General features: G+C 38.4%; 1 protein-coding gene across 1 annotated transcript; it reads left to right on the top strand.

Moving 5' to 3' along the window:
* The first annotated feature begins 18,059 nt into the window (after window positions 1-18,059).
* Window positions 18,060-68,891, top strand: RORB (RAR related orphan receptor B). Its single transcript, XM_009479883.2, is given in 13 exon segments — window positions 18,060-18,134; window positions 22,624-22,749; window positions 27,302-27,443; window positions 30,468-30,866; window positions 47,981-48,102; window positions 49,387-49,519; window positions 51,462-51,569; window positions 52,694-52,804; window positions 58,540-58,652; window positions 59,138-59,197; window positions 68,670-68,746; window positions 68,748-68,857; window positions 68,860-68,891. Coding segments are annotated over 13 exon segments (1,608 nt in total).
* The last annotated feature ends 3,198 nt before the right edge of the window (window positions 68,892-72,089 follow it).

Here is a 72,089-nt window from a genome sequence, read left to right as displayed (position 1 = left end):
AGGTAATTCTTACACCTGGGACAATCTAAGGTAAAAGTTTGCAAATGCAAAATGCTCAAGGTTAAACTAATAGGTAATATTTCCTGGAAACCTTACAGTACCATATGCCCATCTTGCTTAGAAAAATTAGCTGACATCTGTTATTGTGTTCTGGCTTCCTGTCAGTTCTTGCCCCCTTTTCTAGATGCCTTCTCTAATGTTGAGTCTGTTAGGTGCAATCCTGCTGAAGCAATGTATGTGGCATAAGGACAAGTGATGGCACAAACACAGCAGATACAGGAAACTGAGAAGTGCAGAATCAGTGAAGAACTGAGACATGAGCCATCTAAAACTCCCCTTTTTTGTTTGTTTTCAAACTTACATTTCAGCAAATTATTAAATACTATGTCAATAAAAATGTGCAGTTGCATAATATATATTCTTGAGATTGCGGTCAGTCTTTTAACTTTATGTCTACTTTTCGTGGGGGTTTTCCTCTGAGACAATAGAAATTCTTTCTGCAGAGAGGATCATTTTGGAAGTTGCGCAATGAAGACTTGTACTCTTGCAGCTAGTGGCTGACATTTGGATTTGACAAGAGGGAGAGAAAATTCTAAATAGTCACAAGCTAACAGTGTTAGCAGCAGCCACGTTTAAGAAACCCTTAAGCAAAGAGCCTGCTGTTACACGTAATAGCCCTAACTTCTTATTGGGAAAAGAGCACATGAGTCACTTGAAGTAAGGAGATTCATATTTTCTCCCAGACATGTCTTTTCTTTGCATGCTGTTTAAAGACTGAGCTGTATAAAACAGGATTGACATTATGTAATTACTTGCCTCTTACACTGTGCTAACTCAATTTGCTTTTCATTCCCAGGTATTTAAAAGACCATTATTTTCCCATCAGACTTTACTGTCTGCCAATTAAAGCTTTAGATCGATGATGTGGAGAGAGAACTTTGTTATAAAAGGTTTCAGGTAGACATATTGAAAACATCTGCTTTGAATTGCTTTTCTTTACTTTTTTTAATGTCTATGATTTTTACCAGATATAACAATTTTCCTGACATTTTTAATAATGTTTTTCCAGCATTTTTCTGCAAAGCAAAACATTTGTGTCTGTATGCCAGATTTGCTTACCAATAATTGCTAAGAGAGTAAGAGGAAAGGTTCAAAATACTGCAGGATTTTATGTTTCTTTTGCCTTCTTGGTTCTAACAGCTAAAGCTACACTGAATAAGATGTTAATATGAGCTGCAGTTATGGCATATATCCCTGGCATATTATTTTCCTTTTACCTAGGTACGTAATTCTCAGTGGGACCAATATTACAGTTTTGCTCAGATCTCCTGAGTCACATGATCAGAAGTCATTAGTGTCCAAGGGAACATGAGGTAGGGCTGGTTAATAATCGAATGTAGAACCACCTCAATTGAAAATACTAATGCTATCTGTAGTTATTCACTGTCATCTTAAGTAATAAGAGCTATGTTAGTAAGGTCTGTCTCTTGTACAGTAATTTGAATTCGGGTCATTTTCTTTCTCTCTGTGTAGTTATGGGAAATGGCTGCACTTTTGAGGTGCAGAAAATCATAGTAATTGCATTATGCATGAGAACTGTGCAAAGGGGCAGATGATATACACTTTTCCCCCTCAGAAAGAGCATTTGTAGAGAGAAGAAAAATGGATAAAAAGGTCATTATAAGCAGACCTGAGTATACTGTACCATTAAAACATTTTTAATAGCAATGCTATTTTTGACAGCTGTAATATGACTGCAGTTCCATGTTTAAGAATACAACAGACAGTATCTTTGTAGTTAACCTTGATAAATATGGTTGTTCCCTTCATTTAACTTTTTAAAGCAAATTAAGTTCTCAGTCTCAACACCTAGAGTGGGACATTTTTCACTTTCAGTTAGACAAGTAGACATGTCTTGTCTAGATGAGCATCAGAATTAAAAATTCCAAGAAACATATTTTTGATTGTACTTTTCTTACTGGACTCTTAGATTTCATCAGCTATCCTGTCTCATTAGGAGATACCAAATTTGCATCTAATCATTTCAGTGTCTTCATTAAAGGTTATATCTTTTATTATTTTCAAGAACAATCAAAATTTACCAGTGAAGAAGGGTTATATTTCATGGCCTAGAAAAGCAGAATCCCTTTTCCATATGTTTTTATATTTTATGAAGCTGACTAACAACAGATCAGGGGTTTTGTCCCCAGTTTTGTTTATTTTGAGGTTTGTTTTTTTTTTTTTTTTAATCTGAGAGGTAGGTGGTAAAGGTTTATATTTCATTTCTCTAAATTCGTTGGCAGCTTCTGGAAGGGGAAGCCAGAAAAGCATACCCAACCTAATGACAGAGCAGTGTGACAGTGACAAAAAAATTACAGTAACACCACTGTCTTATTGGTGGTCTCTTCTCTCCTTACAGCTTGTTCTCATTTCTTTAAAATGGCTGTATGAAAGGCTTCTGACAAGGATGTATTATTTCACTAGCATGCCAGGAAGCTGCACTTGTGATTCATTTGATATTGCTCTTTTCTTTTATCCTGTAGATGGTGATAGGCTTTATCAGTTGCTGGAAGGGGTGAGGGGCTCTTACTGAGGGCTCTCGCTGCATCTTGTGAAAGTGTTCTGACACATTGTTCCTAGTACACCAGGCACATTTGCCTAATTAGCTAAATGTCCCTGAAGTTCTGTATGGCTAGAACATTTTGCATTTCTTGGTCTGTACTGCTGTTTGAGGGTTACAGGCTATTGCACTTTGTCTCAGATGTGGCCACATCCCAGATACTGTTAGGCATGGACTTATGAACGGGTTCTCCTTTACCCTGTATCTTTAACAAAAAAACCAAACAAAAAAACCACCTATCTGTTTTATACAGCTGACAAAGCTGTATTCTGTTTAGCCTTAATGAAGTTACAGCTATGTTCATTAAAGTTTTGTCAGAAAAAAGTTGGGTACTTCAGACAGAGGGTCAAAAACATCACTCTAAGTTACATTTCATGTATCTAATGATTGTATAAGAATAGCTCATTCACTACTTCCCCTATATTCTGATGCCACTAGTAAAATTTTATTGGTTAGTTGCTGTTGAGAAGTAAATTAGGTAAATTTTCAAAACTAAAACCTCCCTTAATAGATTATCCAAGGCACCTAATATACTTCCTTTCTTCTCCAGCTTTTGCGTGTGACAAGTCCACCAACAGCCAGATCCAATGGCAAATCGCTGGACTGCCTACACCCTGTAGGAGCGTTTGGGCACTTCATACAAGTTTACTAATCCCACTTTGAATCAAACTGCTCTCAAAAGACAGGTGTCTGAGCACCAAAGTCTTAGGAGTCTGTGTTTTTTTGGATCTGGCCCTAACGTATCTCAGCGTGGATTAATACCTTCTTCATGTCACCAGTCAGAATGAAGTTGTCATACTGAGTGCAGTTTCTCTCCAGTCCATTTCATGCCTTCCTGGAGGACTTTCAATGATGGTACCACAAGATTTGTCATATGCTTGGAGATCCTATTGAATGCAATAGCTAAAATAGCAGCACAATACATTGGGTGGTTCACGTTCACCCTCAGTTACACGTCTTCTGTCTCCAACAGACAAGATTTTTAGTTATTAATTATTTTTTTTTCATTATTTTGGAATTTGTTGACCTCTGCATCTATTATTTACATGCTGCACTTGGAAACAGAAGCCTGTGGTAGTGTTTAGAAGAGTGACTTAAAAGCATTCGCTCTTTCTGTCAAAAGCACAATCTGCATCTTCAGGAGTGCAAAGGAGAAGTGCTGACAGAGTATTAAAGCAAAGTTCTGGGCTTGTTGTTTTAGAAAGGTTTGATGTTCTGTTGTGTATTATTAATGAGCACGAGATTCAAGATTAGAAACCCAGCAGTGATGCTTTCTTTGTGGCTGACCTTATAACGTGGCAGGCAGTGTTCTTGTTTGTGAAAGCTTATTTGAGTTTAATGTAAGACACAATATCCCCATTCTCCCCCCAGCTGCATGTAGCACAAATTCATGAGAGGGTCAAGATCCCCACTGAAATAATTCTGCTGTGTTTGTCATTTCACCGCACTGTTTCCAATATTTGGGCTTGGCAGACTGAAGGGACATGATACAAGCACAGTTCAGAAGCAGCATTGCTGCCAATCAAATACCATTTGCTGATATATATAATGCAGAGGTGCCAGAGACATTTTATTGTTTCCTTACATTAGAGTGGAAATATAAAGGTCTCAGACTGAACTATGTATAGTTACACCGGCCTCGCTAACATACTGAAGGTGATTGTGGTCATTGGCAGATAAATTGCCCCATCTTATTAGGTTTCCGACTAGACATTTTAGTTATACAGTGTAATCCAGAGAGTTTAAACTGGATTATACTATAGGAAGCAGAGTGTGGTCACAGTAGTTTATGGGAATAAAACCAAGAGGTTTCAGTTCATACTTTGCTTAAAATATTGAAGACTAAGGCTTGCATTAGATACTAGAAAACTCCTGAAAATATTTCCTTTCAATATGATTTATTTAATTACCAAGCTTGCTTAAATCCTTCTGCTTTGGTTTGTAATTTCAAGATGTATAGGCTACACTTCTTCACAGATGACTTCAGTAATTACAGAAAAAAATATTTGGGTTGCTGGTTCTTCTGGTTTTTAAAGAACTGTAAAAAGCAATTCACTCATTCTTGAAGAAAAAAACACAAAATACCACCTTAGATTTATCTCTGCTTTTCTTGTGAGACATAAGCCTGTGTAAACCACAGCTTTCCTTAACAGGTCAGACCAAGTTCTCAGGAGACAATGGTTCTGCTGGTCCTGAAAGTTGAAATTTATTGTGGAGGCACAAAGACTTAGGCAACAGAATGAGACTTCATAAACTTAGGAGACCCACAAAGAGATAATCTTTGATTCTTGTCAAGTCTGTTGAACCTCAACAGCAAAGCCACAAAATATGGTAAAATCTTATTTTCCCTCTGCCCATGCCATCCCATGTTTGTATAGCAGCTCAACTGACAACTTCCTTGTGAGGCTTTTGTTCATGTATCATCAGTGAGAGTCCAGCAGAGTAAGTTTTTTAGAGTTCAGAAAAGCCTGGACTCTTCCTTTATGATATCCATCAGCCCCAGCATCCTGAGGAAAGTTGAGATCAGTCTGATACATCAGTCTAGAGGAAGAAGAGATATGGACAAACAGCTGACAGGTTTATTAGAGTCACAGTGGATGGCAAAGGAGGGGCAATAACATATATATTTAAATACAGAATTATGCTTTGGTTCATGGGAGGAAGCATGTCAGGCTTTTTATACAGCCATCATAATAAAATCATTTCTGTAAATGGCCAAAATTTGGGGCATGTAACTATTTATCCTATGCAGGCAAATAAATCTGCTTTTAAATAGCCAAATTATGTAATTCATGTTGAGACTATCAAGCAAAAAACAAGTAAGATAGATCAATGGGTTCAACCTGAAAGCAGCCATCAAAGTATCGCTACTTTTCAAAAGATGACTCACAATTAAGAGGACATTTGCTGACTATTTTAATCATAGTAAAAATATCAATACATTGGGCAAACAATGAAGATTGGAGCATAGCATGTTGGCTGAGACTGTCTAGTACTGCAAATCTCTGGAAATGTGTCTGAATGCAGGGTGAGTCAGTTCCTTGTACAGAAGTGCTGCAAATTACTATATATTGGGTGTAGGGTGGAAGAGAGTGCTCTGTTTGTGTCCAACCTAATATGAATTTTGGTGGTAGTTCTGATGATCTCCAGGCATAAAAAAAATATGCCTAATTGCTCTACTGTTATAAGTGGCCACTCTGCTTCCAAAAGAACCTTGTTAGGTACACCTTCATGATACTGATAGTTGCAGTCATACTAGAAAAAGTATATAGACCTATGGAAATAATCAGTAGTTCCACAGGCAATAGCCAATGACAAACGCCTTACTCCAATGCTAAAATCCAATAGCAAGAGATTTACATGAGACATGTGACACATGAGATATGTGACACATGAGGTTTGAAATGATGAAAACAGTGATAATTGTTCTGGAAAATCAGTGGTTTCCTACAGCAAAAGTTTGGTCATCTGACCAAGTGGTGTGTGAAAATCTGGACTGCAAAAGTCTAAAATACCTGACTCGCTTCTTAATAGATTTAGCCATAAATTTCTGTTTACATGTGCCAAGGGGATGCAGCATCCATTTTAGGGAAGAGGCTTTTTTATCAAGAGGCATTTATCACTCCTTGGAAGAAGAAACAAGAAGTGGTGAGACAAAAAAGTCACTCAGGACAAGTCACCTGGATGCTGCAAGTTTCCACAGGGAAGTATAATAATAGACCAGCTAAAAATCTGAGGTCAGCACTTTCAGTTTGGTTCAAAGATGCTATTTCCTACATGTCCATGATTTTTTTCAAATTTTTGATGGACAACCATCTAGCCCTTGGTTCTTAAAACTCATTCAGTGTTTTTCAAAGACATTAGAGTTCATACCAACAGAGGAAGTCTGTCACCTTAATGTTACAAGGTTCAACCAAAGATCCTTCTTTTCTGCACAGAAAGGTATAGCTTCTCTTATCATTTCTGAAGTCTTTGAACTTAAAATGCACTGCACAGTGGACTAATAGACCTTCAGAGCATGCTCTCTCTCATTTACTACTCCCCTTCACCCAGTCTGGTGGGGTTACTTTTCACCAGAAAACAAAATAGAACAAAAAAAGAATGGACGGAAAACCCTGCTACCAATTTCTTGTGCTAATAGTTTTGCTATGATACCCCCATATATAGCAGCCCTGATTAAAGCACCTGGATTCTCGATACATTTGTATTGATTTTTCTTTAAACCAGGAGGTAGCACCACCATTTTTGTATCTTTAGCTCGCAAGCGGAATAGAACTTGGTTCACATTGTTGAAATGTCCCCAGGGCTGCAGAGACTTAGATTTACAGATCACAGGATTTCAGGATGCAGCAAGACTTGCCTTTCTGTTCTGTATCCACAAGGGAGGAAGGCCAACATCCGAAAGGACATTTGCAAGGTGGATCAGAGCTTGCATGGCTGAAGAATATACAAAGCAAAAGAGATCAAGGTTCATCTCATCACATTCCCCAAGGACAATACCTACTTCCTAAAATGAAAGAACAAAAGAACCTTCTTTGAAATTGTGCAGGGCCACAACCTAGAAGCTGCTGCTCAATTTCCTATAGCTCTGGCAGTTAAGAGCAGGGGGATGTATCATATGCAGCCTTCAGGAGGGGAGTGATACAGTTACCTATAACCTCTTTAATAACACTTTTCCTTTATTTTTCAACTGTTGTGTAATGTAGGAATAAATGAGAAGAGGACCTGACCTGCAGTTAATATAATTTGGCACAGCTTCACTGACTTCAGCAGCCCTGCACCAGTTGATGCCAAATGAGGTTCTGAACCAGTACGGTCTTGCACACGCATGCACGCACGCACACACACACATTTTTTTCATTCTCCTTACTCCCCAGACAACTGGATGCTTTTTGATAAGAACAGCAAGAACAAAAAAGTTCCTGTCTGTGGACATGTCTGGTGGCTGCTCTTAACAAGAGCAATGTGGCTGGGCAGAAGAGAATCCCATTCTGCTTCCCTCATAATCTCCACATTTGTTAGTCTCTAAAGCAATGGCCAGATTGTCCTTGGTTTAACCAAATCATTTTTACCAGAGCTGTCACCTAGAACACTTTTTACCTACAACAGCTGAAGAATGCCCTGAGCTATCAAAGTGTACTGGGTGACTCCAGCAGACCATGTCCTCAAGTATTTGTAGTTTCTATAAAAGACTGTAATATCCAATCTGTTACCTTTTTGAATTTGAATACCTTTGTCTTTCAGGAGGGTGGTTTTGGTTTGGTTTGGTTTTTTTGGTTTGGTTTTTTTTTTGGGGGGGGGTGTTTTAACTGTAGTGCAATAGTCAGTTTCTGTGCAACAACTTTTATAGTTTATTTTCTTTCTAAATTACTAGGATAAATTGTTTACATTCCTCTTTTCCTCCTTTCCATAGTTAATCCTGTGACTGTGTGTGTTATAAGATGCTATGAACTGCTAAGCAAATTAGACTGATGAGAGAATTAACTGTCAGGACATTAAGGAATAAGGCTATATTCCATAGCATTCATTGGTGTCAAATCCGTCCCTTTCTAGATCTTAAAATATTTATCATATTAAAAAAATCACTTTTCTGTTGAACATCTTCAGGCAGAACCAAACACAGGCAACATTTTTTCATGAATGTGCAAATAGGACCTTTTCATGATCCCTTTGTGTTGAAACAGTTAAAAAGAAAGCTAGGTGCATGATGGCCCCTTTTAGTCAGATTGTCTATTGGGCTATTAAAATAGCTCATAAGACAGCTTCCTGGTCAAAAGGCAGCTAGCAATCCATGGGTGTCAGAGCTTGCTTTACTCTATGCTATAGATGAGCGGAATTTTCATATTGTATTTGTTCAACTCTTGTAATAGTTCCTCAATATAATTTTTTTCAGCTGAGAGTCAGTGGGATACATTTCTAGAAATACAAACTTCAAATTGAAACTATGTCATGTCATTATATATTTATAAGAGTTTAAATATCAACATTTTCTTCTGGAACTGAGTTCTCATTACAAAACAGAATTGCCTGAGAGTTCTGCATCCAACTTCTTCCTGCCCTGATGCCTGTGGAGGCAGAACATGCCCGACAGGACATACAGGGTGATTTATTAGGCTGCTAGTCAAGTGATAATTCTCGATTTGAAAGCCAGTGCATCTGGAATCATTGCTCAGCACCAATTTGATACTAATTCCTACATCAGAAGGGTCTGTAATATTTGGCAACAATCTATTGATTTCTTTCTGACTCATGCAGAACTAATTTTCAGTTACACAAATTAGAGAGGGAGAAAAGGGAAAAAGAACCCTTAAATGTTGTTCATTTCTTTTGGCCATTTCTTTGATCCATGTTTTTTATCTGAGAGGAAAGTGGTGTGTCTAATAGGGAACGGTAATATATTATGAAACAGTGAGACTTAAAAATCTTGTTAGGCAATCACTACTTCAGCAGAATGAAAAGCTGTTGCAACAGGAGGAAAATTATACACCAATTATTTATCCAGTCAAGAAGAATTATGCCCCATAACATCAAAGGCTTCCATTTATGAAATAATAGAGAGAGGGTGATTCTTATTCTTTTACCAAGCCAGGGAATTTTTATTCATCTGCAATGGAGCAGGCCAAGAGTTTGGGACCTTATTTAAGATTACAGTCCCACAGCATCACATGTAGCCTACGTGGCTGGTTCTAGGAACAGTCATGAAAAAAATAGCTGTGTAATGTTTATGCAGATTTAAATGAGTTATTATAAGTAATTAACTCATCCTGTTTCTTATTATCCTTTAAATAACGTTTTCCTCATTATTGGAAAAATATTTTTTCAGGCTGCCTATTCCCAGCTCATGTATTTGTTTGTTTTCTGTACTTTTCCTAATCTTCAATAATTCTCCTTATTTTGATAAACTTCGGAACTCTCCCCTAATATTTCCCCTTGCATTGGTTTCTTTTTTTGAAAATTCCTCAACAGTTGTATCTAACCAGAACAAACATTCAAAGCAAAATAGCTGAGTTGGTGGCAATTTTGAATATCTTTTTTTTTAATAGTAGGTAGGATTACCAGCCTTCTGTACATATCAGGCTTATTAAATCTTGAAAATTAAGTCCTCTCTGTTTTATCTTTGGCAAAAATTCCAAGGGAATTAATATGTAGAGCTAGCAGGACAGAACTGTTAAAATCTGAATCACCTCTTACTCCAACAAGTACTTTATGCAAAAGGTTAGGACATGAGAAAATGGTTTAACAGAGAAAGGTTACCTGGAAATGAAGTAACCTTGCAGAGCTCTTCCAGCAAAAAAGCCTGGGAATGTGTAACGGGGAGGAGAGGGGAATTCTTTCCAAGCACAGAAAACCCACAAAGACTCCCAAGGGAAAAGTGAATTAGTGAGAGGTACTGTATTTAATGTATTAGCTGTCTTGTAAAAATGCTCTCTTCTTATGTCTTGTTTTGCTTTTGACAGAAAGCCTGTGTAAAGCCTGCAGTGCTTTGCATTTGTCTACACCTTTTCGTGCGTGACAGCCACTGCATGCCCTTGCAAGTATAACCTGTGAACCAGGATGCAACCCTAGTCAATGTGGGAGCCTAGAAAAAAATAGTACTTCCAGGCTCTGAGAAATTCTGTTAGAGATTCATACTGAGAGCTTACCCCTAAATTCCCTAAATCCACCCTGGCCGTACAAACTAAAGGCAACAGGCATTCAGTTGATATTCTTTTAATGTGATGGGTGTCCAACAGGGGCAGTTCAGTCAGGTCTGTCACATGGAGTCTAAAAACACTGGAAGCAAATTAACTTTTTAGTTCTAGATGCAGGTAGGTAGGGTATAGGTGTTATTTCACAAGATGGGGTTTTTATCTGTAATAACTTGACATCTTAATCTGCCATTCTAATCCTCCATTTCTTATATATATCTGAAAGAAAACCAAATGATGGTAAAGAAAAACTGAGATTTATTTTCAGAACTTCCAGAAAAGAAGTATTATTTTTAAATGATTGGGCTGGAATAAGAAATGCATTCTACATGAATATAGTGTCAAAAGAAAATGTTGTTTCATTACTTAGTTTCTCCAGCAGTCTTCCTCCCTTCCTTAATGAAATGGAACAGTCTATGCCTTTATCACTTCTTCCATTTAATCTTGTTAATACAGTCTGTTAAGACTCCACTTTTGCAACAGCATAGGTGTAACTGTGAATAAGTAGGGCAGTAGGAAGTATACTGTTCTACTCCTAGGAATCTTATTTATTTACGACAAAATGTGTGATATTCAACCCAGAATAAAAACTGATGCAACTGGTGAGTTGAAACATTTTTCTTCTTCACTTCCTTAACCGTATGAGGTATTCTAATGAAGAATAAATAGGGAAATATTAATCATGCTGTACCATATCTATCCTTGAGACTACTGCACTTTGAGTTTTACTAAAGATTAATTCTTCCTACTGTGTTAAAAGATGGCAGATTAAATGGGTAAGTAGACAGTTGGGAAGTATAACATTTTTCAGACAGCAACAGATGCAAATCCAAGAATATCCCCAGCTGATTTGATTGCTTTTCAAAAGACGGGGCAAAAATTTTAAATAAAAATGTGCAAAAGTGAAAATCGATAGTGATGATCAAAAATATGACCAAATTAAAAAAGCTCTAGGAAGGGAACATCAGAAGGATTTCAGAGTCATTTCAGACTAAAATCACTTTTATTATTTGTTGTTGCCTATGTCTCTTGCCATTTTGCTTTGTAGGAGTTATATTGTGCCTAATGTGTGGGGGAAGGTATTGTACGGAAAGTGATCCAGCAAAGTGGATGGGAAATTATTCCTTTGACTGGTATGGCAGTTACATAAAATCCCAAACAATGCAAGTTAGATCCTCTTTTTTGCTGCACCACTATAATTCCACTTGAGTGTGTTGAATTACTCCAAATGTACTTGGTGCAACTCAGGACCAAAGTCTGTACCAGCAGAAACACATTTCCCCATCCTTTCTTTGCCTTGGGCAGCCAGCTTGATGATTTTCTGCCTTAAAAGGAAAAAGGAAAAAAAAAGCAACTCCCATTTTTAAGAAGGCTTTTGGTACTGAATCATGCTCATTAACAAAGATAAAGACATAAACTATGCTTAAGTATTCTTCCCTCTCAACTTTTCCTTGAGCATTAGAGTTAGCTATTTTGGCAAGAAGCTTTAAGCTGTTAAACATTTAACATTAAAAGCTGCATTAATTAGTGGTTTATCAGCACTGAAAATATACAATATATTTAGCTTACTAAAATGCTTTGGGTTTTTAAGCTGCATCATGCCCTGTGGTTCACCAAAGTATTGTTAATCAAAGTATATGATTATGATAGTCAAATCAGCTAAAATTTTCCTGATGATATCTTGCACAAGGCAGTCAGAAAGGAGTATAATTAAGCATTTTTAACTGTAATCGAAAAATAGACTTACAGAGATTCCAGGAATGAGAAATATTCCATGAAAGAGGAGTGTTGAGGGTTGGGGCTGGGGGAAACAGGGATGTTGACAAGAATTTTACTTATCAATGTGCAAACTAAACCTTTGTACTCCCCTGGTATGCCATTCCCACGCCTCCATTCATGGTCCACACTCTGTTGTGCTTGATATTCTTTGTGCAGGACTTCCTGAAAGTCCTTTGGCTTTTCTGTAATTAAATGTACATGTTCAGATGACTTAGTGTAAATACTTCTTCACTGGTTAGTGCTGTGCTACCTTTTGTGCTTAATTTTCAGTATTAGATAAAAGAAGACTCCCAGAACTAAATTTTCAGAAATGTAACTATTGTGACTTGCTTGCTACAATAGGTGATACAACTTAAAAATTCATACTGGGGTTGTAATATTTGGGGGAAATTGAGGATATGATCAATTAATGTAATTAAATGTTTAAACAATCTTGCCGGCATGCATATTCAAATAAATATAAAGAGGGGTGTTTTGCTGGTAACAATGATGTGGTATAGTCAATTAGTTATATTAGTCTGACAAATAAGGTTTTGGGCTAATTGATAAAGCAAAAGAAATGTTATTTTATCTTGTGTGTGATTTCCACATCACAATATTTACCATATGAAACATATCCTTGTTACACATCATTGTTAGATGTTAAAGTTTTTTCTGTATCTTCTCTGTAAGATAATAGTGTAGAAGAGAGAGAAAAGTTGGAAAATAATGTTTTTCAAAGTTTGCAAAAGCCATTAGTAACGACCAAGTATGCTTTAACATTGTCTTTAAGTCATGTTAAGTCACATTTTCATAACTTGTAAAGTAAAATGCCATCTTTGGATACAGTATCCTGAGAGGTAATGTTTAAGGTAGCTGTAACAATGGTTACAAAAGGAAAACAACTTTGTTTTTTAAAGGTGTACACAGGATACAAAATTATTAGACTTTTTCTATATGCTAGCATATGTAGTGATTTCTGGACTTTGAAATGCTTTTGTGTTACTACTAAGGCTGACATTTTAGACATGGTTTTTTCCTATGAAATTTTAAAAATTACACTAGTTATTACTGTTGGGTGTGTATTAGGTTTGGACTTTTTCAAATCTCAACCTCCCTTCTTTCCTTTTCCAATATTTTGTTTATAAAAAGTAGAATATACTGAGACCTCAATAAAAATCAGTATGGATTTCCACAGAAATGGAAGAATAGAAAACATAAATATCCAGTTACTAGAATGGTGAGCTCACTTACTTATATGAAGGTAAAGTACTTTTTCATTCTAAGTATCACTTAGTGATTTTTCTATCATATTTTTAGTTTTATTTATTTCTAGCAGTGTATAACTTATGAATTTTCAGAAGTAAAGATGTAGATGGTTTGATGTTCTCTGTTATCTTACATGTTTCCAAAAGAAGAAAGCATTTGAAACTCTCTGAGTATTTCAGACATTATTTGCAGACAACTTTTGCATGAAGTATAAATACTAAAAAAATAAATATTTGACAGGTGAGACAATAGAAGAAGGTTCTGACCCAGTTGTTACTTTCTCTGAAGCTGCATTCTTTGTAGGTCCAGCAACTCTATTTTGTGTATATCCACAGATTGAACAAACCTCCTAAATCCTTAATCATTCCAGTGCACTGTAATATTGCACTACTAACAACCATCCCACATAATGCTGCTGTTTCTTGTAGCTGTCCATCCCAGATTTTGGTGCAGCCTTTCTTCACTTTATCAGAGCAAGTGCTTGAGAAGCAGTTCGGAAAATAAACAGTTGTAGGAGAGGAGTTAAACAGAAGAGGAGGCTTGAAGTTAAAATACTTCAAGCCTCCAGTTATACAGAGGCTGGCTTTAGGCTCCGTTTAGTGGCAGCTGAGTCATGAATACCCAAACTGCTGAGTGTCAGCTTGTTCTGTGTGGAGACCTGAACTGTGCAACGGTCCTCATTTCCCTTGATGATTTTGCATGTCATCAAATTCTGGGTTTGGGTGTTCCTGGAAGCATTGGAAACTGGGGATGTTCAAACAAAACAATACATGGTGGGGGGTGGGGGGAAGGGGAGAATGTGAGGATTGGGACTGTGCTGCAGCTGCAGTCCAGTAGCAAAGAGCTGGAGAAGAGGGTGCTGCCACAGAGCTAAGAATAAGCACTACCCCTTCCTTCCACTGCAAGCTGAAACCAGTTTTAAGTCCATTTCCACCCCACTCCAGCAAGCAGTAATATTGGCTGGCTGTGAGGAAAGATAAGGTCATGTGTGATCCCACAGTCTTGAAAACAAAAGGTCTTCAGAACCTGTTCCTGCAACATCTCTCTGTGCTACTAGGCCTTGTAACTGTACAGCAGTGTTCTATGCATATCTCACATAAAGAATTCCCACTAAGGTGCTGAGTACTATATGACAATTTCAGCCAGCTCTCAACAAGCAAAATGGACTGTGAATATTTATCATGCTATCTGGGCTTTTCACTTGCAAAGTTCCTTAGTCCATTTATCCAGAAGGAAAAAAAAAAATAGACATGGATTGTTGTCTATCAGAAAGCAGTAATTCAGAGAAACTGGGCACAGTCTGAGTAGCTTTCTGAGTAAAGAGAAGTAAGGAAGGAAAAGAATTTGTCCTGCTAAATGCCTGCTATATTGTAAACCATTTAAATGAAACATCCACAAATTATGGCAAATAGGTTGGCAGAGTATGCACAAAGTGTACTTCTCATAGGAAAGAATTTTGCGTGTGCAACATATTTTCTGTATAGGTTGCTATTTTTTGAGCAAGTGCACATTTACTGTGTAGAGAATTGCATAGAAAACATGGTCACCACTGCTCAGATAGCCGTCCTGACCAGCTTATATAAACACTAGCTAAAGCTGTTAGAGATTATTTGCAGAACATTGGATCTGACGAGCTCAAATATAAGATAGCTTGGGTAGTATAATATTTAGGATTACCATAATAATCTCTTTAGGGAAAGTGTGCAGTATCAGCAGAACCATTGCTTGAGTCTTTGAGGGAAGCAGAAACTGTACAGTAATAACTCTGCATTTATTATACACTTAAATCTTTTGCTGTGAATAAGGCAAGTTTCTGAGATCTTTATGGGGCCCAGGCTAAGGCTCTGAGTATTTAATTAAATATCTCTGATTTGAACTCACCTATGGAGCCCAAATCATTGGTTTGGCAACCTGTTTTTGTTGTGTGGTAACTTGTTTTACTGTAGCACCATCCTTTGAAGTTACACACATAATTTCCATGCATATGAGTTAGTAGGGAAAAGAGTTCATAGATTAATACAGAGAAGTCCATGCTGAGAGGCAACAAAAATGCTTCTGTACAGATTTACAGAGTGCTAGGTGAGTTGTCAAAGTTTAGTGATCCTTTGACCCTTTCTGACCTCTTTGAGCACAGCTTTTCAGGGGTCAAGGTTTGAGCCATAGCTTCTGACAAGGGAGATGATTTTCATCTTTTTGGATCTGGACACTAGACTGTACTTGTCTGTGTTAGCTATCACTGCCCTGCAGAGGGTACAGGCAGTTCTGCTTCTCTTCTGCTGCCTTCCCTTCCTGTGGACCATCCCACGAAATTCCAGGACAATCTTAAATACTTGTGCTTCTTATGCACTTCAACCACTCTGTCTTGTCCAAAATAAAGAAACAAACAAGATGCTAAGTAGTAATTTCTGTGCCTTTGGCATCTTCCTAACCTTTTGGTGTTTCCTTGAGTGTTGCACTGCCATTCTTGGCAAAAAAGGTGCACAGCTTTTATTTGGAGTCCAGAAAATAGCATCACCACCACTGTCTTGTAATAACCCCACGGAAATCCAAGTTTTCTGTTAATTTACATATGTTTTAACTCATTAAAATCATCACTTCTGCAGAAAAACAGACTGGCAATCCAAAATAAGTATATAACAATTATCTCACAACACTGTGTCACTGCTTTTAAGACTCTTATGGTTTTCTCTTGTTCACAACTACCTTTGCTCCACAGAGAATCATCCAGTCTTGCAAATCTTGCAGCTTTTCTAATTGATTAGCATAATGAAATTCAGCTCTGAGCAATTATCCTTAACCTGTTTTAAACTTGAAGTCCTTTGCTCCTATCTAAGGTGTGATAAAAAGCTAGGGGTCCAAAAGCATTTCTTTTTAAAATAATGTATCCCTTGGTCTAATAAAAGATATTACATCTATCTGAAAATCTCATCTCATCTATATCCTTGGACCATCACAAGCATAGCAACTTTTTACTATTCATAAATTGTTAAATAACACTGCTAGATCCATTGTAATTACACTCAGGAAAGGAAAGAAAGGGCATTTGAACAAAAACATTGTTTCTTATTTCTGTTCTTATTGTAATGGGAAAAGGTTTTTCGACTGTGCTCTTTTTTTTTTTCATATAATTTCACCTTCTCTGCTATATGTAAACGCAAGTCATTTGTGCAGATCATTCTTTCCAGACTTGTTCCAAAATTAGGATGTAATGATAAGACACAAAGAAATCAGATAATGTGAGCCGTTTGGAGATTACCTTTAGCTATGGAGCCGCCATAATAATTTAAACTCATATTGCTTCATCTGTCTATTTCAAAGCATTTGACCATGTTCTGTAAACATTATTATGGCCATGAAACAAATATAAAATTCCTCCAAAGTATATATCCACAGTGCAGATATAAACATATTTTCTTCATATGCAAAACCTGGAAAAAGGCTAACATACAGCATGTAATTTTGAAACTTTTCATCAGTCTACAGACTTTGTCATGCATATTTCTAAGGTTTGATCTTACTTTTTCTTTTAAAAAATAAATTTTAAATGCACACATTAAGGATACACAGGATAACTACACAAAGACCTTTTTTTTTAATTGAAAAAACTTGAGATTTTAAAAGGTTCTTTTCCAATAGTCTTTAGAACAGACATGCAATAAAAGGCAGAGCTGATCTGTAAGAAGACTTGATGTACAATTCAGTGTTTTTTTCTTTTTTTTTTTTTTTTTCTCCACTGGCAAATCAAAAAAGAGGAAGGGGAAAAGAAAACAGGTCACTAAAAAAACCTTCCAGGTTACATTGATTATAAGCTAAAACAACTTCTGCTAAAAGTGTGAGACCATGAAAGAAACCAGACCTGACAATTGCATGGATTTATGGGAAAAACAATCTCTTTAGCAGTAATCTATCACTCTTTTACTTCGAGCAATGATCTATCAGATTTCTCAATATCCAACTTTCAGGACTACCACTTACCTTGAAATTCATGACAAGTTTTTACAGATCATGTACAGATCAAATCTACTGTGTGTGCCCAGTGAGACATATAGATAGATATACAAGAACTGCTGCTTCTGAGGAATTTGTATGTCTCTGCACGTGAGCTGTAGGACTAGCATATTTGGGAATCATCAGCCTTGCTGCACATGCAGAGAGGGCCCTGGGCAGAGTGGACCTGACATTCTTCATAGCTCTAACAAAGTCCAGGGTCCAGACTCATAGTCAGAGTTGTGTGTACCACTGTGCAAAAATGCTAATGTTTTATGAAAATGTTATTTTCCTGGGTGAATTCCATTATATCTGCTTACTCTAATGGCTCATTTGGGGTATGGCTGACAGCAAATGTATCTACAGACACATTAATTAACATTAGCTGGCATTAATTAGCTTGCTGAGATATTGCTAACTATGTAGCTCTCACTGCATGAGGTACAACAGAGGCTGGAAAACATAACTAGTATCCTCAGCTGTATATTTTCAAATTATTAAATACAAATGCAAAGCACCTGAAGTCTTGCTGTGACACCACAGAATATCTAATCCAGTGGCAAAGGGGATACCAAGATCTAGTTGGCAGCCTAACTTATAGTGGAAACTTCTATTGATGGTAACATACAAGGAAAAAAGCTTCTCTTACTCACAGAAGTTAGGATAAAAAAAGCAGAGTTGGCAACTAGATAAAAATGCTGAATATATTTAATTTGAAATCACTTAGGGATACAAACATGAAAGTGAACTGGGCCAATCTACTAGCATTTTTCAAAGAACTCCAGCTTAAGGATGATGGGAATTCTTGGAAGGTGAAGGAGCTGCTTTTTTGATATCAGTTCTCTGATTAGCCTTGATGTTTCCAAGTGCAATCCCTCCTGGATCAACAAATTAGAGAGAGGACTTCCTCTTCAAAGTTCATGTCCAGCATGCTTTAGTATCCTCTTTTGATCAAGAACTAAATATTGAAAGCTCTAGTCTTTTTTCCCCTTGGAACCAGGTCTGGGAGATTATAGTCCTGTCTCTCCTGAATGAAGTTCCTCAGATGTTAAACTGAGATTATATACAACGTGAGCTTTGCTTTTTTCTTGTTAGAGAACATATGCATGTGAGTGGCAGTCCTCACAAATACACAATGGACACATTAGCTGCCTTGTTGACTCTTATCTTTGTTTCAAGAAGAATTCAGCAAATTCTGTGTATCTCCTTCCAGATTTATTCCTAATTTCACCAATATAACAATTCTTGAAACCTGATTATTGGCCTGCTTTTAGGATAATAAAATTTGTGCCCGTGAGCAAATTCTTTTCTGGTTAAAAAAGAGAAAAAAAGCAGTTCAACATACTTTTTTATTCCTCTTGGGGCAGCATTTGAGAAAATGGCTAATGCTTGGTTTGAAGGTGGTTTTAAGTACATATTTGTTTTTATCCGAGTGTTCATTCCAAATGTGTGAGATTATTTTGTATTTGCTTCCTTAATAGAATTCCACCATTCTTCCTGTTGTCCCAAGAAAATGAATTAGGTTCCAGGTGGTAAACCCAGCATCTGTGGATGGTTATTACTAATCATGTAGAATTCATTCATTTCCATTGCAGCATTCTAATTTGTAGGGTGCCATATAAAACTAGAGGCAGTTCCCAGCCCCAAAGAATTTTAAACTTAAGTATAAAATAAGAGGTGAATACCACAGAGAGACAGGATGACCCTGTGGTACTCATGAGAGAAGGTACTGTTGGTGATAAGGAGCAACTACAATGCACCACAATGTTTGTATCCAAACATTATAAATGTTTTGTTAGACACCAGGGTGACGGTGGTTTTTCAGGCTTTTATCGACTGATAAGTCTCAAGACAGGATGAAAACTGAATGTGCTTGTTGAAAAATTGGACAAATGGACAGTTGAGACCTGTGTTATTGCTTGAAAAGAGGCAGGAGCCATTATTCTTATTCACATTGTTAAATTTGATGGATAAGAAGGCAAGTGGAAGGAGTTTAAAAGTGGAGATAAGTAGTTTTGCTCTTATATCCTTCCTCATGTTTACTACATTGGGAGAAAATAAGTTCTGTTCCTGTGCTGCTGCAAGTTATCATTGTGTCAACTCCACTATTATTAGTTCATTCCATTTTTGCCTCAATATTCAGGAAGTGGTACTGAATCAATGCATTTTATACTTGTAAGGAATTCAGAAGTGAGCTGCTTATTTTATAATAGCTGTAAAGAGAGGTAGGATATACAGGTCCCTAAATTGTTTGTTGGTCTAAAAGGAGAAGGGAAGAAGAAAAACAACAAAATTACAGGCAGCTGAACAAAGATACAATGTAAAAAAGGTGTAGTAGCCTCTGACAATCATTAAAACTGCAAAAGAAACCTGGTACACTAGGTGTTAATTACAGTAATTCAAGATGTTGCTGGGAATACAGTGGCTTCTTTTTCATCTGGCCTGTACATTTAAAGATTCAAGCTTTCTATTACAAATCCTTAAATTGTTCTCCTGTCTTATGAACAAAAAGAAATGCCTAGGAAACAGTAGCAGAGTCTACTTTTCCAAACTTCTTCAAATGCCTTCTGTGTCCTAGAGATGCTGCCTTTTCTGTGAGCTCTCTAAGGACCCATGGTAGCAATTTCCTAGACATCCTGTATTTACTAATTTATAGAATGGTTAGTTTTGAATAAGGGTTTGAATTAACTGTTGAGTTGTACATCTAAAGAATGTATTTCATATTAATTGAAACCCGGAGCCTTAGCATTTAGTGACCCGGTCCACAAATATTTACCATGAACGTAGTGCTTATAATTGCAAGTTATGCATGGAATTATTGATTGCTTACTGTAATGAGTACTGTACTAAATGCAATGAGTGTCGCAGGATCAATTCTGTCTCTGTTCCTATCACAGTTACAAACTGTACATGCAAGTCACATTAAAAGTAGCTTCATATAGTTTGGGGCAGGGGGTTCTCCCTTTGTCTTGTCTTTTTCTGAAGGTGTCTTCACATTCCCACTGTAGTTCCTGCCTCTGACATTGACATATGTCTTTGAGGCTTGTCAACATAAATCAGCATGTGGTCCCAGAGCTGAGCCTTGCTCCCTCCATGTGATCTCAAGCAGAGACCTGTGAGCAATTACTCAAACTAGTCTCTCAAACAGCAGTACCTGGAGGTGCATGTTTAAATGTTTTAATTACCTCAGTGGGTATAAGGCATAGGAATTTTTGAGCGGGATCAACCTGGCAAAATTGCCAAGGAACTACAGATGCTTTTCTGTAAGGAATTGCCTTCTCTTTTATGCAGCTATTATGCCAGGATGGCTAATGCATATTAATTTCTTGAGAAGGGAAAGAAACTACCACCACCTAGTTCATGAAAACAAAACAGGATACAGAAGCTAACCGAAAAATTGTGGATGACACAGGAATTTGTATTTCTAGATATGAACTTTCTTAAGTACAAAAGCAGGCAAGATTTTGGTTCTGGGTTATCTCCATCCAGAACATGTTAAGAACAAATTTCTATTTTCTGCAATAAAAATTAATTCTATTGATCCTGGATAAGGAGCAGTTTAAAAACTGGTTTGCTTGCCTAAGCTATGCCTAAAAATGCACTTGATCAGAGACAGCATCTCAGGAAAATGAGCTCACACTGGGGAACTAAAGTCTCTTTAGCCATCCATGAACATCTCTCTTCCCTGGTTCCTTTGGGACGTGGCATCCCAAGGGCATAGTTACCTGACTTTCCAGAAAGAGAGCCTGCTAGCATTCACCTTGCAGAGTTTACCTTGGGATGCCTCTACCCTAAGTAGGGGGCTAGGGGAGTAGGGGATGCAATGCACCTTTCAGTGGGAAGTGTGGTGGCTCCACCAGACGCAGTTATGAGTTGGTTGTTTAACCACATGGTGGTAGGAAGGCAACTCCTAGGAAACTCTTTGCTTCTGCTAAGAGTGATAAATGATAACCATAGGTAGAAATGGGGCAAAATCCAGACTATATCATTACATTGTCACAGCATCCACCGTACAAGCACGCTTAGTGCTTAGCTTACAATGTGCAGTCATTTTTAAGTACCTTTTTTTGCAGCATTTATAACCTTTTTAACTGCCCACAGGTTTGAAATGGGATGCTTTTCTTAGGATGAGCTTTTGGGCAATCATCTTGTTTCCCTGTCTCCCAATCCGTTTTGGAGTTGTGTATGTCCAGTTAAAGTACTAATGGTTAGCAATCCTTGTGCTCAAGGTAGCCATACTACACAAGCTCTCAGCTTTGCTACTCAAGCATTTGATGAGTGACTTGTGTTGCAGAGAATTGCTGTTGTTGTTGCCCTGGGAATGGAGGAAAGACATCTACCAGGAGTACTGATCCTTACCAAGTGTGATGTTATTTCCAAGTGGCAGAAGAATTGCAGAGAGGCATGCATCGCACACAGGAAAATAAATGAAAGGGAAAGAAAATAGGTTTTCTATTTCTTCTCAATGTATCTGACTAGAATAAAGGCACAATGCTTCCCTACATTTCAGAGTATGCACTCTTACAGCATTGTCAAAGGAAATACACACAGGATTCAAAGTAGTTGAGGGAAGCAAAAGAAAAAAATGCATGGAAGATAGCAAAATATGTTTTCCTTCTCTGAATTAAATAACAATTACATTTATAAACAGATCTGAAGCATATCTAGATTCAAACGTTTTCAGATAGTACCAGCCTCTCCCAGCACACAGCCACTGGCTACTTAAACTCAGCCTGTGGGCTTTGCCTGCCCATGACCTGGTGCTGAAACAAATAGCTTGAAGAGAAGGAGAGGTTAAGCAATCATTTGCAAGCCCATCTCTGCCAGTGGGATTGGTATCTTTGTGTGTCTTGAAGCTATAATCTGAAGGCTGTGAAAACTTCATCACCTCTACCGCTTTGAAAAATTCATCAAAATACACCATGTAATTCTACCTCAGCAAAACGAAAAGTCATAAATATTTGAAATGTGTGAGCAAGAACAATCTAGATGATTATTTAGGACCTCAATGACTGTCCCCCAATTTCCTCATAGCAATAATGATGATGAAATTAACAAGTAAAAAAAGGAGAATATGAGGGAAAACTTGCCAATCATGAGATACCTTACATTCTTGAAGAGTATTGTGGGGTGTGGTAGAAACTACAGAGTGTGAAGCAATTAAAATTTGCCAAATCAAAGCATTCAAAAACACACAGTACAATACAAAGCAGTTTTTTATTGTCAAGTGGGTGAACAGGTTATCTACTGTCTAGCTCTAGTTTTTAAGATCTTTATTTGAGAAACAAAGAAATTAAATAGAATTATGTACTCAAAATATTTGTCTTGTTTTCTTTTTCAGCGCAAATTGAAGTGATACCATGCAAAATTTGTGGTGATAAGTCCTCTGGAATACACTATGGAGTCATCACATGTGAAGGCTGCAAGGTATGAGATTTTTAATACAGCATAGTCATCAGCATTTGCATTAGCCGCAGGCATCTGTGTACAATAATACACTCTTACACGCTTTCAAGCAAGTGGTGCCAAAGGCTGTAAAGCCTGCTGATGATATAGATGCATTTCATGCCTAATTTTACTAGTTGCCTTCTTTTTCATCACATAGTCTTTAGAATTACCTCCTCGTTTGAAACATGAATTAATCGCATCTGATGCAGTATAAGTCCTGATAAAGAAGCTAGGAACTGTAAGTCACACCTGGTCTACCTTAAATCAGCTTGAAAGATGGATTTCTTATCTTGTTTCCTATACAATCCGTGTATCATTAGAAGTTGGTGTGGTATCTCAGTTCAACATCTTAACATCTACAGGTGTCAGTTTCGTCCTATTTTACCCCTTTTGTATTCTCTGCAGGTCAAATTGTAATCTCCAAAAGAAAATATTCCTCACATTATTAGTAGTGTAAAAGGACCCTTTGTCTTCTTCCTTGTAGGCTTCAGCACAGGGCAATTGTTGGGAATTGGAGGTTAAAAAAAAAAAAAAAAAAAAACCAAACAAACCTTCCATGCTGCTTAGTCATATTAACATATTATCCCAGGCATTAGTTCAAATAACACAAATCAGAACCCAAGCCAAGAGAAGAAAGGCTTCAGTTTTCGACTTTAAAAATGCTCTGTGTTTTTATTATCTAAGGAATTATATCATTACTCATGGAAAACCAGAATTTCATACTACATATTGGTATTTCAGCTTTGACTGTAAATGTGAAATTGCAAAGATGGAGAGGCAGCATCTCTGATTTCGTCTATGTAGAAACATACAAACTGGTACTTTTGAAAGTGGGGTGCATATTTGTAGAGTGAAATAGCAAGTCTGTATTTACTTAATACTTCACAAAATTTTAGAACATCTGAAATATCTGAAAATTTGGGTGCACCCATTCCCAAAAGAAAGATTTTAATGCCAACACATTGAGAAGCAATATAGCTTCAAAGATCAGATTTCTTTCAGAAACATTAACAACTGTAAACGGAACAACCTGCAGTCTGTCACTGACTTATGGTGACACTGGACTAGAAGTAAGCATTTTATTATGAAGACCATGTGAAACAGGATTAGATTAATTGATCTGATACTTCAACATTGGCACAAAAGCTACAGAGAAAAACACTTTAAGCAGAAAAACAGTGTCTTCTCCTGGTACTCAGCACCCACAGAGCAGTTAGGGGTAGAGTCTCCCGTAGCTGTGATTAGGGTTAATTCTGGCCCTTGAGTGTGCCTCAAGAGGAGATGATACCCCTCAGTTCTGTGTGTAGACTGCTTATTGAGATAAAGAGCTTCTCTGCCTCTTAGGACAATTTTAAAACTATTGTTTTTGTGCCAGTTTTGCAGTATCAGATCAATTAGTCTAATCTCTTTTTCTGAGCCTGTTGTGAAAAAAGATGTCAGTTTTCACATCAGGTCCAATGGGAGGCATCTCAGTCTGTCAGAGATCTCTTTTAAGGTAAGCGCTGTCTTGGGCAGTGCAACCCTGCTCTTCGTTGCCCAGCAATTAAGTAACTATTTGCTCAGCCCGCATATTAATAACTTGTCATTTCTGGCTCCTTTTGTCTAAATGCATTAGAAACCTGAATTAATTAAGAGGGAGACCATGTGTGGAAGAAAGAGGGGAGAACCGCTCCACAAGCATGCACACACATTGAGCCAGGCATCAGACAGCCGCAGCGATTCAGGACACAACATCCGAGGATCGTACTGCCAGTGGCGGTGCTACAAACTTCAAGGGACAGGAAATCCTTTAACTCTGCGTCCCTACATTAGCTGTGCCACTGCAAATGCACAACATAAGTGCTTAAGGGGCATCATAAATATTACTGCTGTCTCGTGTGCACTCCTTCACATGCTGAATAATGTGCTGGGCCCATCGAAGAAAATGGTGACTGCCACTGTCATCACTGAAGGGTGAAACCTGAAGACAAGTTTCCATCCCATGTCTCTGTGGCTCTTCTTTTGCTGAGAAGCCTTTTATCATCTCTCCTGCCTACCCCCAGAGCAAAGTATTTGCTACCCTTCTTTTGTCATGATTTAGACAGTTCACATGACCATTTCCCTTCTCAGACTGACTGTCGATGATGGATACAGTGACTTGTTCAGGATGCAGAAAGACTTGTTGTCAGTGTTGGGAATATTGGGAAACCTGCCTTTAAGTCTGCAGCTCCTCAATAGTGAACTGCATCCTCCTTCCCTCAAATGGAATTATTCTCAGTAAATATAGCCAATATTATATATAAATTCCCCTAAAAATTAAATGAAAGGATTGTCTGTACTTTGTAAGACAACATTTAGATCTTATGTAGGAGAGAGTACAAAGTCTCCTCAGAAAAGTAAATTACCTGCTGTAGATTAATTTTATTATGTATCCCTTAATTTTTTCCTAAGAGGGGCAAAGAAAGAACAAACAAATTCTTCTGACATGAAATCAACCTTAATGGGAAAAAACAGCACTACAGAATAAGGCACAGTCAATGCTAGATGGTTGTGTAGGTTTTTTAAACGTTACTTAATTAATTTGTTCTCTCAAATCCATATCCACATAGGAGCTGCTAAAAACTAAACCTTTAAACTAGAAAATCCTTTGCATGTCAAAAACAAAACTAGCTGTGAAGTTCAGCAAATAGAGTAGAAATATCTGCAATTAGTGTCCATTTAGCCTTAAATTAAACTCATGTCCACAGTTTCAGGTAAGTTTTGGTCAGCCAGGACCAGGTAAGTCCCCACCACATATGAGAGTTCCCCTAATGGACATCCTTGTTCTCAAAAGTGCAAATCATAGAACTTAATTTAGTTTTTATATATACATATATACAGTGTGGTGCTAATAATGCCAAAGTCCCAGGTTCAATCCCTGCTCACTGCAGGGGGGTTGGGCTAGATGATCTCTCAAGGTCCCTTCCAACCCAAAGCATTCTATGATTCTATGATTGAGATATATATATATATATATATAAAACCACTGATAAAACCAGCATGGGCCAGATGAAGCGAGTCTCTTTATGCTCGACCTCAGGAGCTAGCCCTGCCGGTGTCCTTGGTGGGACACCGTGCCTGTCACCCGTTGTTACTGACACCCCACACCATCCTCATTGGGTTTACCAGGACTTGAGTGAGAATTCAGGCACTACTGTAGCAAGCGATTTGAGCCCTATGACACTGTCACCTTGTTGCTTCCCCACTCTCATTCCCCCAAAACACATGGCTGCCACGATTTCCATTGCTCAGTATTACTGTCTGTCAACCTGTGCGGATATAACACTGGTTTTGCCTGATAAACAAAGGCAGCTCTTGCTTTCTGGCTCCATTCAGAGCTGTTTGCAAACCAGCCCAGAAAGGCACAACCACTTTGGCATCACTTCTGGTGACTAGTGTAACTGCAGTAATGATGTTTTCTGCCCTTTTTCTCCTCATGACTTCCTGCAGTGGCTAGGCTGTCCTTCAGCTCTCCCACCACACAACCCTGCAGCTGCCCACGTCTAAAATGCCAAAGTGACCAAGGAACTTCTCATCTTTCTCTTTCTCTGGATTTGCTGTTCCTCCTGTCCTTTATTTTACAGGAAAGAAAAGAACATCATAAAATGCTTCTTCACTCTCTCTTTCTCTCTCTAATCCTCACCCCCTGGTTTCATTCCCTTTGTCACCTCTGCCATTTCATGTCACTTCTACCATAACGGTACCTCTCAGTGTCGTTTATAGCAGCTGGGAGCTCATAAGGCCGTAGGTATGGCTTAATACTCTCCTTCTAGCTCTCTGATCTTTAGCCAAATGGCCCACAACTGGCCACAAAAACCTTCCAGGAGATAGAATAACTACACATTTTTACATAGATAAAAAAGATAATGGTATATTGCATTGAAATGGAAAATGTCATTACTTTCTCATGGTAGTGTCTAAAGGTGTTGCTTTCTCCTTTGTGTGTTGGCTTTACTTGATACAGTCATTAAATCCTAGTGCTTTTGTGATGCTTGAATTTGAATTACTTTTCACTCCTGAAGTGTATGGTCCCTCCAGATCAGATCAACATTTGCCAGGTTAAATTGAATGGCAGACTTCAGATTCTAATGCTATGCATAGCCAGTGCTGGTTATTACCAGGCTTTTTCATTAAAGGAAGAAGACAGTCAGAACAACTACTTTTAGGTCATCTGTTTACAAATGCTGACAGGCTTTTCCTCTACTAGGAACAAGCATTAGATGATACATGGTCGTTATTGCACAATAGGAATGCATTCTGTAACATTATTGTCTGCATTTTAACAAAGTAGAATTACACTCTTTACAGAATAAATCACAGTTCTCATTATTATAAGTAAATGTTCTGTAGTTTCACTATACAAGGCCAACACATGTGCAAAGCCATAGCATAAGTAGCATTGCACTAAATAAGAGTTTATTGTAGTTGTTTACATGGTTCTCTGTGTGTGTCTGTGTGCATGCACATATATGCACATGGTAATATTCTGTCTTTCTTGCTCTCTTGCCCCTAGGGATTCTTTCGGAGGAGTCAGCAGAACAATGCCTCCTACTCCTGCCCAAGGCAGAGAAACTGTTTAATTGACAGAACCAACAGAAATCGTTGCCAACACTGCCGACTGCAGAAATGTCTTGCCCTGGGAATGTCTCGAGATGGTAAGGAGTCAGATTCCTGCTTCACACCTAAACCCTTTGAAACTCTTCTTCACTGCTGACTTACTTAAACTCCCTGTAGATTTCTGGAAAAAAGAAAGAGGAGAAGCTCGTTGCTTTGTAATGCATGCACTGTGAGACACTTTGCCATTCAGGTAACAAAAGAGGCTATTTTCATGGGGAGGATGGGGAAATGACAAAATGGAGAGCAGTATTAGTTTGGAACAGAAAGAGTCAGAAGCAAAATGTGTTGTTCTGATAAAAAGCACAAAAAGGTCACCTCTGGAGAGGCAGATTTATATTCAAGTTTAACCTCTTATATTAAACATTAACATTTATCTTAACATTAAATATTGATGTGTGAAATCATCCCTTTCCTTGAGATCTCCAAAGGTCTGTGACAGTAAACAGGCAGTTAAGAAGAAATTTACACCTTGATAGCATTAGGGGTTTCTGTTTGTTTTATTCAGAGCACTTGACCAAATATTTTGCACTGCTAAAAAATCATTTCTTTTACCTGTGCATTGCTCCCTGTCTGTGTCTGGGTCTATAGAAGAAACATTTCATAGTTTAGTGTCCATAGAAAATGGACACTACACCAGAGGAAAGCTCCACAGTGTATCTGATGGCTGTATGCTTTGGTCCTTGCAGTGCTCCGTTCCACCTTCCAAGCTGTGGTGTGATGAGCCATGATCGGCAGGCTGAGAACGTGCACCACACCACAGCTGCGGGCAGTGGGAGGCTTGGGCCAGGCTGCCCACAGCTGACCCACTCCACTCACCTCAGCTCGTGCAGAGCATTTCCAGCTCACAGACACATTTTAAATAGTCAGGAAGTATAAGAAGAAATTGTGCTGGTTTTGAAGGCAGGTTATATTAATTTCGATTGCCTGGCAGCAGTTTTCTGTCTTAGAAAGTTTACACAAAATGTGTCATTTGAAATTAACAGACATTGATGTAGAAGTTACTTAAAGAGCTATTTCTTTAGATGGTCCACAGATTATAAATTTGTTTTAAATTTGGACTGTAATAGGTCTTTTCCCACCTAAATGAAACAACTTGCTGATCAGTCTGGGAGGGGCCTTTCAGTCTAGCCTTTAATCCGTGAACTCTTTTTAGTCCTAGCATGCAGCTTACTTGATGCCTTAGCTCCCAAATCTTCACGGAGGAGATTAAAGTAGTAACATTTCAGTAATTTAACAGCACATGCTTTCCTCCTAAAAGTAATATCTTCCAATTATTTGAGGTATCACAGGAGCATTTTAATGTGACCAACAGCACTGTCTTCCCAACCTGTAATTCAGGGACCACTGCATACAGACAAAGGGATTGATTCTTCTGGCAACATCGCTTTCTTCTCTCATTGTTTATGTAAGGATGTTTATACTTAACGATATTAAGAGCTCTTGCAAGTTTAAAATAGGCTGTATGGATTTTTTTAACTGAGAAATTGAATGTGATTTTTACCTCTCAGCCATGTAACAGATTCATTTTTATCATGCGGAGGCAGGATGCTAATTGACAGCAGCTGGAGAACCCAATTAATGAATATATAATGAGAATAAACAGTGGGTGTTTGTTTTTATTACTGAGGCTCTAAATTTGAAGAAAATACACAGTTACATTTTCCAAAATACTGTCATTGTATATTGTCCATAAGGGTGTGCAGTGCACCGTGGAATGATTCCAGGGGCAGGCTCTGTTCATGTGAGGTAGCTTACAGCCTGTGTGAAGGGCTACAAGTAAGCTGAGGTTGGCAACAAGAAAAAAAAATCTTAGTGTAAAAAAGTGAAAATAAATTGAAAAGGCTGCCATCTCCCTGGTATTCTGGCACTGCCTTTTCATATTACACTCTTCCTTTTCTGTTCTTTTTCCTGACTGAAGATTTTCACATTCATCCACATGTGTAGGCTCAGAATCTTCTGGAGGGCTATAGCTGAACTACGGGGTAGCTAAAATGAGAGCCAAGCCCGTGTGCTAATAAGTGTGATGATTCTGAATTGAACCAAATTACAGATGGACTGAAAATACTCAGCATTGGAAAATACACCTCATAATACATAGAAATTAGTATTTCCAGAGCAATGTCCTCTTATCTGTGCTCTGATAAATTCTGCTGAACGTATCCCTCATTTGTTTTAGAGCACAATTAACAATTACCTCTGCTCTGAGATCCCAAGATCTAGCCCACTGGAAAGCCAGAATTTATGGAGAGATGGGGGGAAGATAATCAGCTATGATCCACTGTATATGAAGGCTGTGGATTTACTCCTCTTAGTTCTACCACACTCAGCCTGTCATTTTTGAAAGTTTCAATCTCAGCGTAATGAACCCTGTTCCTGGGGAGAGTGGTTTGCACTCTGATGTTTTTCTCCCTTTCTCATCAGAAGGAATGCATGGATTTGTGCATGGAGATTATGTAAATTGATTGTGTAAATCCCTGAGACTTTCCTCTGTGGAAAAGATGACATTCATTTGTGCTGTTTACTTTTGTATCTGTTATTTTCCTCTAGGTTCTAACTCTAACCTGTAAGATTTTTTTTAAAAAGTGTGAAGATAACACCCCATTGAAAGGATGCGATAATAGGGCTTTAGGGCTTGTTTTCATCCAGAGTACTAATCCTGTTAGTGCACTGTTTAAAGGTTTGTGAAAAGTTGGTAAATCACATGGGATATGAATCTACAGACTACGTTTCATACAGCTCTGGGTTGTTGTTCGGTGAACACAGAGATATAAAAGGATGCATGGTCTTTTTAACATTCACAGTGTGAAGTGAGTTGCTTGACTGAGGCCCTCCTGTCAAATAGGAGTCATTGTCACCACCTTGTAAATCCAAACACATAATACTTTTTCCTTTGTGAGACGCATATGGTGTAAAGCTTTGCATCCTCTCTCATTTCCACAGAAAAAGACAAGTTTCCACAGCAAAAGTAATGCTGAAAGTAAATATCAAAAGAGTGGTGGGGTTTAGGGGAATCAAGAAAAAATGAAAGACTACAATGGTTTGCACTGTGCTTTGCTTTTCAGCTGTGAAGTTTGGAAGAATGTCCAAAAAGCAGAGGGATAGCTTGTATGCTGAAGTGCAGAAGCACCAGCAGCGACTGCAGGAACAGCGGCAGCAGCAGAGCGGCGAGGCAGAAGCCCTTGCCAGGGTTTACAGCAACAGCATCAGCAACGGCTTGAACAACCTGAATAACGAAACTGGCAGCACCTACTCAAATGGGCACGTCATCGACCTGCCGAAGTCTGAGGGTTATTATGTGGATTCTGCCCAGCCTTCCCCAGACCAGTCTGGGTTAGACATGACTGGAATCAAACAGATAAAGCAGGAACCTATCTACGACCTCACTTCTGTACCAAACTTGTTTACCTATAGCTCTTTCAACAATGGGCAATTAGCTCCGGGGATATCCATGACTGAAATAGGTAAGGAAAATTCTTATTCCTCTGGTGTAATGTGTATATATAAATTCTCTTTATTAAAACATTATATAGGCATTCCATGCACAGATACAAATAATTACATGTTCACACATGTGCATATATGCACACGCATACAGGGACTAAAGGAAAGAAAATCAGTCTGGCAGTAATTGACACAATATCAAGGCAGTTCTGTTTTTACCAAAACCTGCAAATTATGCAGTTTCCTAAACTCAGCAGTTCATGTTCTGTTTATGAAATAGGAGAACCAAAGCAGGTGATGAATCAATCAGAACCAAGTGATAATTAGTAGCAGGGAGCTTGTTTCAAATGAGCTCATTACTAGCAGGGTTAAATGATCTCTTCAGCCAGCCATCCGTATTCTTGTCAACACCTGAATCCCCATGGCAGCTAATTCTAGGGTATTTATTGTCACAAAGAACCAACTCGCTACTTCTGGTGTGTGGATGTATATGCAGAGCAAGATCCACGAATTCATGAGGTACACAAACTCTGAATACAGTTGCATGGATACCCCTGTTCCTCTGCTTGAATGCCTTGGAGAACCTGTCCCTTGATTTCTTCTTTGAAAAGTAGCAAAGAGACCTCTCTGTGAGATGATATGGTTTGAAAGGCAATGGCTAATGGTGATTCTTCTCTAAGGAGTATTTCTGTTCATCTAATGCCTCTAGTCATATGTCTCCAACACAACTGGAAGTACTACTCCTATTATAAAGAAATAACATGAAAGAAGATTGGCATCCTAATTAGGTACTTCCCACCTCAACAGGTGAAGTATGCTGAGTCAGTTGTGGTTGAGAATATAATCAAAGGGTAACACTTTGTTAATGAAATTTAATTAAAAAGAAAGAAGGAGGAATAAAAAAAAAGATGGTATTCAAGAGCACCCATAACAAATGAATTAATGTCACATCATAAAAAACCTCCATAGTTCTGGCCTGGCCTTGCTGCTTCATGGATGTACACTGAGATGTATAAATGCATGTGTGTACTCAGATGTACTGAAGGCTCTGGAGATGTGACGTGCAGTTGATATATATTGCAGAAAGGGTATATGTGGTAGTTACTGTCTGATAAAAAAATAAAGGTGCAGATAGAATCTGCAGCATGTTTTCTACACATGGAGGCTCAAGTGCAGGAAGCTGTGTAACAAACTGTATGCTTTAGTTGCTAATTGCGCAGGGGAAAGTTATGCTACTCTGCCACTCTGTTTAGTGGGACATGTTTTGTTATCACTTTTGGCCTAGGCTGCTGTCCACTGAAGTCCTACACCCACAGCATAGCAGTACAGAGGATTAGTGAGGAACATCTGCTCTAACTTCCCTCTCAGCTCCTGTGGCCATATCAATATTACTTACATGTGACTTATGCAAACCTCAGTCCTGTAACAGTGGTTCGCAGTACTCCAAACCAGCTGAGAGACAATTTAAACAGTAATAAGAGTTGTTTCACTGCAGCACCCTGTACCAAAGGGAAATGTTCCCAGAAATACTCAGAGGAGGGACCAGAAATATGACAATTCTGACAGTCCATAAATTAGGGTATGTGTTCAGTTACAGAAGGGAGCCCAAAGAGAGAATATGGCCACGGGACTATATCCTTAGTGGCTAAAGGATCCCACTGAAGTCAAGGGGATCTTTTGACTCACGGAGCTTTAGAGAACCATTTAACTTTTATCTCTTGCAGGATCGCTTAGAATTAATGCATCATTCTTAAATTTTCACCCATTTTTTTCTCTCCTAGCCCTAAACCAGCCAGCCCTAAACCCACCTCACATTTCCCAGTCTTTCATCCTCTCTGTCATCTGGCCAGTGTTCCTCTTCTGGAGCACACAAAGTGGGGAAAACCCCAGAGTGCAGGGAGCAGGACATAGCAAAGGGCCTGTTTCTGAGCTGACAGCAAAATTCAGGTGTTAGGATTTACCTCTCTTCCTTTTGAAATTGGAACTGGGACTCCTAAATTGCTAGGATTTTACCCAAGTACTCCTGTGTGTTATTTGTGCACCTACAGCAGAGAGGTAAGGGTGTTAGTGAGAGATAATATAATATCAGTAGTAGATCAGATGACACAGACGAAAAGATGGAAGAGATGTACCATAAAATATTGGGAGTAGTGCACAAGCAAATTATATTTTCAGTGTTTAAAAACAGACAGAAAGTGCATCTTAATGTTGCAGTGGATTGTTGGACCATCTGTAAAGCTGTAGTCTTGCAGTCAAAGCAGGAAAACTCTAAGCACCGGGATGCATTGATTTCATATTACAGTGTGCTTAAATTTCATGGCAGCATTGTATCTTACTCACTCCAGTGAGATACAGGAATAAGCTCAACCCATGTTAAATAGAAGTTACTGCCTCAACTGTTAGATGAAATCATAGGGAGTATATAGGAGATGGAAAAGCTATACTGCATCGATCCTCGTGCCTGATAGAAATTTCTTCTTGCTACCTTTTCTAGTGATATACTGAACTGTTGCTTTAAGTATCCCAGATCATGTTAGTTCTTTTCCTCACTGAAGACTTTCTACCAGATTCCAATTTCCAGTCTTAGTTTTCTTCTGGTCTTTATATTCTTCAAACACATGTATTTTTTTAAGCACAACCTCACTTGCCACTTGCCTGATCTTGAGCGCAACCCTCTTAATTTTTTCCTCATAAATAAATGTGTGATACTTCTTCTATCCTTGAGCTCCTAAAAGTTGCTGTAAACTCTCCAAGGGACAGACTTCTTCACAGGCAGCCCAGAATCAAAGTAGTCTTTGCAGCTTCTGCATCACATGCCAACCAATATCCAGTTCACTTATTCCTTCAGTGTTATTGCTTTGCTTATTTCTCACTCAATTCTCTCCTGTATAGGGCAGTTTTTATTAAGATACTTCTGACTGCACATTTCCAAGTTTGAATCTCATTTTCTCTTTCTTATTTTTCTATCTTTTTTCAATCCTGTTATATTATGTCTCAGTCCTCATTGATGCTCTGTGACTTCTTTCAGTTTAGAATTATCTCTTCATTTAATTAGCATGCTGGGAACCCTCTCTTTCAGATTATTAATGAAAATGTTAAATGCTTGTAAAACAAGTTCTAACAACAGTCCCTCCTGCACCTGACTAAACAACTTGCTGCAATTGCATAAATTACTTTAGTATTCACTTTTTGCTTGCTATGCAACAGTAAGATTCTCTGAAAAATCAAATAACAAGTCTTCATTTCCCTGTCAGTTTGATTCAGTTATAACAACAATATTTTCTAAGGTACTCTATGATGTAATTTACGCACCATTTACATTCTTTTCTTCACATGTCAATTTTCTAATTCCTCCAAAAAGCAATCCAAATGGTCAGGCCTACTTCTATCATTAACAGTTCTATGTTTTAATTTGAATGTGAAAGTGCTCTTTTTCCCAGCATACCTTCATCTATAGTAGACTTTGTCATGGAAATGGAAATTGTTCAACTTAACAGTTTTGCAATTCAAAATTTTTACACAACAAATGTTTCAACACATAGTATTAGAATGGCACGGCAAGCAAAATACCGCTTATCCTGCATTGCATGCTTACTAGTATCTCTAAATACTGTACCAGAAAATAGGTGTAGGAGAAAGAGTTGCTGACAAATTAAAGTTGTACAGGTCTTCTTCACATGTATTTAGTACTAGTACGTTCCTCCAAACCAGTTTAATAGTCCAAGGTACAACTGCACATTATCTGATATCCATGAGAAGCAGGATTGGTAGTGTCTCCTATGGAAGAGAGGGCTAAGTATAAGGAAGAGCAGTTTCAGACACAAACACAAATTTCTCTTGTAACTGCGAGAGCTTACGATGGAGAAAAGTTGGATAAAATCAGGTAGTTCCCCTGATTGGGCAGAACTGTGCCTTAGGCTCAGCCCTGGTCAGTATTCCTGTTCCTGTTACAAAAAGAAACTCAAAGCCTAAAGAAATCAGTCCAAAGCTTGTAAATAAACACACAGGAGCAGAACCTCAGCTTGGCATCAGCTGCATTTCCAGGCCAGCTACTTTTTCTTTTAAGGGAAGTATTTTCATCCTTAACTCAAGGCATCTTATTGGATGCTTGATCTGGATTTGTAGCCAAGGGGGCAGAGCAAAAGTAGGTCATATGCAGCAACCAGATGAGTTGGGCAGGCTCTTTCTCTACCTGCCCTACTGTCCACAAGTGGCATGACCCAGGTGTGTCCTGCCAGTCAGCGATGCTGCCGGCACAGGAGGCACCCATGGCCTGAGGGTGCATGCTGCCAGGGATCCCATGGCACAGTCCTGTTTCTCCCTGACCAGGGTGCCATCTGCACATCTGGGAAGACAGAAATTCCTCATGCAGCAGTGGGAGCTCAAACTGTGGGGTGAAATCTGCTCATGGTATAGAAAATGAGAATTTGGTCATTTGCAGAACAGCTTTCTCCTCACAGAGAGTCACAGAGGTCAGCTGGTGCGTGGGAAATCCTAAAGGGAGAAGGGAGCTCCATTTCCTGGCCCTAGTAGCCCCACAGAGGGATGGCAACGCTTACTCCCAAGTGTGACTTTAAATTAGCAGGTATTAAAGGATTATTTTTAGACTTGGTCAAATTAAAGACCATCTTGTTTAAATATATGTGCATAATATTATCTGTCACTGAGCTGAGCATTGCATTTTCCTCACAAAATATGCAGCTCAGATCTTGGTTTGTAAAAGTTAATGGAAAGGTTTCCCTGCCTTGACTGCAGTTGAGATTACCAGCTTATGATTTCTTAAAGATGAGAAAAAAATATTAGCGAACAGTGTTGTGGAGAAAATACATTGGTTAAGGGTTCACTCCAGATCAAATTGAAGTGTGCCCTATAGCTGTGTGTATTTATGTGGTCAATAAGGCACCACTAGAGTGTGCAGGAAGTCACATAGCTCAGCCTATATAATTACAGAAAAAAGTGTTGTTTATGTATATTTACATGGCATTTCTTCGACATCAGTGCTATTTGAAGGTACCCAATGGCTTAGGGTGCTTGCATTTCTATGAAAATTAAAGTCAAAGAATAAGGTTGGTAGGCTGGGGCTTGATCTTCCCTTTCCCCAGCCCGTCTGACCCTGCTCTGCGGTGTATATTTTAAGGTGGGCAATATAGCTCACTAGGGCAGCCTCGTGGTGAGAATTGGAGAAGCCATCACCTGCCCTACTCACCAAATCCACCATAACGCACAGCACTTTTGACCCTGACCCATTGACTAGAAAATGACAGTAAAGCAAAACCTTCAAAATGTTTTAAAGACTGGCTTAGGATGGGTATGTAAAAGAAAAGCCCTCTTGGTAACTGCAAATGACACCCTGTGCATATGTAAGCCGTAATTTAGCTGGGTTCATATATTCATCTCAGGACCTACAGCAAACAATTTATGTACTGTAAAGTTATTAAATTTCCATTGCTGCAATATCATGCAAGCAGGAACTTAGCACTTGGTTTGTTCACTATCCCATCCTGAGAGGAGATCTTCACCTGGAAATATTCCCAACTTCTCTGCTGAGGATATATTTGAAAGCAAGTCCCACACCTTTCTCTTTGCAGTACAAATTTTCCCGTTAACTTTAGAAGAACTTAGTTTATTCCTCCATGCCCATACTGTTCATGGGTGTCCGCAGCACTATATGTTGCATATGGAATGTACATACCAGCATCAGACTGATGTCTTAAAAAGTATACTGTGCCTCTTGAAGGTGGCAAAACCACTGCTGCAATGTGATAAGCATTTTTTATCATTATTCTTTAACTCCCTTTTCTGTATCTCCAGGATTCATTCCCTCTGCCAAATCAAGTGTTAATGGACAGCTACTGAACATGTATTGGTCAGTTAAATGTTATTTGAAGGGACACTGTGGGGACCAGCACACTCAAACTGCAATGAACTCTAACTAAAACGTGTACCTAAGGTGATATTAATGTCTATGTTGATGTTCCTTTTATAAGGCCACTGCCCACCACACAGTGAAGCAAAAATGATGGTTTTGTGACTGTAGTCCTGCGTGATGTTTCTTCACCTCTTTTTCTAAGCCACAGTTTAATATCCCTCCTACCAAGATGATAGTCAAATTTTGCAGGGCAGGTGTCTACAGCCTTACAGCTGTATTTCAGCAGAGCAATGTTGCCATCTAGTGAGCAATTAAAAATGTGCAGCATATGCATTTCTGCGCAGATACCCTTAGGGTACTATATCTTACCGTCATTACCTCTTTAAAGGTGACAATCAGAATAAATTAATATTTCAGTTCTGTACTCATTTCAGTTCATGTGACAAAACTTAGAACTTCTGCTATTTTTTTTTAGCTAATTAATTTTTCCCCTTTTCGTACACTCAAGAAGAGAACACAGCATGCCAAGATTTAAAACTAATTTGACAGCGTTGCTCAGTCAGGAAATGCTTCAACTTCATAAAAAATGGACAGAAAAGTGAAGGAATAAATTAGAGCATTATGATGCTGAAGCATTCTAGCTGAACTGATGCTGGAGTGAAGGGTGTTTTTTTATATTTGTAGATTCTGATTTTTTTAAGCATATATTTAGAAATAAATTTCACCAATAATATCAACAAATAATTTGGCAGAAATGTTCAAGAAAATGTAATATTTTTGAAAGTTTGTAAAATTTTCTAGTTCTATCTTTTCCTATGTCCAAATTAGTAACCTCTCCTTATTTGTAAATTTAGACCAAAACCAGCCTAATTACAGATTTACATAAAGGCTTTAATGAGCTTGTGTTGCCCAACCCAGTAGTTTAAATGATCCAAATATTCATAAATAACTGATTATGTAGTTATCTTTTACTAAGTTCATATTTTAGCATATACTTATTTAAGAAGACTTAGGGAGGGCAGAGTTTGTGTTATAACTCTTGATGTAGATTTAGAAAATAAAGACTGTTTTCTAGAAGGTACTGTATTTAAGCACCATTTTTTTCACCCTGTGATTTTCAAATCACCAAGCATCCACTGCCTCACAGTAACTGCCATGGACTTTGGATCTGTCGCATGTTGGTTCTGGCAGTCCTGCTCAACTACACTTAACACAAATTATAGCAGTTCAATAAGCACAATGCAATATGCCTTTTTACTAACTCTAGTTCAAATTTATACAGTAAAGTAATTAATATAAAACTATTTGAAAATGACGTAGATAGCGTAAAGGTATACCTCAGACTGGGTTTTCCTGCAAATTATAAAGCTTTTTGGCTATTTCTGAAAGCAATTTGAATTCTCTTTCAGTTAAGTCAATTAATATCTCAAATGCAGGCCAACTAGTAAAGTCACAATAATTTTACCAGTGATGGCCATTGGCAGTGTTCCTATCTGGGGTTTGATCACACTACAGACCACATACTATAGATGCTGCAGAAAATGCCATTTTTAAATATTGCCCTTTGTGTTTATTGTGGGGATAAGTGTTGCAAGTGGGAATACAATCAATAGTTCTGTTCACAGAGAGGTAAAGTTTAATTACTTCTGGCATATGATGCATGTTTTCAAGAAACAAAAATTTTCTACTGACTGTGTTTTTCTGCAGCACCCAAGACAATGAGGCCCCATCTTAATTGTGGTTATGACTATTTGAACAATATAAGCAGCTGGATTAAGCAATTAAATTAATAAAATCAGTGACGTCTTTTAACTGAGATTGAGGATGAGGAACATTCTGTGATCTTTTTTTCTGTTTTACTTACTTTTCAGATTGTTTTACAAATTAATTAAAAAGATGCAATTAAATGGCATTGAAAACAACCTTATCTATAGCTTACTTTTCTAAAGCATGATAATATAGTTCTTTAAAGTAGGTACATTTCTAATCCGTTAAAGCTAGTATACAAAATTCCTCCTTCTCTCAAAAGATAAGAATATTTTCTTGCATAACCAAACTTGACAAAATATGTTCATTCTATTGAGAATCCAAAAAGCAGTTAGAAAGCAACCATTTGTAGCAGTCAAAATATGTAAAATACCATATCATACTTCCCATATATTACCATACATCATGACAGTCTTCTCAGGAATAGCACTGTGCTGTGAATATTGTCAGATTAGAAATCACACAAAAAGATCAATGTAGAGCTAATGGTGTAACGAGTACTGAGGCTTGCTGTTGCTGCCAGTCATGGGAATAGGCTGATTCCCTATCGTATGCTTCAGAGCAACTATGTCGGTAGCAGAAGAAATGGTAATTGGCTTTTTGCAAGAAACCCTCAAAAAGAGAAGGCCAGAGCAGGTGCCAGAGCCCGGAGGGCCTGGACCATGTGAAGGATGTTGTCTTGCAGAGTTGTGTCTCACACACAACCCACGAGGAGGCAAACATAGCACTGCAGATGAGAATTAAGAGGGCAAGGCAGTGATAATTTAGGAATCACTGTAGTACATGGAAGTGCCATACTATCTGCAAAAATTGGTATGGTTTGAATTAGTAATGATATGCTGCTTACTTCCTCATTTGAGCAACCCCTTTATCTCCATGTTAGTGCTCCCTGTCTTTAGTGTTTGTATATGTTGTTTCTGGGCAGTAAGCACCAACAATATGCATACTTACCTTGTGCTTTCTGAGAGCTTAATCTGGGGCCCACACTGTATTTCTTTGTCATCTTGGACAACATTGTTCGATTGTTCTTTAATCCCCAGGCACAAAGAAGCCAACAGAAGCTTCATTTTACAATTTTTTTTCTTTCCCGGTACACATGCAACATTCTAAGTTTGACTTCGCAAGCCCATAGTTCACTTTCTCATACTGCGTGCCTTCTGCCTGGCAGATTTCATCACTCACTTCATGCTTTTCACTACTTTCCACCTTATTCTTGAGAATAATGTAGTTCTGCTTGTTATGCAGTTTGTGATGTTATTCCCAGCTCTATAGGTAATGATGTCGTTCTTCAGTCCATTCAGTTTTGATACTTTATTTCACAGAACAGCGACAATTCTTTTATACAAGAGTGAAAAGATAGGCGAAAAAGTTGGAGTGAAACACACAGAAGAAGCACATGGAAGTGTTTAGAGGAAAAATGCAATACAACAAGACACAGGGCTCAGACAAAGGCTGAAACATTATCAGAACACAGTTTTTATAGTGCAGTAGTCTTGCAGGGATGAAAGTCATGTAAATTGGAATAGTTAAAGCAAGGTATTAAGGCATGGAGCACTTTCTTGTGTTCCTTTTTGACTGTATGGACATTTTTTCTCTTGATCAGTGAAATCTCTGGCATTGCTTATCATAACCAAATTGTTTCACTTCCTGACACTATACACTGACATCACTTTGATCCAACTCAGTTGCCACACTACAGGAAAATAGAACCATAATAGAACATTTTGTCATCACTTTTTAAAGCATTTCTCTACCTAGATTGCTTAAAATCCTTATAAAAGGCTAAATATAAGCCCGTGACAGTGAAAGAATTACTAAAATGTATGTCTAACCTCACCCAGCCTTTTGCAGACTATGACAGAGCAAACCATTCCAACCCTAGTTTAAAACTCTTAATATTCCAATTGTTCCATGCATATTTCTAGGTTTTATAGTGAACAATGTCCACTCCAAGCAATGTTTGCTTAATTGTAATAAATGAAACTACATTCTTTTTTCAAAACAGTCTCAATTTTAATATAAAGAACTCTTTGTGTGAGCTGTGCTGGAAGAAGTTAGGAAACAGCTCATCTCAATAAATTTCTGATAATTATATGGTGCCTGTAGAGTCCACGTCCCGTAAGCTCTAGCTGTTGCCTTGGTTAGTGCTTTTGCTGCCAGCTAAATGATTTCTAATTAGTACAAAATATACGGGTTTTTACTAAATTGGCTGAGACCCAGGAAAAGTATTATTAAGTGGAGACCTTTAAGCATTTATAAAGATCCTCTAGGATTTAACAGATTCCTGGGTCCATCCTCTAGGTTCCTGCAGATTAGGACTTCATTCAATTGTATTGTCATTTCTTGTAGTTTATTAGCATTATTTGAAAGGCAAATGAAACACTGATTTATTTTGAAGGGAGAGAGAGGAAATACAGAATTCACACACATAACATTGCCTCAATGTGCAATCTGTTCCTGACAGTAAGCATTCAATAACTTGAACACAAGGGAGGGTTATTCCTGAACTAAATTCAAGCGCTTCTGGTCTTATGTGAGTGTTTTAGTGTATCATATCATCTTCCTAGGCTACATATTGTGTAGTGTTACAGATTTATTAAACAAAGGGGGGTTATGGAACTTGCTAGTCTATCTATAACAGTTTTTGAAAGGGAAATCTTCTGTGCATTATGACATTGAGAATTCTAGGGACAGATGAAAAATGGGATGAGCTGTTTGCAACCACTCTTAGGAAAAAGTGTTCCTGCTTTTCTGTGGAAAAAGCTCAGACTTTTCAGCCAGTTCATTTTAAAAAATTGCGACCCATTATTCATGTTTGACAGCAACCACAAGACATACTTGCGCTTTATTCCCTGCATCACTGCCTCTACCACTGTCTCAGAATTTCTTGAGGTAATCTGTGTAACGAAACCAGTTTGCAAAACTTTTCATTTTGCAGTCATAATACCCTTGAATTAGGGTACAGAAGAGTGTTGATCTGATACTAGCTTGGCATTATTTTAGGTCCTAGAACGGAGATTTTATTTAGAATGTCTAGCTGGAGTTTTGATAGTTGTATGAACTGATATGCATGCTTACAGCAGCCAGCCAAAGCTGTGGTGTTATTGCAGCATTAATTCAAAGTGGATCCCTGTGAGAGCTCAACTTAGGATATAAGCTGAGATGAGCTCTTAGCTACTCAACTGGATCCTAAGGGTAAGTGGCAAATTAAAAATTCATTATTCATTTTAATTGAGAATGATTATCAGTGTTTTAGGAGACACACTTCAAAGTTCTTCAGTTCCCAGTGCAAAAGAAGGGAATGCTGAGAAAAACTAGAGTCTCTCCTGAGAGAAGAGAGACAAATGAAAGAACTAAAGAGCCTGTAGGAAACACACACTGCCAAGTACTGTGGATAATTTCAACTTAGCAGGCCAGATTCACAGCTGATGAATGTTGTTCGCAGTCCGTGGAGTTATTGCACCCATGCCCACCAGCATTGTTCTTGACCCCAAGTTGGAGTTTTTCCTCAGTATTGTAGTTTGAGATCTCTGAATATTACAAGGAAATTTCTGAAAAAGACAGGACTGACTCATCAGCTGATGATAGACCCCTGCAGGTCTGTACTATGCTGATTTATATTATCTGGGTTGCAATGTTCAGTTTTCTGTATGTACTTAGGATTTAAGCATCTCCTAACCCACTGGTGCAATACATGTTTGAGCTATCATAACCTTTGGACAGTGCCTTTTGTGAGGTGTCTACTGAAATCTAAAATCAGAAATTACAGTAGGGGGAAAAAAATAAAGGGGGAAAAAAAAAAATTCCAGCAGAGTAGCCAAAACTGGAAACAGAAAAGGTCATTTGCTGTTCTAGAAGTTGAGAGCTGTAGTCCCAAGTTTATGCAGGTAGTGTATAGCCTGTGCACTGTTGCTCTTTCCTTGTAACATATGCTTTTGGCCTGTTTTTCTGATGGCATAGGGCTTTTGCAGTATTGCTGTCTGCCCAGTCCTTCTGCCAGGACCATCCAATACTTCTTTAGCTACTGTCCAGCTTCACTGAAGGGAAGCAGAGGTCTCAGACACTTGGGTTCCCACCAGCTATGGAAAAGAGGCTACTCAGCAGGTGAAGGAGTCAACAACCTTAGGGGAAGACAGAAAGGCAGAAGGGGCCCATGTTCACCCCAAAAGGTGGTGGCTGCTGGCCAATCGACCTGAGAAGATCAGCCCCTCATAAACGTTCATGGTGCCACTTACCCAGCCAAACATGGGGATGGGAGGTCAGAGAAGGAGTGGCAGCTGATACTTGGCACATCTGTAAGAAACCAGGATGGGTTTGTTGCGCTAATTCTGGTATAGCTTACTTCAGTGTTCACTGGGCCATCTTTACAGAATCAAGTCTTTTAGTTCTCTCTCTGTACAAATGTAGGCCAGAGTAGGTACAGGTAGGCCAGGCCAAATTTAAAAGCCATTTCTTTTGCTAAAACAGCTTTGATCTCTCGTGGTCCTCCTCATCCCTATCTTTTCTATGTTCTATATTCCACATTCACCCTTCAGATGTTGCTTTTCACTGATAGCTTCATTTAATTGTGTTAGCACCAGTGAGATCTCCCATTATGCTTCAGGACAGTTCCCATCAATATTTGCACGTGGCCTCTTTCAGGTATTGACCTCAACAATCTAATTCATAACCACTGAGCCACAAGCCAAGGACCATGTTCTGTAGATGTTTATGTATTCTGTTACCATGCTCCCTTGCACATTGTACAGCCTTTGTTTCACCCACAATACAAGTACATCTTTCTGTTACATTTTTGTTGCTCCTTTTAGTCACTGACACCATCTTGTGTGATGTGTTGCGTGTCGCAGACCATAAAATTATATACATGAGCACAGTATTTCTTTCAATAATCTCACAATTTTTTCTCTGAATAAGAACAAATCTTTTTGACAGATAATTCTTCAGCTTCCTGATGTACACTTTTCAGCTGCTTCTTCTCCTACTATGCATTTAACTTTTTTTTTACACTGCTGCATTGTGAAATCCCAATTAATTTATCTCCCCATCCAGCTGGCACCTTTCAGGGCCCCACCAGCAGTACCCAAGCTGCTGTGACAGGAAGGGCAGCGTTCCCACCCGCTGCAGGGCACAGAGGCCAGCCTGACCTCTTGGGTTTCTGCTCTCCAGTTGCACCAACCAACAATATGTAGGTTTTCTTGTCACCCCTAAGAATGGATGAGACTTTATAGCTAGCATAGTGGGCCTTTATAGAAAACGAGTCAGACATATGCAGGACAGAAATGCAATATAAGTGCTTATTCCAGGACATATCTTGTTTGAGTATTTCTGATTTTTCAAGACCTCATATTGGTTACAAGTATTGACTGTTCACTTGATTGAGTATGTTGTTTCTAGTTTATCTCTCTGGAAGCAAATACTCTTTTCTAGACTTTTTTGGTTTTTTAAATGAAAGATAGCATTTGTACAAAAAGTGTCTGCTTTCCATGAAAAATTTCAAGGTACCAACACTAAGAAATCTTCAGATTTAGAACCAAGCTGTCTAATGTAAATGCTTCTATGACACAGTGCATGCTGGACTTCAGACACTGGAACATGCTATTTTCTGTGGGCCATGTTTCCCAGACAGAGTCAATCTGCTAGGATATGCTGTGGCTTTCAGATTCCCTGTGGTATCACGGAATATCAAGCGATCATGATGCATGGTAGGAGATATAGCCCTAATATAATAAAGCCAGTATATAGACAAAAAGGGAGGAGTGAAGCACCTAGTCAACATTTGTGTTTACATACTATGGCAGATAAGCTTTACAAATCCTGCAGTTTACAGCTGTAGTTATTATAATGCTGGTGGTGTACTGTCATGCAGGCTCAGTAATTCTCTCAGGTGGAATTATTAATTTTCACTCAACACTTGAAGCAGTTGGTTCTTGTAAAATAAAACATTGATTCTCACACCTGAGTGGCCAGCATCATCTATTTTGTTCTCTTTTTCATAAAGCAAACCTTGCAAACCTGCTGTAACTTATGTAAAATGGAGGCTGACAACATTTCAAGCAGAAATGCAGTTCACATTGAGGTCACGAAATGGAGTTGTCTTTCATAGTCCCTGCAGCCCATCCTAACAGGATTCCTAGTTGTGTCCCTGCAGCTTCCCAGTGTAAGGGGACCCTTGAAATCTCTGGCTCAAGATTTTTGAAAACACAATGGACAAAAGTCAAGACTTGATGCATGGAGTAATGGTAGAGGACTCTTCTAGCCTGGAGAACAGGAGGGACATAACTGTTGAGCATCACCCCAGCAGGTTATCTCCATAGGGTTGAGGCCACAGCCTCTGTATGAAGGCAATAGCTCTCTTCCCACAGTATGAAGCTGTTTGCTCTCTTTCCTAATTTCCCCTTTCTTTCTAGTTCTACTAAAAGAATTAATCTATCAAACTTGGTTGCCAGCATTGATTCAGAGCTGCCAGGTCTCAGAGATATATATCATATTTTGGGTACAGCACAGTACCTGTGCCATGTGACAGGGCAGGTTTACATTAGATGTCAGTACTTTATTGCCAGTAGTTTAGGAACTTCTTTCTGCATGGGATTTGCCAAGACAGGTACTGTTTCCAACTTCATTAGCAAAAAGATGCTAAAATCTGAAAAATTCAGAAAGAAAGGCTATGGTCTTTGAAACCCATTGAGAGTGATATTGTTTGCTTTGCCTGCACTGGATCTTCTGTTGCTGGACCATCTGAGAAGCCGAGACAAGCTTATACTTCTTTTACGTTTTGCATCATGTCAGCTCTGCACACCCAGCGTATGCTATACTTGCATAAAGCTTCCAGGGACCACAGCACTGAGTGTAAGCAAGCAGTCTCCTCTGCTACTTATGCTGAATGAGCAGTCCCCTCCTCCCCTGAGACCCAGTGTACCCTTTCTATCACACAGTCAGCCTTGCCTAGCCTGCGGCGCAAGAGTTTCAAGCCTGTCTTGCACCTGATTCCTCTTTGGATGTCAGCATTCTGAGCTGCTGCTTGCTGTGATTGCCCTAGGCCTTCTCACATCTAAATGGGTTTTAATGTCAGCTCAACATAAGCACAAGTACATAAGGAAAAGATGTATGGGGGTAAAACACAGGATGCCATCCCTACAAAACCCTGAAGAGTTTGTCAAGTCTTCGGTCCTAAGGTAAATACATAAATAGTAGGAAAAGGAGTGAGGCTGGGGACCTTTGCAGTAATGTGGAACTGCTAAGTGTATTTTGAGGTCAGTGAAATGAAAAGGTCTTATTTTCAGATTGTCAACATCAGGTCACCTTATCTGATTGAAAATCTGCCTATGTAATAATATTAAAGTATTTGAGGTATTTATTGTAAGCATCTTCTTTATGTCAAGAATGTGAATAGTTCCAGCTTTTGTAATAAATGGTGAGGCAAGGAGAGCTGGGCTAGGAAGCACAAGAGCAAAAAGACCAACCAATGGGTGCAGAGAGCAAAATCCTCCACCATTCAGGCTGCAGAAGTGTGACACAAGTTGAAATCATAGTTCTTTCACTGGTGTTTTAGGTACAAGCCATAAATGTTCCTCTGACTGACTATACCTCAGTTCTGTCTGGTTACATTCTTCCAGGAACGTAAGTGGCAAAACCTACAGCATAAGCCTGATTTCTGCAGATATATTTACTGTGGCTAAGGATGTTTCCAGAAAGATGACATTGTTAAAACTGTACTTTAAATAGAACAACATGGGGGTAAACCCCTGAAATTTGATCTTTCTAAAAAAGGTGGGATTTACTTGCTTTTCTTGGTTAAAGAAATGCAAATAAACCTTTGCTGAGCCTTTAAAGAAATCTGTTTAAATTCATCATCCCTTTATTCCAACATGACCATTTATCTGTAAGGTTTTTACTATAAAATGCAACAGCTTACCATCATGGGTTAAGGCTTGCATCCAACCTTCCATAAAAGAATGATGGATAGATCCCTGTACTCGCTAATATGCACTTTTAGTTATCTTTATACCTGAGTCAATTCTTCCATGAGGAAACCTAAAGATAGCATTGACCTTTAAAGGGATACCTGTAAAGAATGAATTGAGCAGGTTTTATTGTTCCTACAAAAATCTGGAACTCTTTTGTGTTTTCTTCAGTGCCTTTCCACTGAGTCTCAGCTTATTAACTGTGACAGGAGCATAGGTCTCTCTCCTTTAAATAAAACTCCTATAGCAGTGATTACAGGGAGCATATACATGTTTACATCCATTTTTCAGCATTCCTTCTTGCTGGTGTTTTTAAATTCAGTCAACATTTGGCCAAAGAAACAGTCTTATTTTGAGACTTTAAGCACCAGATCCACCCACTCTATGAAAACTGTTGAGGATGTGAATGAATAAACGATGACATGCCTAGTTCTTTCTATTTCCTATGCTCAGGTTTGGCTAATGCATTGTCAATGTCCTTTCCTTTTTGACAAACATGTTTTCTGTGAAATGCCAGTTCTGCCACAAGGACTTCAGTTCAGTTCTGTGACTTTGACTTTGTTCCATTATTTAAAAGGTATTCAGCTTAAGCGATATCTTCAGGCTGAAGCACTGATCTTCATTAGACATATAGGTCTCAAAGCTGCACAGTAAGATATCATAACATTTCTATAACATGTTTTATCAAGACATGTCAACTTCCAGTGCTAATGAGTTCATGCTGGAAATTTCTGTGAAAATCTTTTTAATCCACTCAAGTGACTTAAAGGGCAATGATCTACTTTAAAATACTTCCCTGAGAAGTTTACTCTTAGTTTCAGTGGGATCTCAGGCCAGCACTGAATGCTTCCCTTTCCCCTCGCATCCTGCATTCCATGCTACATAGTAGTTTCTAAGGCTGCAATTTCAGAATAACTTTAAGGTAACTCAATCCTGTATGTGAAATCTATTCCCCCCATCTCTCCTTCTAAAACCCAGGTTACTAGTTCCAGCTTTCACCTCTTGCTAGCACCAGTCTCTATGTTTGTGTTCATTGACCTAAATCAGAAATTGATCCAGCTGAATACTAACTTGAGAAAAGAGAAGAGAGATCTGTTTCCTGTTTCTCTGATATGAGTCACCCCAAGGAAATGCAAATGCCCATGTCAGGATTGAGCAGCCAGAGCTGGGCAGCTGCACAGGCTTGGGGCAGACAGAAGTGATCAAGTAACCAAGGTCTTCAAATGACATTTATTTAAACATGGCGGGGGGAAGAAATCACTTCTAGAGTGAAAAGATTTTGAATAATTTCACAAGATTCATTGTTATTTTCATGTGCAGATTCACTATTTATCAAGCATCCTTTGGCTTTGGGTTGAATATTGAAATACTTTGCAACAGTCATCTTCAGAAATAAAATTATAAGAAAGGTAGCATTGGAAAAAAACCATTTTTTTTTCATATCTGCATTTTCCTACAACCCTAATGTTTTCAACATTTTGCTATTGCAAATCACTGTTCACTGTTTCATGCAAGCTACTTTTTATTCTCTTTGCAGATCGAATTGCACAGAATATCATTAAATCTCATTTGGAGACATGTCAATATACAATGGAGGAACTACACCAGCTAGCGTGGCAGACTCACACATATGAGGAAATTAAGGTTTACCAGAGCAAGGTACAATCCTGTAATATGCTTTTTCTTCTGCTCCCTGTGGTTTGAAATTGTTAACAGTGTAATGTATTTGGCAAGGATATGCTGGTGAGTTTGACATAGGTCAAAATAGGCTTTTAAATATCTTTGAGCAGCTGGTTACCAAAAGCAAAGGAGCAACACTTCATAAAAAGAAGCAGCAGCTTTCCAACATGTTAGGATGTTTGTTGAGGTCAAAGCTCAGGCATGGTTATGGAACCCAGCTTTCCATGCTTTGCTTATTACCACAGGTCTAAACTTCATGCAGAAATTCAGTGACTTTAATGTGATCAGTATTAGATCCTCTTTTGTAAGGATTTTAAGAAAATAAGACAACCTGACTTTGTTTCTTTATCGTTTTGAAAACACATCCCCTTTTTATGTGAATAGCAAATATCTGTCACTTATAGACAATAGATCATGACAAACTGAAAGTATTCCTTAAACTGAAGTTGTTCAAAACTGGGTGGAAATGTGATCTCATTACACTACATTTTTGTTCTACCTCCAAGATTCTCAGGTCAAGTTCAGACTATTTCCCACTGGCACCTCTTCAGATGTAGTCTAGTCAACAGAAATCTTTGTGCCTCTTGCACCAGCATTACTAGCAATGATTCTTCAATCAGATTTCAGTTGGCACATGAGCTGATCACACAAGAGACACAAGAGACTCCAGCTTGTTCTTTAAAAGCTGAGGGGCTGTGCAGCACTAGCAAGAACAAAAATAGACCACAGCTTGCAGGGCTGTGGCATGCAAACCAAGAGCATCAGTTTACATTGCACACTTGTGTGTGCAAGGAAAATGATTACCAAGGAGACAAATTTTGACTCGATCCGTGTTCAGTTTGCAATGATACATTAATTATATATTATTTTAAGTTTCAAACTAGCAAAAATATTCTGTTGGATAACTTAACAGCACTGTGCTACTTCTCCCCTAAGCATACTCTGGGATGTTTACATTGTTTGTGCCACTGTTTGTCTATCTTCCAAAACCAAACATTAGAACCACATTTTAACATTGGACAATGTATTCTTCCCCTTTGAAGAGGCAATGACAGAGTTCAGATCACTGGGGCAATTGGCTTGTGAAAATAGCCTTCTAATGAAAACTGTGGGGTACCTTGAGAAGCAGAGGTGCTGCTGCCTCTGCCTGGGGATGGGGGGGAGTCTGAGGAGTGCACTTTTCTGTAAGGCCACCTGAAGAACTTAATGCATTGATGAACCCGCTTGATCACTGTTTTGCATTTCTGTGTGTTTTCCCGGCAGACCAGAGAAGCTCTGTGGCAGCAGTGTGCCATTCAGATCACCCACGCTATCCAGTATGTGGTGGAGTTTGCGAAGCGCATAACAGGCTTCATGGAGCTCTGCCAGAATGACCAAATTCTCCTCCTTAAGTCAGGTGGGCAAACACCAGAAGCTCGACACTGGTTTAGCACACAGCACATTAGAAATGTGCTCTGTTATTTTGTTCTACAAATCATTTTAATTTTGAAGGAGCTCTAATTTCAGTCTGTTTCATTAGCTACATTAACCCTTCCCTATTTTTCCACATTAATCATGTTACTGCCTTCTGATCCCCTTCCCTCTACAGTCAGTAGTGGTTGTTAAGTACACACACACACGCAGTCATTGCAGAAACTGCAGTCTCCAACCTGACATGTGGTGGAAGGACCCTGCAAATTGAGCTGGTCAAATCAGTCATCTGCCACCCTGTAAAATCCCCACTTGTCATTAGTGAAACAAACGTAGGCTCACAGGGCCCTGCCTCTGTGGTCATCTCTAATCTTTCTAATGAGACTACAGAAATACCCTCGAGCCACTGCACAGGAGGGAAAATCCCTGCTGGCGCCAGTTGGTTTCAGAATAAATGAGAGCGGATTACAGCAATGTGCTCCGGCCATGCTCTCTGTGCGTGCCTGGGTGTGCACGTGTGTGCATAAGGGCAAGGGGGAAAAGGGTTTCCTTCCCTGTTGTGGGACTTGGTAATTTCTGTCCTCTGGAAGAATCACAACAAGATTTATCGTGACTATGTAGTAACACCACCAAACTCAGGAGGACAAAATGGTATGACCAAATGAACAGCTACTGGTAATTAACTGCATTTACTCTGCCATATCAGTTTCTTGCTCCCTCTGTGTATAAAAGGCAGGATGCTGTGTGAGGCGGCTCGTTAAAGCATAAGAAGTGCTTCCTATTTCAAGAGAGACCTCTTCATTAAGGCTGAAAGCCAGTGTGATTCGGCGCTCTGTACACAGAGGGCTGTGGCTCCATGTGGGGCTGGATTGAGACAGTGGGCACAGGTGCAAAGGGAAGGGATACAGAGACCCTGGAAACATGCAGGCAACCTCCTAGAAAAACTGACCTGTAGCATGAGAACTTTTTTTTTAAAGCTCATACTAATTTCAAAAATTCTGCAGATGCAAGTGCACCCCAAGTAACTCACTTCATTTGGTTGACAAAGCTAACAACACAACTGCCTGCACCTGCAGCAAAACATAGTTATATTTGACCATACTGTCGGACAACTCTGTTTAGCTTCAACATGTATAAATATATCAGGTTTTATTTTCTGTTTTGCTGTTAACGCTGAGCAGGAGTTAGACAATCAGGACTTTTCACTCAAAAGTATATCTGCAAAAGAATACTCAGATTCAAGGTTCCTCTTACAGGAGATTTGGATTTAATTAAGGGATGCTTAAAATTTTTCCTTTCATTTTCCCAAACTGTATATTTTTGTGGTTAGGAAATAATAAAGAAAGATAAGGAGAAAAAAAGAAGGGTTGCTTTGGCTATTCTCCAACTTGAAAGAAAAACAAAGGAAACAGAAGTATAACCCAGTTTAGGAGTGTTTTTGGCAGTACTTTAACTTTTATTTTCTCTCTAAAAGCACTTCATGATGTTCTCCCCCTCCAGCCAAATGAAGCTGGAATTTAGATACACATTGAATTAAGCTACTTTTTGGTATAAAAAAAGGTTTAATTATTAAAAAGGGGTTTCAATAAATGCCTAATTTTCAGGATAAAATATTTCAAATTGAAAATATTTGCCCAGGTCTAAATTCATATTAAGTCCAGGCTGCCAATTTGCTGCAATGGGGCAAAAATCAACCTAAAAAAAAAAGTGGTTAGGCTGGACCAGAAATTACCCCTTTTTATACTCAAAGCAGACAGAGATATTTTTTCTCTCATTCAGAGACATATCATCTAGATGCCTTCAAAGACTGTCTGTCCCTGCTAATGTTTCTAATGATTGATGGCTTCCTAAACATTTTCTTGAAATTTCCTATATTCTGATATTTTGCAGTAATGTGTGGTACTTCTGCTCTTTTTCATGTCTGATAGGCTGCTTGGAAGTGGTTTTGGTGAGAATGTGCCGTGCCTTCAACCCACTCAACAATACTGTTCTGTTTGAAGGAAAGTATGGAGGGATGCAAATGTTTAAAGCTTTGGGTATGTTGGTCTTCTTCTTTTCAACCAATGACATTGAGCCACATAGTGACAGATTTGTCTTTCTGAAAATAGTGGCCCACAATGAAAATCTCCAGCAAATATTGAATCCCCAAACCTCCAAACCTCCAGGCTGGAACTGAAAAAGAAAACAGGTGATTCCACTAGCTGCTAGCAGTGATAGGTGTTTTTCTCTAATAAAAAAGAGCAGCATGAGGGTTTTTCAGACAGATTTCTTACTCTGCCATTCAAAGTTTTGATAAAACATGAGTTTATGGTAGGAGCCAAGCAGTTTATCTTCACAGTTGAATTATACTTGATATATCCACTCCCACTAATTATGTCCTGCAGAAGGCAATTTTAGCCCCAGCAATGAGGGGACTAAAATGATGAACTACAACAAAATGTAGACAAGGACTTACCTAAAATGCTGTTTTGCCTAAAACTTTTAAGCTTATTTAGATTCACATATTGAAAGACTTGCTTCATTCTCAACATGATATCAAGTGCTACCTGAAATGTTAGTAGCTAGATGGATGTCTTTTGCCCATCCATGAGACTAATACATTATCAGAAATTTATTCAGGACCAAACTCAGAGATAATTGCTTCAAATGCATATATTTATCATATAGGTATATATTTTTCTTATTTGCATATGGACAAACATAACATTACAAGTTTAAAGCATTTCTAAATGTGCATTAGTTGATTCATTTTGGTCTTTATGATGTTTTCACAAATTTTCATAAGTATTTGTTCTGTTAATTAATAAAATTACATATGTGAAAGTTATTTAGGACTAGTCATTCATACCTCTTAGATTTAGTATGTGTTTAGAAATAGTATTTATTTCCATATTGGGAAAAGAAAACCGTTTTCTAAGATCTCTGTGCAATTTTAGTACAGGTCATGCCCATAATTCTTGATAATTTTTGTGCTTCAGTGGGCGTTTTACTGATACATTTTCGGGGTAGGTGGAATTTTAATAGCTGATGAAAGGCACTTGTTTTAGAAGTACTGACATTCACTCACATTTTTTTTTTGACACCAAAACAATTGGCTTTTCATGGCAGGTTAAAGAGCTGATAAATTTCTAGCACTGATTTTGTCCTCTGTGGTCTGCAGGTTCTGATGATCTGGTGAATGAAGCATTTGACTTTGCAAAGAATTTGTGTTCCTTACAGCTGACTGAGGAGGAGATTGCCTTGTTTTCATCTGCTGTTCTGATATCACCAGGTAATTATTCATTCCAAACACCACAATGATTTTTTTTTTTTTCCCCCATCCTTGTCCACCTCTATTTCTACCTACTTAAACAGCTATTTAAGCTGTATTAAGCAATGGAAGAATAGCTGAATTACCCAAATATACTTCATTCTCTTTTTGGTAGACTGTCAGCTATTACACATACTGGAAATAGATCCAAAGTGTTGAGGGTAACAGACATAGAGAAGGATTGTGTGGACAAGCAGTGCAGGCTGGTATTCCTCCAGACCATGTACAGAGAAACATGGTACTCAAGGAGGTGCATGTTCCTCCTAGCATTTTCAGGGAGCTCAGAACTCACAGCCCTGGGCAGGCTATAGAGTCCCTACTGTGATGGGCTTTTTCTGTGGGGGTAAGAGCATGAGCAGTAAAAATCTGTATGAGGTCCTGAGTTTAGCTCCAGGTGAGAGGCGGTGATTCCAGGGGCAACATGCTGGTTTTCATATATTCATATATCATAACTCTGCACAGTCAAGCATGCGTTCAGTGAGTGCTGGCTGTCTCACCACAGAAAAGAGGGTTTTGTGATTGAATTGACTCAGAAGGTGGATCTAGCAGATAAGCTCACAGTTTAGTGTGGGATTTTTAAACATGCTTCAGGGGAGGTAGACCCCCCCCAGTTCCCACTAAAAGTAACTTCTAGAAAGGCCTTTGCAAAAAATCCCACCATTAATTATTTTTCCAACCTGTTTTGCTAATGACTTCCTCTAGGTCACTTTGCCCTTTTGCACATCTGTGGTGGAGATTATGTTAGGCAGAATTAGACTAGCACAGATGGTGTCAACATGTTCATTCTCATCATTAATGGCACCTACTGAAAGGACTCTGCTCCTTTTATTTTCCCTTTGAGCAGTTCTTGTGGTCATCTGCTCAGAGGTGAAATGGTTGAGCCAGTGCCTCTTCATGGTGTTAGGCCAGTATGTTCCAGCGATGATGCTCCAAACAGCCACCATTTCCACCTCAGAGGTGTCCCAGCTGTGCGCAGGGGTGAGAGCTGCCTGTGCACTGTCCCCCAGATGCCCTGACTTACTCTGGGACAGGGGACTTGCAGTGTCCTGATGGGTCCCTGTCCATCAGCCCTCCCTTAGTCTGAAAAGACCAAAGCTGTGAGCATGACAGAGATGTGCAGTCAGTGCTTGCTCCTGGTTAGCATTAGTGGCCTGTTCAGCAGACTGTCCTGGTGTTAGCTGGGATAGAGTTAATTTTCTTCCTAGTAGCAGGCATAGTGCTGTGTTTTGGATTTAGGATGAGAATAATGCTGAAAACACACAGATATTTTAGTTGTTGCTGAGTACTGCTTATGCTAGTCAAGGACTTTTCAGCTTCCCATGCTCTGCCAGGTGCACAAGAAACTGGGAGGGGGCACAGCCAGAAGAGTTGATCCAAACTGACCAAAGGGCTATTCCATACCATGTGACGTCATGCTCAGTATATAAGCTGTGGGGAGTTGGCCAGGAGGCAGCAATAACTGCTTGGGTATCGGTCAGCGGGTGGTGAGCAATTGCATTGTGCATCACTTCCTTTGTATATTATTTTTTACTATTATTATTATATTGTTGTTATTATTATTACTACTATTTTACTTTATTTTATTTCAATTATTAAACTGTTCTTATCTCAGCCCAGGAGTTTTCTCACTCTTACTCTTCCAATTCTCTCCCCCATCCCACCGGGGCAGGGAGAGTGAGCGAGCGGCTGCATGGTGCTTAGTTGCTGGCTGGGGTTAAACCACAACACTGACTCAGTGCAAAGCTGAAGACAAAGCTGGAAATTTGTTTGGGTTCTGGGCTGTGAAGTTCTTCAGTAAGATGTTAACAGAGGCTGCAGAAGATGGTTTCAGTGTTTCCAGTTGACTTCACATTATGAAGCCAAGGGAAGCAGGAAGAGGGTGGTGGGATCCCTGTAAGCATGATCTGTTTTCTCTTTTGTAACAGCTGGAGGTTGTTTTCACTCTTCAGTTTATTTTCTTCCAGTTAGGAACAGGAAAAGTAGGAGTTGGCTGAACAGACAGAAACAATAAGATTATTTTGAAGCTGACTTCAAAGCACTTTGGATCATATGGGGGCATCTCATCTGTAAGGAGACAGAGAATTCAGTTCTGTAATTTCTAGTCAAATTGAAAAGAAGTCATGTTTCTGTTTCCCAGGTAGTCTTGAAAAGAAGAACAAGTTATTGCCATAGTCAACAAAATCTGGTCACAGAAAGCTTCTAGCATCTCAGAGTGTCCTGTGTCTTAGGCCTTGGCAAAACCTAATTGGGTAATGGAAAAATTCCCATTGTTTTTAATGGATTTTTGGATCAAGTAATTTATGAAATGTGCTTAGCTGCAGGTAGGCATTGGGTGGACATCAAAATTCTGATACAGCTCTGCAGTTCTACATATGTCCCTTTGGTTCGCAAAGCACCAAAATCTCTTGCAATCTGCTGGCAGTTCTTGTTACCTGAGTATCCACACTCATTTCTACTCCTTGCAGCTGTACTAAGTACTTGAAAAAACTAGCAACTCAGCACTGGCTTTAAGCCAGCTGTATTGCAGGCATGTGTTGTAAAAGCTTCTCCAATAACTCTAGTAATGCATTTCAGTCCTGATATACATCAGTCCTGATACAGCCTTTCAGAGATGGGTGTCTCCTGAACAGCAGTTTCTGTTTCCGCTAAGTGGCACAGATAAGTAGAGACAATTCCAAGGTTTTTTTCACTATAATCAAGTTTTAGGGCTGAGGGTGGTGGTACAAGATGAAGTATTTCAATAATCCACAGTTCTCCATTTCACAACCAAACTGGCTTTTTCCTACTTGCAAGCAAGACAACACATACAGTGTCTCCTATTCCTTTAACCAAAAAAAAAAAAAAAAGGTGAAAGTTCTTGATGCATGCTGGCTGATTATTACTGTAGTCTGTAAGTATGTGTACCTCTAGTCATAGAAGACACAATAAGAAAGAGATGATAGGCTGCAGCAGCATGTACATGAGTGAAACCAATCTCTCTTCCATAAAGAGACTGCAAATTTGTATTGTGCAAATAATTCCCATTTCAGCTGGGCTGCCAAGTTTGGGAGTGGGAAGGCAGGGAAAATCAGTACAGATAGAACTGACATGGAAATTTGCCATTTATTTTCATACAAAAATGATAACAGTAAACAACAGAGAAAGAAACACTTTTCTTCCACACTAGATGTTCCAGTTTCTTCATAATAAAGTGTTTCATCTTGGGAACGTATGTTTTAAAAATTAAAAAAATGAAGCCCTGCACCACTGCACTGAAATACCTGCACCAGTCCTTCCATCCATTAATATAGTACACAGAGATTCCCTATGGGAAGCGGTCATATTCAAGTTTCTTTTGTACAGAAGCCACCACCCTGAAATGTGATTCTTGTGCCCTTGCTCTGTGTTTAGGTCTTCTACAGGAAACAGAGTGGTCCCATAGGGAGTAAGGGGACCTAAGACCATCCATTAATATAATTGCTAAGGTTGCAAAGCCCAGTGTCAGCCCCATTTTCCATCTGATTCAGAGCACAAATCTAGATTTTCCACTTCAGGGTGGACCTAACCACTCTGCTTGGAGGTGATTCTTTAACTTGATTTCTGACTTCAAAGGTTAAAATTGTAGGAGTCCAGCAACTGTTGAAGAGGCATCTCTACCTGTAAACATGCCAGACCCTGGTGGCAAGATGCTAACCTGGCTGCCCCCTGGATGCCACTCCCTCTTCTGAAATTGTGACTGGCCACATTCCTTTTTTCTGTCTTCCTTTTTGCAAGAAGAGATCTTGTAAGTTGTCCCTCATCTTCTTTCATCCACTATTCTCTAGCCTAGTGGCCTGTGCACTCTTTAAAGATACACAAGTTCAAAACCCAAAAGGGAAAGTAGAGAATTGAACCACTGCTTCTCATATCCTGTATGGGTAGCCGCTGTTCCGTGGACTTTTGCTTGCACTTTTGTAAATATAACTAGAGGTACCTGGGGAATTCCAGCCAAATGTGCAGATGGTTTTCAGGTGGTAGAAACCTCATTTTGGGAGGCAAACATGTAAAAGTTTCACCTAGCTCTTGTCATGAGTTTACAAACTCTTGTGTTATATACAGCATGCTCCATGACAGACAAGCGATTAAACCTATCCTCCAACAGCCTCAGTCTATTTTTAAGCTTATTCTTGTGACAGAAAGATAAATCTCTAAGGATTGCTCTGTATGATGAATCTTTTTAGCTCCAGTCTGCTGTAATAGGCCTTGATTTAACGCTATTGAAAGGCATGTTTTTTTCAATAGCATAAAATTTGGCACCTAACCTGTGAAGTCTAAATATTACTGTGTGCTTATTTGTGTAGATGCTGTGTGTGCCCTCAGCTAATTCTGTTTCTATGGCCACTGGTGGCACAGAATCCATTGGCTTACCTTCTGGGAGCATGATTCTCTAAGCTTTGCAAAAAGATTATTTTCCTTTCTAGATAATCTGTTAAGTAGTTAGAAGTTTGGTTTTGTCTCTTTTCACAGTGATGGACACTTTTCATATACCTCTCTCCACAGACAGTCAGGCAAATGGCAGAATCCTGCTCCTCCTGTGATGAAATACTGTTCAGCACCAACATCTGTGGCATGTGTGCTCATTGAAACGGTCAACATATAATTTCTGTGGGTTATTTTAGTGACTGGGAGTGGGTGAAAAAGCTCTGAAATTGAAAGGGAATTTCCTGCATTTTTCAATTTGTACATGAAAATTCATGCCTTGTGATAAAAGATTTTCTTATTTCCTGTTTGAAAGCTAAAATCTATACCCAAGAATTGGTCTGGATTGAGGGAGAGAGGGAGGAAGAAACAAGTTTGCAGCATGGGAAAACAGAAGGTTTAATGGTGCTGTAAACACACTGTATTAATGGTTTTGGGATTGTCTTGGGGTCTGCTACTTCTCTTTCTGTATGTTTGTCTCCAGAAGCTATGACTTGTGAGAATATAGATCTTAAGGAAGACCTCCTACACTTGGGGTTTGAGTTCAGTAGAAGCCATATAGGTTTCCAAACAAATGTGTCTGTTACTGTTATTCTCCCAGATAATCTTTTATTTTGTGTTGTTTAAAAAGAGAACATTTTTAAATAATGAGAAATTTGCACTTCAAGACAGTGCAACAGCTCATAATTCTTTTGAATTATTAAAGAAATTATTTTGAAGGAAACCATTTCTTTTTATTCAGAGTATAATATTTGGTCTCAAAATGTTAGCCTAGTAAATAATGAGATATATTTTATTTTAATTTTTAAATAATTGTGTTCTATTATTTTCAAAGAACTGTTTTGATCAATATGTTTATGATTTATGTATTAAGACACTAAGATAACATGACATGTTTTTCACCTAGCCAATATGAAGTTAGAAGAACACTGATTGTACCAACAGAGAATAGTAAAATGGTTGGGCCCTGTTTCATTTCTACTCCCATCTTTATCTCTAACATCCTAGTTTAAACAAAGAGATGCAGAGCGAACATTGTGTTCCTGTACACTTTACATCTGTTAATTAAATTCTCAGGTCATCCTTTAATGGATTAAGATGCTTTGCCTCTGAAACCATGTCTTAATTATCATGCAGTTCTTCCTCATGGGAATTATGATTGCTGTGAATGCTTGCCAGCATGGGACACGGTGTTCATCCATGAGCATGCTCCACATCTGTGCATTCTTGACTTCAGCTCTTGCTTTCCTTTTTCTCAGATCGAGCCTGGTTAATAGAGCCAAGGAAAGTCCAGAAGCTTCAGGAAAAGATTTACTTTGCACTTCAACATGTGATCCAGAAGAACCACCTCGACGATGAGACTTTGACAAAGGTAAATTGCTAAAAAGAAGAGCCGAGCAGTCCTTGATCATGGCTTTTTTTTGTAGCCATTTCTCCATGTATTGCTGCATTAATGTAAGCTAAAAGCAGCCACTATGTGCTTCCAATGTATAGGAGAAATAAGGCTAGTTTTACTCTTGTCCCTGGTACCTCTTACTTCATTTTTTTGTTCAATCCATTAATCTTTTCAGTTGGTACCCTGGCAAGAATGAGTCTGCCTTAAAAAAAAAAAAACTCCTGCAGGCAGTTCCTTGTTAAATGCATTTTTGGCACTTGGCTAAAATTTCCAGGAGAATTGTTTTTAGCTTCTTATGGTAAGAACAATGTCTGGTCCTTTGGATGGATAGTTTTGACGGAGTTCAGAGTATTGCATTCAGTTACCCGACTAGATGTTAACATAGTTTATTTTGCAAACTGTAATTCATGCTAAATTTGCTTCCTCCCTCTTTCTTTTATTTTTATTTTAATGTCTCACAGTTAATAGCCAAGATACCAACCATTACTGCACTTTGCAACTTGCACGGAGAGAAACTACAGGTATTTAAGCAATCTCATCCAGATATAGTGAACACACTGTTTCCTCCATTATACAAGGAGCTTTTCAATCCAGACTCAACCACTGGCTGCAAGTGAAGGGGATAATAGAATTTTCACGTAGTCATGGAATGCATCACTATTAAGAAAAAAAGAAATGTTTTCATGAAGAACTTATTAAAAACATCACTACTGCAACACTAGGAATGTCCTGCACTTAATAGAATTATTTTTCACCGCTACAGTTTGAAGAATGTAAATATGCAACTCTGAGTGGGGATGTCTTTTTTCTCTTTTCTTTGTTTACTTTTTTTTTTTTTTGAACTGACAATGAATATACAAATATAGGACACTGGGTGTACTGGGTGTTACCTTTTTTTTTAATTTTATTTTATTGGGGGATGCTTTGGGAGACAACTGTTCCTAGAATTTTATTGTAGATATACATGAGAATAGAGAAGTACTTTGCAGTATTACTCTTGCTGTTTATTGTTCAAATATAATTTAAGAAAATTCCACTTATTAGACTTGCCTATTTCTATGTTTTTAGATAGTTTAATGCATGTGGAAATTTGTAACTGTCTTGGAAATTATGGTGCATGTATGGAATACACACATATATATATATGTGCTATATGCTTTTTTATATATATATATGTAGGTATTATATGCATACATGCTGTAGCTTAAAAAACCCATGCCTACTTTTAAAGGATGCTCAGCCCATCTGTCATGCATTTCTTACTCTCCAAATAATGTATTAGATTTACATTGGGCAATCAAGATTTGCTTTGCCAGTCAGAGTTAAATTATCAGCTGCCGACGTGTAATGACAGGATCACTTCTGAGATATGTGTAATGTAGTGCATGTGTGCAGTCTGTAGATGAAACATCAGGAATGTACCAATGGTGCAAAAGCCTTGTCTGGATGATTTTAGTGGAGAGAGGAAAAGGTTTTTTCATTTTCTCCCTGATACAGGGATAGAGCATATATAAAAGTGAACATTGTAGGACCTGATGTCAGTGAAGTATCTGAAACATGGAGTAAAGATGTAGACCATCCCACACATACGTTTTTCTGATTCCACACATAATTTTGTTTTACATATACTGCTTTGAAAAGTAGTTGCAAGGCTTGGGTTGTTTTTTTTTTTTTCTGAACTCAATGGAAAGACATATAATGAACTCAGTGAAAACCATAGGAAGACTAAAATGTGGCTCTGAAGAGTAGTGGCAGAGGGAGGAAGGGAGGGAAGGAGGAGGAAAGTCAAAGCAAGCAATGTCCATGGCTACAAAGGTGAATATAGCTATCACTATTTCTGACATAGCCATCATCTAGATGGGACTGATGGTTTCCATTACACACATACATATATGTATGTTACATGCACGTGCATATATGTATGTATATATCTATACGTGTATAACTGTATATATATACATATATAGGGTTGATTTTAGATGCACTTCAGGAGGGGAACAAAGCATTGGGGTTTTCTGTCTGTCTCTGAATTGACTTTATGTGAGTTTGCTTGCAAAACCAAAGGCAAACACAGAGGGGAGTGGAAAACTGCCATGAACTTAATCTTGTGGATTAATTAAGTTTAATTAGCAGTCATGATTAATGTATTTGGATTCTGCCAGAGATACAAAACATACACTTTTTAGCTATGGAAGAGGGAATCAGAGTCTACTGCAGCTCTGTCATTACCACCACTTTTACTCATTGTGAGCTGTTTCAGACAAGTCTCCTTCGGGCACGCCAGTGGAGGGAGTAGAGCAGAAATAAGAGGAAGCAGGCAGTAGAGAAGAAATGAAGTGAAGGCAGGATGACGCGCACATACATTTCTTTATTTCAAATCACACAAAAGCCAGTGCAATCCGAGGCAAGGCGAGGAGGAGCACACTGGCAGGGAGGCCGAAGGACCCACCATCTGCCAGGCTGCACACAGAGCAGCCTCACAGGGAGCCCACAGGGAAACAGCTGGGCCCCAGGGTCGGTGCAGAAACTTGGTTTGATGCAGCAGTAACTTAATGCCTCCAGCTTTTCCAGCAGACTCACACAGCTCTGGTCTCAATCTTCTGTTCCCTTTTCTGCACAACCAAATAATTCACAGCCTATTCCAAGCACTTTGTGGAGTTATCCCTTGCCCTCCATCAGCTGGTTTGCAAGTTAGATACATGTGACAGAATCCAGTCTAGACAGCATCAACATTTGTTTACTCTGTTTTAGCAATGCCAGACCAGATACAAGCGCAGTTACAAATTCTCAGCTAATAAATGTAGGTCCATTATGACTTCAAAAAGAAAAAAGAAAAACCTGCACAGCAAAGTTAGTTGTGCTGAGAATTTTGTTGCAAACGTGACATATTCTTCTAAATTATTTAGTCCTACAGAACAGCAATTTCTAAAATACCTTTTTTGCTCCAAATTCAAAGCACATTTTCTGATCTCTGCTGATTACATTAAAATGTCTTCAAGTAACATAATAAAGCATTGCTCTTGATGCTTCTTTATACCACTTAAACACAAAAACTGGCATTCCCTTATAAGGTGATTGATCTGTTGGCAGCCCTTTTTACATGGCAAATCCATGAAAAGGACCCCAAACTCCAACACTTTCTAATATCAAAAAACTTAATTAACTATATTTATGTACTGCCTGTGTGAATTTATTTGGGAAAAAAGTCAAACTGAGGCCTAGAAGGGCTCAGTTTTAACTGCAGACGATTCATGTTTTCCTTGTCTTTTCCAACACAAGAACACACACATATATATTTGTTTGAAATCCTTCATAAACTTGTTTTCAGTATATCAAAAGTAACGTATTTAGCCAACCCACAGAAATATAGAATATGTGGTAAACATTACTGTTCGTAGTGCTGATAAATAAAGAGGTTTGTTATGTTTATAAATAGTCCTTCACAATTGCATATTACATCTTGAAAATGTTTTGTTCTTTTCAAATAAGCTGATCAGTCCTTGGGATTTTTGACTTATGTCTTAGGCAAGATAACCAAATGGAGATCACCAGTGAAAAAGACATTATTTAATCATCTGCAGGGCTTTTAATCCTTAAATCACTGCAACTTCATGACCTTTTCAATCAGTAAGGATTACTGCCACTTTTTAAAGATGCAGAAATGAAGGAAAAGGAGTTAAATGGCTTGCCAGAGACCACAGAGGTAGCAGTATCCAGTCCTGGAATAAAAATAGATTCTTCTCTTCTGGTCCTAAAAATGCTGGTATACAAAATCTTCATTGCCATTGATAGGCAATAGCCTGTACAGACAATTACAAATACTGCCAAACAAATTTTTATCTTCAAATAAGCTTAATTATCAGCAGTTTGCTATATTTTTGTTACTACTTCCACAGAGTTTGAGCAAATAACCTTGTTGTTTATCTGGAAAATAAAAATTCATCCTCATACAGTATTTATTTGTGGTAACTAAGGCTGAGAAATTTTAATTTTCTGTGATTTGTGATTGGCCACATAGGTAAAGTAGTATCTCTTTTGCCCTTCATTGACCGAGTTTAGAACAACAAATAATGATAGCATGCTACAGGCTGAATTTTTGTTGTTGGTTTTGATACATAGTCATTTATACTCAAAATTTCAAATTCTTGATATTGTATTTCATATGTTCAGATTATCCATAGACTTTAAAGAATAAAATAGCATGAATTCAAGTAAATAACTGCATAATCCAGTCACAAAATGCGTTCCAGAAAATATTAGTGCTGCACTGTATTTCTTCTTGGCTTTCATGAGTCCACAGTAGTATCTGAAGCCCTTCAATTAAATCTCTAAAACTAGGATTTGTCACAACTGCTCTCTGTAGTAATTGATTGTGTTTGTTGATTTTTTTAGTGACAAGCTTTACAAATAGGACACATTTTTTAGTGATTTATTAACCCCAGATCTTTAACAAAAGAATATTTAAATCATGTATTGAATCTTCTAGCATTGCTCTCAAATTATTCAACCACATTGATCTAAATTATCCTTGGCTTCAAGGAAGCAGATGTAGGCTGTTTGTTACACTACCACAGAGACTTCATTTTGGTGTAAATGTTACTCTTGCCAGCTCTTTGTATAAAGAATTAATTCCAAGAGTCATATTTCCTTCTAATGGAAAGATTGCTTTGACAATTGCTACAAAAAAACAGGGTAATAGAAGGCACTCAGTTGAGCCAACTTGTTTCCAAAAGCAGTGTATATTTTTTGATTGGTTTGTGATAGGCAGCATTTAGGAATTGATTCTGCAAGTTGTCAGGCTCCCTTAGCTCTAACTAGAGCCACTAAAAACGGAGGCATTGCAGCACCACACAGAAGGTGCTCAACTCCTCATAAAGTCAGAGGCCCTTGGTGTTAGGAGGTCCCCTTTGAGCTTTGTGGAGCACAAATCAGACGTTATCCTCATACTTGTTTTTTAATGTTTTAACTTCACGCTTCCTGTTGTTCATTTCAGCTCCATTTCACAGGGATCAGTTTATCCCTCTTGTTGCACCTTGGACACAAATGCTGTCTCAATGCCTGTGCCAGGTTATGGTGCTCCAGGTGGAGCAGCTACCAGACTTGTCCATGAAGATGAGCTTTGTAATGTGATTTTCTTTGTTTCCATGGTGGCAGCTTGCACAGGTGTACATTTCCCTTTAGGATAGTTTGCAGGGATTTCTGACATAACGACTTCTACACAAAGAGGGTGCAAAGCTGCTCGTGTGCACTGGCCTTTCAGCCTTCCACCACCGGGCTGTGGGATCTGTTCCAAGGCTGCAGCAGTCTCACAAATCAGTCAGGCAGCACAGTTAGAGAAGTGCAGCTGATGGCTCTTTTCCCTGTTGTCTTTTTCACCCCCTCTGAAGCTGTGCACATTTGAAAGACGTTCAGGCTCCCCCCATCCTCCTTCCTTCTGACTGCATTGATATTTCTATTTCCAGAAGAGCCAAGGTCCACCCTGGAAGCTGGTTCCTATTTTCAGAGTTGTTTTCTGTTGGACATCCCAGGAATATACTACGGGGCAATAAGATCTAACTGAAACATGAAGGAGTTTTTTGTCCAAATGTTATATCTAAGTATGTATGAATGGGAAACTAAGACAGAACAGGTTGCTTTTCCCTGAAATGACAAAATAGTGTATTCACACCTACCAACCTATCCCAGCACTTTCTGCCTCCACTCTAGAAACTAACTCCTATCTCTGACATCCATTAGGAACAGTGTGTTGGAGACCCAGTCCTCTTCTTTCCTTTTTAAGTTTCACACTTTGTAAATGACAATCACTGCTTGATGCAGATGTTGCACTGTATGCCACTCAGGGATGTTTCATTACTAAAAATAGCTATATAAATATAACAGTGATAATAAGGAAGAGAATGTTAGAGGCTTTGAAGGGCATGGGTTGAGCTGCCCAAATGAACGTGACCCAGACAAGGTTTTCTAGCCAGTGATTAGAATTAACATTGGTATAAATTGAATTCACTGTCAGCATTTCCTCAGCTTGATGCAAGACTCACTTCACCCGTTGTTTCACAGTCAGTGGAGCCCTACTGACCCATCAGTTTTCAATGTTAAAGTCCTTTTGGAAACAAAATGCAAGCAAGCTTTGTATGAGTTACTGAATTTAGACAACTGACAAAAGAAAGTGCAGTTTAAGGGTACTGAGTTTAGGTACCATTAATGTGAGCTCATATTCAGAATTGCTGCAGGCATGTAAGAAGAAAGGTTAAGACATGGAATAAATGATAGTATATCAGCAACGACAGCAATAGTTATGCTGAGCTACCACATGGAGAAATGACTGTAAAGAGAAAGTAGTATAGCGTGGCTAACAGCTACCCTTTCCTCTTGGGGATGCACAAAATCATAGCTACCCCCAGGCCTCTGTAGCAATGCTTATCATGGTATGACCACTCCTTTTCTCGCCTCAAGCAAACATGACCCCGTTTTCTACCGTGTCAGTGAAAAATACTCCTATTTCCTAGAATTTTGAAACGTGTTTCTGCTTATCCCTAGCTTTACACCACGTTTTCTATAGACCTATCATTACAAGAACACACACAGAAAGACAAATTACAGTGGATTATATTGCCAGCCATTGAGTTAATTCCAGGTCTCAAACCAAGAGGTTTTCCTCAGCTCTCAGTATGGTCATTGCTCCTATTCTTACAGTAAATATGCACGGGTTTTGACTTGCTCCATCTTCTGAATTCCCTACACCTAGAAGATGGGTGGACAACCTCAAGAGGTGGAAAGGAGGGGCGAAAATCCCTATGCATCAAGGTTTTCATAATCACATTCTTCGCCAACTGTCCCATTTCAATTTGAATTTTAATCTTTCAGGTTGCTGGGAGCCATGTCCAAGTGACTGAAATTCTTGTTAGCATGATACCTGCCCATTAAAAAGAACAGTCTTCTGTCCAGAGGACCTTGCCTCTCTTTCCTTTTCCTTTTACTCCTAGCTCCTAATGAATGAGGCCTGGAGTGGTAAATGATTCATCTTTGCTCTTTCTCAAAGCTGATCCTCACCTACAGCCAACAAGGGAGGCTCTGATCAGGAGGTAAGAAGCAGGCTCCTTCCTCCTCTTCCTCCCAGCCTCCATGTCCTCACTTAGCTGTACTGTCCCTGCGTGTGTTGCCCCTGCAAGTAAGGCAGGGTGACAATAAGCCCAACACCCTAGTAATTTACCATCCCAGCAGTGGTTTGCAGCAGATCACTTAACTATAAAAGCTACTTGTGAAAAGAAGAGACCTAAAATTTCTACAGTGGTAGCTCACAGATCAGTAATTCTCCTAAAAAGGCAGCCTGAATGTCCAGTGAAATGATGGATGTGTCAGTGTCCTCCAAACGATCCTTGCTTTTCATTTGTGCTGAGAGAATAAGGTAATGCACAAAATGCTCTGGGGAAGGAGAAACATTTCCTGGGTGTTACTGCAGGCAGTGAGGATAATACTGCTCACAGTGAGTTCAGTAACATGATGTACTACATTTACATAATTTCATCATACTCACAATTCAAACATAGCATGTAAGGAGAGTGAAAGAAAACATCATTTGATATAGCAGCAATAAATAAATTATAAGTGTTTCTTTGTAACTGTACTTGCAGAAATTGTTTGCTTTGCACGTGGTCTTCTGTACAATAACATAAAGAGAAACCTTCATCTAATGTAGATATCACAGTGTTTTTGCTTATTTGTTGGATTCGTTGGATGGAGCTGCTAATTTGTGATCAAAGATACTGCTGTTGAGAAAAACGTATGCGCTTCAAGAAAAGGCTGAGGCCCTTATTTATAGCCATACTTTGGCAGCAGTAAAACTCTGGACAGAATTTTAAAAATGTCTCCTAGTTTTCAATATTGTGATCACGTTGGTCCCTTATTTGTGCAACAAGAACGCAACTGCATTGAAAAACAAGCAGGGCCAGATGGTCAACCACAAAGAACAGGAAAGAACAGGCTTTACCTTGAAGACTGTTCCAGATAAAACCAGCTTATTTTAAAAAAAAAAAAAAAAAAAAAAAAAAAAAGCACTTATACTTGTCTTGATTAGACACACAGCTTAATAAGTCAAAGTAACTACATTAGGCTGTTGACTTTGGGGATTCAGATTCAGATGCACTACATTTGTGTTTTTTTAATGTGTCACTTCAATGTCAGAATCAGGCAAAAAAGGTGTTTTGTTGTTAGTAAGAAACCATTTAACCCTACAGAGTGTGGACCACACATTCTCGTGCAGTAGATGGGGATTTATTCGTGCACTTATTCTTAAAAAGCCACTGAGTAGCATAGCAAGTGAACTAGCCGTGATAGTCTTTGCCTCTTGCATGACTGCAGTGTGACCTCTGGCAGGCTACAGGGAGCGGCTCTGTGATTGTACTTGTGGCCACAAATAAAGCACAACCGAACTCTAAGCTGTTATCAACACCCAGCTAAATCAAATACATGGGGTATTTTGAGATTTATGCTAATTGCTGTGAGATAATTCCCATGTTAAACTAATTACTCTGGTTGTAATGAATGGATGGTATAAATAAAATAGGAATCAGAATAGCAACAAAATCCCTTATTTTACAGCTGCACTCTCTGCCTCATCTGATTAACACTAAAGAAAGTTACTTTAAAACTAAACAAACAAAACAAGAAAAAAGAAACCTGAATATGTATTGTAGAAATGTAGAAGACAAATAAAATATTTTTTCAAATGTAATTACTTTTAATATATGCTTGTGGAAGGTCTGATACTATGTATGCTGTCTCTGTAATTTTTGCTGTAAATAACTTGGGACAGTGAATACACTGATTTTTTCTATGTCTCTGTTTAAGCATAAGACTTTGTAACAATTTTTTTTAAAGAGGAAAAACATCAAAGAGCAAATTATGTACTTGCTTCCTGTAAGTGTAATGTACTCTTCAGTTTTTATGGAAACTGATTGTAATAGATAAAGCCTTTTGACCAGCCGTTGATGTTTAGTGTATAATTCTGTTTGTAATGAGGAAAAAAAAAAAGATGGGACTGTCAATAAAACATGATCCCAGTGAGTCTGTACAGTAAGTATTGTATTAATACCTGCAGACTGCATTTGACTAACATAATTTGAAGAAAGGTCGCTCAAGCAAATAATCTTTCCTTACAGCATATGGCTTTTATGAATCCTTCTGGCATGAGTTATATTAATAGCGACATTTCTTTCTTTCCAATGAGCAAAATATTTTTGTATGCCTTTAATTTCTTATTCAACTTTGAGGTCAGGTCACTCATTATCCGAAGCCATAACTGACCTTCACCAAATACATGTTTTAAAGATCATAATACAAAAAGAAATTATGTCCAGTTTATCAACAGCTATAATAACACAGGCAGGAGCATAAATAACACACAAAGTATTTGGATGCTTTTCTGGCATCCCAATATGACTTTAATGGCTAGTATTTTATGATTACCAATTTATAAAAAAGAAAAACATAATTAAAATAGATATTTAGATTTAAATGAAACTTTCTAATATTTTTGAAATATCCCTGAAAATGCTTCCTTGCTTTTAGGATTATGAGAGAAACTGATTTTTCATATACTTCCCACTTTCAAATATCTAATGTTTTTATCCTATTTCCAGTTCATTTTGTTAGAGTGAAATGAGATGTTGAGACCCAGATCTCCAAGCCCTGAGCTATTTGGTGCTTGGCTGTAGCTATATTGTTGTAAATCAATTTGATTTGAATTTTGGGGGTGTGTTGCTTGCTACTTGATAAGCATGCTTACCACTGTTGGTAACACACACGAGTTGCATTGCCTGTCAAGAAGTGTGATAAAAACAATCAAATACAATATGAATAACACTCAAAATTAATCACTCTCAAAAGCTGAATAAAATTTCCTTCCTAAAATCAAATGCCTCATAGAATCAACAGTGATTTTTTTTTTTAAGCTTAATTGTATAATAATTATGATGTATCTTAACTGGCTTGTAGATGCAAAAAGCAAAATCGCAAATGAACAATGACATACTGGGTAAAAATCTGGCTCCATTGAAACCAATGGCAAAACCTGATTTTCATGGAGCCAGGAGTTCATCCAGCATTTTTACATCTGCAGTTTTCTTCTGATCTTTCTCCCTTGTTTAATGTAACTGACCTAATTTATGTGTATGTGAGTAAAAATACAGCCTGATTCATTTAGAAAGTGACCGTTGAGGGTTTTATTTTTTATCATGAATTTTGTAGGACCAGCATCCCTGTCAAATGAAAAGGTTCTATATTACTTTAGAATGTAATAGATTTTTGTCTTATTTTATGTCCTGTAAATTATTAGTTCAATACTGTTAGCATTCCATAATAATGCACACATGATTTTTGAATGTTTTCTGTAAATGACAATCAATGTTGATGAAGTTCCTTTCTTTAATGCAAAATTAAAAAAAAAAATGTATACGAAAATAAATTCTGTTGTGTGACTTTTTTTCCCCTTCCCTTTGAATTACCTCAATATGTCAGGACAAGGTATGGTGTGCGCATTTCCAAAAGAGAAGGGTAAAACCAAAAACCTAAACCTCAGGAGTCTGTACTTACTTTCAGGTTTTCTCTTAACCTGTTGAATTAAGTATAGCATTTTGCTCCATCAATGCACCAAAAGTTGCTCTGTTTTGCAATTTAAATCAGAGCCGCAATTTCTGAATATGCAAATTGTTAGATTTATTCATTTATTTCTCTATTTATTTTGGGGAAAGCCTCAGCTAGTAGAAAAGCAAAACAACAAAAGAAACGCAAGATGCACAGTAATGTAACTGTAATGTAACAGAAGGTTATCTTATTTAAAAGAAGATATTGTATTCAAAATAAATTATAAATATAGTAAATATTTTTTAAGTTTGCATATGTCTAGTAATAATTAATACTGAAGGATGGAACAGAAAATGCTAGCTGTTGAAGCTGAAGATAGTACCTTTCAAAGATACTATCTTTTCATTTTTAGGACCCTAAATTTAAAGCAGGAGTAAATTTAAAAAGACAATATCTAAAGGCCTCACTTTCCAAACTGATAAGCACATGTTTATAGCGTTACTGACTCCAGCAGGATTAATGCATATACTTAAAGCCAGCTATATGTTTAAATGTTTCTTGCATGAAAATGCAAGAAAGTTTGGGTTCTGAGATGCAGTAGGTGCAGCTTAGCATGATTAGATTTTTCAAGTCCTAGATATTTCAGACTCATTTGGAGCTTTCACATCCATCTGAAATAATTTCAGGCAAATATAATAGGGATTTCATACACAAACATTTATATTTCAGGTATCATGAAGCTGAACAGTTTAAGTGGAAATAAATGGACTGTTGTATTTACATGTTGCAAAACAGGGAACCCTGCAAATATGCTGTTGGTATTTAAATATGTAGTGTCACAGTGTCAGAGGTACTCATTTTATACCAACGTCTATTTTTTTCAGTTAGAAAATCAGAAGCAGTGATTTCTAAAACAATATCAACAGATTTTGTGTAGCTCATATCTCCTTACTGTTTTATCATAGAATCATAGAATCGTTTAGGTTGGAAATGACCTTTAAGATCATCCAGTCCAACCATTAACCTAACATTACCAAGTCCACCATTAAACCAATTAAGGGTAGAGTAGCAACCCCACACCTCCTGGCTTGGTGGCTGGATCATTTATAATGAAAGTATTGTTGTCTTTGATATTTTAAGACTGCCTTATCTTTCTAGTCTGTCTAGGAAAAAAGTTTTAGCAAAATATCCACTTTTCCTGAAAGACAGAAACAGACTTTCATAAGTTCTGACTGGCAAATAGCACAGTGATCAGCCCTTTGTGAAAAGACAAGTAGCACATTATTTTGAAACACAGTTATATGAAAGTCTTACAGGGCATCACTTACTATTCCGTTGTGCCAGTTAAATGTCAGCATAAATGTCAGTGTGCCCAGGCCCAAAACAGATTTACTCCTATGTGTATGAACTATTGTATACATTTTTCACGTTACAGTTTCTCAAAGGCAGATGGATTAACATAAACTTTCAAGAAAGACAATGGTGAAATGCAGTAGACAAAACAACATGAAATAACTATAGCTGTCAGTCCCAGAAGGATTATATACTTACAGGTGTTCACTTAATTACAAACCCATGCAAATGCAGCCTTCTGGATCATGATGTATCATGGATGTATTCAACCATAATTTACCATGCACTTTGAGCAACATCTTCGTACGAGGAATGGTCTCATGAAATGTGATCAACATCCTAAAAATAGTCCAGCATTTGTACTGGATAAATCAAAATCTGGTTAAGCAATTTTTCTGCCTCTCTCCCTTCTTACTCCTCCACTGTTCACCTCACTGCCCATCCCCATCCCCAAGAGAAATCTTTAAAAAATCCTTTGAAAACTGGATTGCAGGTTGCTTTGGGAGGATGAAGACTGATTTGTTCTGACGCAGGTGTGAAATGCCTCTTCATTATGGAAGGCAGCTGTAATTTTGGTGTTACAGGCCATGCTTCTGTTGCTGGAAAATATTTGCTTACCTTCCTATTCATGCAGGAGTTTTGTTGTAGCTTTAATGGTCTGTCTATACAAGAGAATTGAGATACACAGAAGACTTAAGAGCTTCAATTAGTCCTGATGAAGGGACTCTGATCCCAGAAGGGTTTTATTCCAATTATATTGAAGAGGCTAATAAAAATATTATCTCCCCCTACAGACATGCATTAAAGCTGTGTGTGTAGCTATGATTCTTAAAAAGTCTGGTAAAATCTTTCACTTGGGTGTTCTACCTATAAGGGCTCAATTCAGTTGGCCAGAGAGGTGTGTTGGTCCTGTTTGCATTACTCTTGGGTACTTTGCTTGACCTCCACCTTCTGCTCCACAGGGTCTCGGATCTCTCATAGCTCTCTTCAGTATATGGACATTCCAGCTCTTCAAGGAGTTAGTCAGAAGGACCCCCTGTGCTGCTGTTCAGGTGTCCGTAGAGAGTTTAAGAGTGCAACAGACATACTTCATATGAAAGCCTGGAATTTTGCATGTATGAGAGTAAACAGATTAGGCACCATCAGTGATTTAGAAATAATTGTTGTGATTTCCCTTCAAAATCCCCACAACAGTAGCTGCAGGACAGAGCTTAAGAGACTACTTCCATGATCAGCAGATTCAGCCCAGTCCTAATAAAGCTGGTGTGTAAGATGCTTCCATTTCAAATAATAAGCTAATAGCAATTTTGAGCAAATGCTGAGCTTGCTTGGAATTTCTTCAGACTAATAAAAGCCTTTATCAAAGGGCTTTAAAAAACTCATCATCTATCCCCCTGTTTTTGTTGCATTTTGGGATTCAAAAATGCATTCAGTTACAAAGATGGCATCACTAAAATTGCAGTAGTGGTTGACAAGCTT

This window comes from Pelecanus crispus, chromosome Z (genome assembly GCF_030463565.1).
Source record: "Pelecanus crispus isolate bPelCri1 chromosome Z, bPelCri1.pri, whole genome shotgun sequence".
Lineage (NCBI taxonomy): Eukaryota > Metazoa > Chordata > Aves > Pelecaniformes > Pelecanidae > Pelecanus > Pelecanus crispus.
The sequence above is the reverse complement of the archived record's forward strand: the minus strand, read 5'-3'. Positions and strand labels throughout refer to the sequence as shown.